At 40.7% G+C, this 72,089-nt stretch overlaps 1 protein-coding gene and 1 pseudogene across 1 annotated transcript; both read right to left on the minus strand.

Annotated features, from left to right (window-relative positions):
* Positions 1–6,508: 6,508 nt before the first annotated feature.
* Positions 6,509–6,859, minus strand: LOC111542138 (annotated as a pseudogene).
* A 13,625-nt stretch (positions 6,860–20,484) lies between these two features.
* Positions 20,485–31,052, minus strand: NMS (neuromedin S). The gene is made up of 7 exons (XM_031934227.1): positions 30,976–31,052; positions 28,688–28,743; positions 28,002–28,052; positions 23,946–23,969; positions 23,799–23,852; positions 21,704–21,778; positions 20,485–20,637 (listed from the first exon to the last, which is right to left on the minus strand). Exons 1-7 carry the CDS (start codon positions 31,049–31,051, stop codon positions 20,485–20,487), a joined length of 489 nt encoding a protein of 162 aa, XP_031790087.1. The 5' UTR covers position 31,052.
* Positions 31,053–72,089: the final 41,037 nt, after the last annotated feature.

A 72,089-nucleotide genomic window follows, 5' to 3' on the forward strand; every position in this document is an offset into this window, starting at 1 on the left:
ATTCTTCAGTTTTGTCTGGTACCTAGCTCTTAAAGTCTTCTAAATATATAATAAATACAATATGGCTTATCACAGTGACCATGCAAAATAGCAGGTATCTTCATTTGACTGGATTCCTGCTCAGTGTCTCACAGTTGAAGACCAAAAAATTGGGGGCTGGGAAAAATATATCAGGATCTTCCAAAACATGGGGCAGGGCTGTTCTCACCATGTGAGAAAGTCACCAAAATTCTCTGTGAAAACTGTTGTTGGCTCAAAGTTATACAAGGACAGAGACCTGATTTGTCTGTTTTGTGTGTGTGTGTGTGTGTGTGTGTGTGTGTCAGAGTCTCGCTCTGTCGCCCAGGCTGGAGTGCAGTGGCACAATCTGGGCTCATTGCAACGTCTACCTTCCAGGTTCAAGCGATTTTTCTGCCTCAACCTCCCAAGTAGCTGGGATTACAGGTGCCTGCCGCCACGCCTAGCTAATTTTTGTATTTTAGTAGAGACAGGGTTTCACCATGTTGGCCAGGCTGGTCTTGAACTCCTGACCTCAAGTAATCCACCTGCCTCAGCCTCCTAAAGTGCTGGGATTACAGGAGTGAGCCACAGTGCCGAGCCTTGTCTGTTTTTTTTAGAATCTAGAATCCACTCTGTAACAATGAACACAGGCTGCTTTGTCATGTCAAATGATTTGGGAAGCCTCACAAATGACTTAAGATTCCATTATTGAGCCCTGGGAAATGAGTGTGAAGGCTTTGTTATGACTTAAAATATCAGAATGAGTCATGGTAGGATGGAGAGAAGGAAGGTAGAGATTCAGAAATTGTTACTGCAAAGTCAGTCTCCAAATATGGCTCCGATCTCACCATATTCAACTGTTCATCACCAGCATCCGTCTCTTGTTAACCAACTTCCCTAGACTCCCAAGGACCACATTTATCATAGCAATAATGAGCAGGGATAGATTCTGACTGCCCTTGGCCATGATGGTTTGGGGGTACGGAGAAATGGAGTGGGGCTTTTCTTATTGTCTAGGGATTGGCGTATGAAGCCTAAACAAAGGTCATAGGTGAAATAAACTCATGTTCTCAAAAAATGATGGGTTGAGGCCAGACACCTCCCTTAAACTTTCTAAGATGTGGGTTAACTCTTTGCATCCTATTAGTTCGATGTCTGCTGACACAGGAGATGAGCAGGTTTGCCCTTGTGCCACCCTGAGTAGGAAACTGGAGCAGCCTGCTTGGCCATCACCTGGTTGGCAAGGAAAGAACAGTTTTCCAGGAGCCTGGACATAGCCAGGTTCGAATCCCTCTGTCTGGTGCATTCAAAGAGGGCTGCATGGTCTCTGGGAAGGGCCTCTGGCACTTGAGAGGCACTGAAGCTTCTGTTGGAGTGAAGAGTCAAATGGAGGAAGAAGGGGAACCAGCTCCGGGGGGCCGTGCGGTGGGATGCTCACCACACCCCTCCGAGGAACTTGCAGGTGTGCTGTTTCCTGAAGAGGACCAAGGCCAGGCTGGGAACTACTGGCAGAAAAAGCAGTAGAGGACACCAACTGTTGTAGACCAGGTAAGAAGTGCCTACCCCTCCTCTTCCATTGTCCTTCCCAGGCCCCCACATCAGAGGAGTTAGGCTCTGACAGGGAGGAAGTGATGGTATCTCAGAACCAGGCCACCTTCTCCCCTTTCCTGAGGCACCTCCTCACCCCTGCGCTGGGAAAGGGAGGGTGTTTTGGGCTGAACTGCATGAATTGTATCCCCTTCAATTCACATGTTGAAGTCCGAACCCCTAGTACATCTGAATGTGATTGTATTTGGAGATAGGGCCTTTAAAGAAGTAATTAAGGTTAAATGAAGTCATTAGGGTGGGTCCTAATCCAGTGTGACTGGTGTCCTCATAAGAAGAGGAGTTAGGAGACATACACACACAGGGGGAAGGCCGTGTAAACAGAGGGAGAAGGTGGCATCTACAAGCCAAGGAGAGAGGCCTCAGAAGGCCCCAACCCTGCTGACACCTTGATTTTGGGCCTCCAGCCTCCAGAAGTGAGAAACCAATTTTCTCTTCTTTAGGCCACCCAGTCTGGGGTTCTTTGTTGTGGCAGCCCTCACACACTAATGCAGAGGGCATGAGATTTAGTTGGGTGAGAGTTTAAACCACACTGAGGTTCAATAACTCAGCATGTCTAGAAAACTTAACGAGATCTGCCCACTAAAAGAGAGGAAAGGGGAATTAGAGAAAGCACATTTAAAATCAATAATTGCCATTAGACAGTTTGAATTTTCAATCTTATGCTGTGTTTAGACTGCTCATTCCCCACACCGAGCCCAGCTCCCTCCTGGGACTTGAAGCAAATGCTGCTTTCTTTAAGACTGATGGGGAAGCTGGGTCTGCTATTTTCTACCAGCACTTTTGTGAGATGGCACAGGTGGTGGCTCACACCTGTAATCCCAGCTACTCGGGAGGCTGAGGCAGAAGAATCGCTTAAACCCAGGAGGCAGAGGTTGCAGTGAGCAGAGGCAGTGCCACTGCACTCCAGCCTAGGTGACAGAGTGAGACTGTCTCAAAAAAAAAAAAAAAAAAAAGAAAACAATCCATTGTAAAAACAGGCAGAGATCTGAAGAGACACTTCAGCAAATATGATATATACATGGCAATGGCATATAAAAAGATGCTTAACATTATTTGGCATTATGGAATTGCAAGTTAAAACAACAATTGAAATACTACTATACACCCATAAAAATGTCTAAATTCCAGCCAGGCGAGGTGGCTCACACCTTAATCCCAGCACTTTGGGAGGCAGAGGCAGGTGGATCACGAGGTCAGAAGATCAAGACCATCCTGGCCAACAAGGTGAAGCCCCGTCTCTACTAAAAATACAAAAATTAGCTGGGTGTGGTGGTGCACGCCTGTAGTTCCAGTTACTCGGGAGGCTGAGGAATTGCTTGAACCCAGGAGGTGGAGGTTGTAGTGAGCCAAGATCGTGCCATGCACTCCAGCCTGGGTGACACGGCGAGATTCTGTCTCAAAAAAAAAAAAAGAATGTCTAAAATCCAAACAACTGACAGTACTAAATATTGGTGAAGATGCAAAGCAACAGTAACACTCATTGATGGCTAGTGGGATTGTAGAATGGTATAGCCGTTCTGGGAGGCAGCTTAATAGTTTCTTACAAAGTGAAACATAATCCTATAATTTAGCAATCACTCCCCAAAATGTTTACCCAACTATGTTCACATACCCAATTACGTTCACAAAAATCCTGCTTGTGAATGTTACAGCAACTTTATTCATAATTTCCAAAAACTAGAAGAAAGCATGATGTCATTCAACAGGAGAATGGGTAAAAAGATAATGGTACATCAATACAATGGAATAGTGTTTAGTAAAAAAAAAAGGGGGAAAAATAAAAGAGCTATCAAGCCACAAACAAACATGGAAGTTAGGTAAAATAAGCCAGTCTGAAAAGTCTGTATATGTTATGTTTCCAGTTATATGACATTCTGGAAAAAGCAAAACTACACAGCCAGTAAAAGAAAGATCAGTGTTGACCAGGGATTCAGGAAAGGTTGGGAAAGTGGAATAGAGAAATCAGAAAATGTTTAGGGCAGATAAACTATTATGAACATAATGATGGTGGAGCTATGACTATACATATATTTATTTATCAAAAATATCAAAAAATACATATATATTTATTCATCGAAACTTTACTAAAGAAGGAATAAACTTTAGTGTATGCAAATTTTAAAACGTCATTTAGTTGGTCAGGGATCCTAGGATGGAATAGAGACTGTGACAAAACAATTTAAGATGATGTGACGGCCGGGCGCGGTGGCTCAAGCCTGTAATCCCAGCACTTTGGGAGGCCGAGACGGGCGGATCACGAGGTCAGGAGATCGAGACCATCCTGGCCAACACGGTGAAACTCCGTCTCTACTAAAAAAATACAAAAAAACTAGCCGGGCGAGGTGGCGGGCTCCTGTAGTCCCAGCTACTCGGGAGGCTGAGGCAGGAGAATGGCCTAAACCCGGGAGGCGGAGTTTGCAGTGAGCTGATATCCGGCCACTGCACTCCAGCCTGGGCGACAGAGCGAGACTCCCTCTCAAAAAAAAAAAAAGATGATGTGACAACTAAATGTAATATAGTATCCTGGATGGTATTCTGGACAGAAGAGGGACACTAGATAAAAGCTTAATTTGGTTTTAGGGTTTTGAAGTATGGACTTTAGTTGATAATAGATCAATATTGTTCATTAATTATAGCAACTGTACTATATTAATGTAAGAGAATATAGGGGAGAATATAATATAAGAGAATAGGGGATATTGATGAGGGAAACTGGGTTAGAGTATATGGAGCCTCTCTGTATTATCTCTACAACTCTTCTGTAAGACTACAACTCCTCGAAAATAAAAAGGTTTTTAAGAAAAAGTGCCCCTCCCCCCACAGACATACGCATACATGGACATCTCACTTAAGAAGAGATATTCTGGCCAGGAGTGGTGGCGCACGCCTGTAATCCAAGCACTTTGGGAGGCTGAGGTGGGTGGATCACCTAAAGTCAGGAGTTCAAAACCAGCCTGGACAACATGGTAAAACCCCATCTCTACTAAAAACACAAAGTTTAGCTGGGCATAGTGGCAGCCACCTGTAATCCCAGCTACTCAGGAGGCTGAGGCAGGAGATTGTCTTGAACCCGGGAGGCAGGGGTTGCAGTGAGCCGAGATCGTGCCATTGCACTCCAGCCTGGGTGACAAGAGTGAAACTTCGTCTAAAAAAATAAAATAAAATAAGAGAATATTCTCAGCCAGAACTTAAGAATGTGGAAAAAGTCACCTCTCTAAGAGGACACTTAGAGAGGATTAAAGGAGACATGTTTAGTACCAGAATTAGGAATCTGATCAGCTCTTTTAAAAAGCAAAGTAGAAGAGGCTGGGTGTGGTGGCTCATACCTGTAATCCCAGCACTTTGGGAGGCTGAGGCGGCCGGATCACCCTAGGTCAGGAGTTCAAGATCAGTCTGGCCAACATGGCGAAACTCTGTCTCTACTAAAAATACAAAAATGAGCCGGGATTGGTGACAGGCACCTGTAATCCCAGCTACTCAGGAGGCTGAGGCAGGAGAATCGCTTGAACCCAGGAGGCGGAGGTTGCAGTGAGCCGTGATTGCACCACTGCACTCCAGTCTGGGTGACAGAGTAAGACTCTGTCTCCAAAAATAAAATAATTAATTAATTAATTAATTAAAAAATAAAATAAATAAAGTAGAAGAAAAAATTTACAAAACTTCTGCAGTTACTTGAGACCCATCAAATAATATCTGAAGTAGGAGAAATTCAATGGGATCCATTAAAGATAAGTGGAAAAGTTAAGATATGGATAACTATTACTTTTTATTGCTATATTTTATAATAAAAGTTACATCATAATATTAATCCTTTTATGTCCTTTAGAAGTGGATTCTGAGTCAATGTAACTATATATAAGTATCAAGAAAATAATTAATGTAGTTTGGGCTTCATTAAGTAACTTGAGGAATATAATTTTTAGCACATTATTCAGATAGCACTTAACCAGAAAACAAAAGAAAATTTACTCTAGAATTAGTATGAATGAATAAGTAAGAGTGTTAAAGAGAAAAATACCAGCCAGACACAGTGGCTCATGCCTGTAGTTCCAGCACTTTGGGAGGCTGAGGCAGGTGGATCACCTGAGGTCAGGAGTTTGAAACCAGCCTGGCTAACAGGGTGAAATGTTGTCTCTACTAAAACTACAAAAATTAACCAGGTGTGGTGCTGCATACCTGTAATCCAAGCTACTTGGGAGGCTGAGACAGGAGAATCACTTGAATCCAGGAGGCAGAGGTTGCAGTGAGCTGAGATCATGCCACTGCACTCCAGCCTGGGCAACAGGGAAAGACTCCATCTCAAAAAAAGAAAAGAAAAAAGAGGAGAAGAGAAGAGAAGAGGACAAAGTGGAGGATTAATAAGTTTAGTGGTAGCATTCCATTTAAAAAAAACTAAAATTACCTGAAGATGACAAATTAAGTTAAAAAGCTATTAAGAAGTACAATGGCACAGTTAAAGCACATTTAAATATACACACATACATATATACATATATATGACAAGTCTGAAATTGCTACACCTGCAGGCACAAGAGGAATTATAAGTGCTCTAAAGGAAGTGCTTTCCTTTTATATTTTTCCTGCCACCTCCCCAAAACATTAAAAATTTAAAACTTGCTTGTTACTTGTTAGAACCAGTACTACACTAGGAGTTAGGTAATATATGCAATTATTTTCAAGTAGATGACTTACTTATGTTGCTCTAACACGTCCTCTTCTCCAGTGCACTGTTAAACTAATCAAAAACTCTACACATGTATATTCCACAATAGCAGCACACACTACTGCTACCTGCAAAGTTGTCAGTCTCAAATGACTGAGTGAATGAAAGGAAATAAAAAGTAGATAAGTAACATATTAAGGAGAAATGGGAATTAGCAGATTCGTGCAGTTCAGTCTTTCAGTCATCCAGCTTACTAGCAACAAGGGATGGTTTCCATTGAGGAAGGTCCTCTGGAATGGGAATGTGGTCACCAGTGACCTCTGTCTTCTCCAGAGCTGCAGCAGGAAGTTACTTGTTCTTCATCTTTGCTTTAGCCATGTTGTAATCCCCAGAATCAAAATATTTTTGCCCTTTCTGCAATCGTTTCCTTAAGAAATCTGAACCTGCAGGCATTTGTCCCAGATGAGGATATCTTGCTTTTAATTTTGCTTCTTCCGTTTTCTCTGGACTATTCACTGTATCTTCCATTTCCTTCTGCTTCTCCACAGAGGCTGCCCCGGAGACTTCCACAGACATAGTGCTCCCTCTCCTAACCCTGCTTCTCCCACTTACTGTCGTCCTCAGTTTCCCTATATTCTTACTGATTTTCTCTCAAGTAATTCTATCAATTTCTGAGTAGGTGTTAAATTTCCCAACTATAATCATGAATTTGTCTGTTTTCTTGGAGCTCTCAGTTTTTGCTTTATATATTTTGAAGCTCTGTTTTTTGATGTATACGCATTTAGGATTGCAATATCTCCTTGAAGGATTGAGCTCCCCACCAGTATTCTGGTGGTGTAGATGTGACTGTATGGCCAAGGACTTTGCTGCTGCTGTTGGTGGCTTGACCAGCTTACCAGTGTCCTGGTTATAGAATGAGGATGGAGTCTTCTCACTAGGTCTTTGTTAGACATCTTATTTCCTGATCCTTTGGGCAGAGTTAAGGCTTTTCTCAGAATTTGTGTTTATGCCTATGTACAGTTCTGGGTAGGTTTCTCCAGTGTCCAGTCCAGAAGTAAATGATAAATAATAATAAAACCTAGGGACATCTCCATGGTGTCACTTCTCAAGTCATATGGTTCCTAGCCCGTCTACCTTGTTCTTTCCAGCATTCAGAGTCCTTTTAGCCTTGCCTGTTATAATTTGCAGGGCATCTAGTAGTATTTAGAGGGGAGAAAATGTGATTCTATGCTGTCTTGTTCTGGAACAAGAAAAATGGATGTTTTTTATTTCTTTTTCTTGCTCACTTGCCCTGGCTAGATCTTCCACCTCGATGTGGAATAGAAATGTTGAGGATAGATATTACTGTGTTGTTCCTCACTTTAAAGAGAAGTAATTCATTATTTCCCCATTGCATAGCTGTGAGTTTTTTGTAGATTTATATTTTCGAGGACATTTCTTTCAATTGCTTATATTGCTGATAGTTTTTAATCATAGGAGGGTATTGGATTTTGTTAAATGTTATTTTCCTGCATTGATGAAGTTGATCATGTGACTTTTGTCCTTTATTAATAGGATGGCTGATATTGATTGATTTTGTGATGGTAAACCAACGTTGCATTCCAGGGATAAAACTCATTGATCATGGTGTATAATCTTATTTAGATAGAACTGGATTTGGTTTTCTAGCATCTTATGGAAAATTTAAAAATCTGTAATCATAAAGGATATTAGTCTGTAGTTTTCTTTTCTTGTGATATCTTTGTCTGGTTTGGGTTTTGGGGTAATAGTGGTGTCATAGAATGAATTAGGAGGTGTTCTCTCTTCTTATATTTTTTGGAAGAGTCTGTGAATGACTTTTATTCTTATTTAGATGTTTGATAGAATTCCCCAGTGAAGCCATCTGGACTTGTGGGTTTTTTTTTGGGGGGGGGAAGTTTTAGATTTATTTTATTTTGAGACTGAATCTCGCTCAATCACCAGGCTGGAGTGCAGTGGCGTGACCTCGGCTCACTGCAACCTCTGACTCCCTGGTTCAAGTGATTTTCCTGCCTCAGCCTACCGAGTAACCGAGATTACAGTCACGTGCCACCACACCCAGCTAATGTTTTTTGTATTTTTAGTAGAGGTGGGGTTTCACCATGTTGGCCAGGATGGTCTCAAACTCCTGACCTCGTGATCCACCTGTCTCGGCCTCCCAAAGTGCTGGGATTACAGGCATGAGCCACTGCACCTGGTCAAATTTTAAATTTATTAATCCAATCTCTTTATTCATTATATGTCTATTTAGATTTCTTCTTTGAATCATCAGTTACTTAAGAGTATGCTATTTAGTTTTTACATATTTGTGAATTTCTAAAATTTCCTTCTATTATGATTTTTTAGTTTAATTCCATTATGGTGAGAAAACATACCTTGTATAATAGAAATTCCTTTAAAGTTACTGAGACTTGTTTTTTGAACTAACATATGGTCTACCCTGGAGACTGTTCCATGTGTGCTTATGAAGAATGTGATTTACTGTTAGAGGGTGGAAAGTCTATGGATCTCTTTTATGTCTATTTTGTTTATAGTGTTACTGAAGTCTTCTGTGTCCTTGTTGATATTCTGCTTAGTTGCTTTATTCATTATTGAAAGTGGAATATTAAAATTTCTATTGCTGTTGAAATGTCTATTTATCCCTTCAATTTTGTCCATTTTTGCTTCATGTATTTTGGAACTGTGGTGTTAGATGCGTATATCTTTACATTTGCTATACCTTCCTGATGGATTAACACTTTTCATTATAAAACAGCCACTTTTTCTCTAGTAAAAATTTTTTTCTTAAAGTCTGTTTTGTCTGATAATTAGTGTAATCATCCCAGCTCTCTTATAGTGGCTCTTTGCATGATATACCCTTTTCTAACCTCTTACTTTTAAACTATGTGTATCTTTGAGTCTAGTGTGTGTCTCCTATAGTTAGCATATAGTTGACTTTTTAAAAATACTATTTGACAATCTCTGTGTTGGATGAAATTATTTAATCTATCTGAATTGAACATCATTATTAATATGGTTAGATTTACCTCTACTATTTTGCTTTTTGTTTCTATACGTCTAATGTCTTTTCAGTTTTTCTGGTCTCCCTTTATTGCTTTCTTTTGAATTAAGAGGATATGTGTTTGTATACATATATAATTTTTTTTTTTTTGAGACATAGTCTTGCTCTGTTGCCCAGGGTGGGGTGGAATGCAGTAGCACGATCTTGGCTTACTGCAACCTTTGCCTCCTGGATTCAAATGATTCTCCTGCCTCAGCCTCCCAAGTAGTTGGGTTACAGGCATGCACCACCGTGCCCAGCTAATTTTTGTAATTTTAGTCGAGATGGGGTTTTGCCATGTTGGGCAGGCTGGTCCCTCCCGAACTCCTGAACTCCAACGATCCACCTGCCTTGACCTCCCGAAGTGTTGGGATTACAGGTGTGAGCCACCATGCCCAGCCAAGAGAATATTTTATAGTAACCATTTTAATTCCTTTAGTGATTTTAGTTGTTTTCTTTGTGATCACTCTAGGTAAGTGTCTCTAGGTAAGTGTTTACAATATGTATCTTAACAGACCTACCTCAGATTTCTGACAACTTTATTTCAGTGACATTTAGAAAATTTGCTTCTGTATATTTCTATTTCTTCTTTTTCCCTTTTGTACTATTATTTTTAGACACATTGAATCTATGTATTAGACTCAGCCATACATTTTTACAGTGATTTCCCTGTGTAATTTAATGCCTTTTAAAAAACTAAATAGAAAGGAATAGAAAGGAGAATGAGAATGTGTATATGGAGCTCATTATATCTAACTTCTTATTTACCATTTCTTATTCTCTTAATTTCTTCCTGTGGATTCCGGTTAGCACCTAATGTCATTCCTTACAATAATACAGCTTTGTTCCTATTAATCTCCTTTGTGCTATTATTGTTAAATATATCATGTTTCTATATGCTATAGGCTTGTTGATACTATCATATAATATTATTTGATGTAATTGTTTTTAAATAAGTTAAAAGAATAAAGGAGAAGAACTATTCTAACATACTCTATTTTGTAACTACCTACATAGTTACCTTTAACAGTACTCTGTTTTTCAGTCTGAGTTTGAATTTCAGTCTATTTCCCTTGCTTTCAGCCTGAAGAATGTACTGTAATGTTTGTATTAGTCTGTTCTTGCATTGCTATAAAGAAATAGTGAGACTGGGTAATTGATAAAGATATTTAATTGGCTTGTGTTCCACAAGTTGTATAGGAAGTATGATGCTGGGCAGGTATCTGCTCAACTTCTGGGAAGGCCTCAGGAAACTTACAATGATGGCAAAAGGGGAAGGGAGGAACAGATACGTCTTACATAGCAGGAGCAGGAGCAAGAGAAGGTGGGAAGGTGCTACACACTTTTAAACAACCAGGTCTCATAAGAACTCATGCACTCTCCCTGGAAGAGCACCGAGGTGATGGTGCTAAACCATTCATGAGAAACCATCCCCATGATTCAGTTACCTCCCACCAGGCCCCACCTCCAACATTTGGGATTGCAATTTGTCATTAAATTTGGGCAGGGACACAAATCCAAACCATATCAATGTATCTTGTAAGATGGGTCTGATCAAAAGAAATTCTCTCAGTTTTTGTTTATTTATATTACATTACATTACATTAATTTACATTAATTAATTACATTAATTACATTAATTTACATTACATTACATTCTAAATGTCTTTATTTTACCTCCATTTAAAAAATTAATAAACGTTATTTTCTAGGCAGTTTTAGGTTCACAGCAAAATTGAATGGACATTAGAAATAGTTCTCATACACTCCTGTGTCCCCAAATGCACAACTTCCCTCACTATTGACATTCTGCACCAGAGTGGTACATTTGTTACAACTGGTGAACCTACATTAACACATCATTATCACCCAAAGTCCATAGTTTGCATTACAGTTCACTCTTGGTGTTATACATTCTATGGGTTTCGATAAGTGTATAATGACATGTATTCACAATCGTAATAGCATCCAGAATCGTTTCACTGCCCTAAAAATCCTCTGTGCTCTGCCTATTTTATATCTATGTTTGAAAAACAGTTTTTCTAGACATAGGATTCCTTGCTGACATCATCATCATCATCATCATCATCATCATTATTGTTATTTTAGTTACATGGATAAGTTCTTTAGTGGTGATTTCTAAGATATTGGTGCACCTGTCATCTGAGCAGTGTACACTATACCCAATGTGTAATCTTTTATCCCTCACCCCACTCCCATTCTTCCCCTCACGTCTGCAAAGTCCATTATATCATTCTTATGCCTTTGCATCCTCATAGCTTAGCTTCCACTTACAAGTGAAAGCATACAATATTTAGTTTTTCATTTCTGAGGTACTTCTCTTAGAATAATGATCTCCAGCTCCATTCAGGTTGCTATGAATGCCATTATTTTGTTTCTTTTTATGGCTGAGTAGTAGTCCATGGTATGTATATACACATTTCATTATCCACTCATTTATTGATGGCATTTAGGCTGGTTTCATATTTTTACAATTGCAAATTAGTGCTGCTATAAACACGTGTGTGTAAATGTCTTTTTCCTATAATAATGACTTATTTTCCTTTAGATAGATGCCCAATAGTGGGATTGCTGGGTCGAATGGTAGTTCCATTTTTAGTTCTTTAAGGAATCTCCATACTGTTTTCCATGGTGGTTGTAGTTTACATTCCCACCAGCAGTGTAAAAGTGTTCCCTTTTCACCACATCCATGTCAATATCTATTATTTTTTGATTTTTAAATTGTGGCCATTTTTGCAGGAGCAAGGTGGTATCTCATTTTATCTAATTAAAAATGTTTTAATTTGCATTTCCCTGGTAATTGGTGATGTTGGGCATTTTTTCATATGGTTGTTGGCCATATATATATCTTCCTTTGAGAATTGTCTATTGCCCACTTTTTGATGGGATTATTTTTTTTCTTGCGGATTTGTTTGAGTTTCTTGTAGATTCTGGATATTAGTCTTTTGTTGGATGCACAGTTTGTGAATATTTTCCCCACTCTGTGGGTTGTCTGTTTATTCTGCTGATTATTTATTTTGCCATGCAGAAGCTTTTTAGTTTAATTAGACCCCATCTATTTATTTTTGTTTTTGTTGCATTTGCTTTTGGATTCTTGGTCATGAACTCTTTGCCTAAGCCAATGTCTAGAATAGGTTTTCCAATGTTATCATCTAGAATTTTTATGGTTTCAGGTCTCAGGTTTAATTCTTTGATCCATCTTGAGCTTATTTTTGAATAAAATGAGAATTAAGGATCCAGTTTTATTCTTCTTCATGTGGCTTGCAAATTATCCCAGTACCATTTGTTGAATGGGGTGTCTTTTCCTCACTTTATGTTTTTGTTTGCTTTGTCAAATATCAGTTGGCTGTACATATTTGGCTTTATTTCTGGGTTCTCTATTCTGTTCCATCAGTCTACATGCCTATTTTTATACCACTACCATGCTGTTTTGGTAACTATAGCTTTGTAGTATAGTTTGAAGCCAGATAATGTGCTACCTCCAGATTTGTTCTTTTTGCTTAGTCTTGCTTTGGCTATGGCAGGCTCTCTTTTTTGTTTCCATATGAATTTTAGAATTGTTTTTTCTAGTTCGGTAAAGAATGATGATGGTATTTTGATGGGAAGTGCATTCAGTCTGTAGATTGCTTTTGACAGTATGGTCACCTTCACAATATTGATTCTACCCATCCATGAGCATGGGATGTGTTTCCATTTGTTTGCATCATTGATGATTTCTTTCAGCAGTGTTTTGTAGTTCCCTTGGACATGATTTTTCTTTCAGCACTTTGACTATGCCATCCCATTGCCTCCTGCCTTCATTGTTTCTGACAATGAATCAGTTGACAATCTTGGGTTTTCTTTGTATGTGATGATTCATTTTTTTTTTTTTTTTAATTTCAAGATTTTCTTCTTTGTCTTTGTATTTTAACATTGTGACTATGATTAACAGGGTTGATAGAGATCCTTGACTTTATTTTACTTGGAGTTCACTGAGCTGCTTAGCTGTGTAGGTTAATGCTTTCCATTAAATTTTGGAAATTTTTGGCAATATTTTTGTGAAAAATTTTCTCCTCCTTCTCCCCTCCTTTTGGTACTTCCATTTCACATATGTTGATGTGTTTAATAGTCTCCCGTATTTCTTTTAGTCTTTTTATTTTTTGTCATGATTTTATTGCCTTTATTCACCAAATCACACAATTTATATCAATCAATCTTAAAGTGCACTGATTCTTTTTTCTGTCAGCGTAAATCTATTGTTGAGCCCCTCTGATAATTTTTTCACTTCAGTTATTGTACTTTTGAACTCCAGAATTTCTCTTTGGGTTTCAAGAAATAATTTATATTGGTATATATGTATATTAGACAGAGTCTTGCTCTGTTGCCAGGCTGGAGTGCAGTGGCTCCATCTTGGCTCACTGCAACCTTCACCTCCCAGGTTCAAGCAATTATCCTGCCTCAGACTCCCTAGTAGCTGGGACTACAGGTGTACATCACCATGCCCAGCTAATTTTTGTATTTTTAATAGAGATGGGGTTTCACCATGTTGGCCAGGATGGTCTTGATCTCTTGACCTTGTGATCTGCCCACCTCAGCCTCCCAAAGTGCTGGGATTACAGACATGACCCACCACACCTGGGTGATATTTTCTGTTTAGTGAGATAGTGGCCTCTCATACCTTCCTTTAATCTTTAAGCATGCTTTCCTTTATATCTTGGTAATAGTTGTTTTGAAGTTCTTTATCTGCCAGTTCCAGCATCTGGACCCTCTCAAAGACAGCTTTTATTTCCTGTTTTCTTTCCTCCTGTGTGTGTGTCACGTTTTTCTCTTTCTTTGCATTTCTTATATTTTTTGTTGAAAATGGGACAGTTCAGATGTTACATTGTAGCCACTCTGGATATTGATCTCTCCCCCAACCCGAATTGTTCTTGCTTACTTGTTTGGCAACTTGGCTGGACTAGTTCAATGAAGTCCAGTTTTTCCACAATCTACAGAGTCTGATGTAATTCCTCAGGTGATGCCAGCTTGGGCATGCAATATAGTCTTTCTGTCCACTGGGGATTACTGTGGTTTCAAATGTAATATGTTTTACTGTCTCCTTTCCTGATCTTCTCATCAAGTTTCTGGTGGATCTCATTAAACTCACTGTGTGATTGCTGTTTTTGACAACACCCTGGAACGTAAATTGCTTCATAGTCTGATCCAATTGAAGTAAGTCCCTTTAGAAAAAGCAAGATGTTGCCTGTCTTTGAGGTTTTCTCTGATTTCCCTCTGTGCCATATATGTTATAAAGCAGGAGCTAGAGAGAGGGGTGGAGAACTCTGCCTGTCCCATCTGGGTCCTCCCTATGGAGAAGGAGATATGTGTCAGGGGTTGCAGAGAGAATGCTGAAAACTAGTGCCCACGCTGTTGCTATTCCTCAGTATAGATCTTCTGCTGCACAGAGTCCTGGAGAATGAGATGTGCTGGAATTCAAAGGTTGTTCCAAATCTGCTCACACTAGATCTCCAGCCCTGGGAATCTGGGAGTGAAAGCAGTTGCCATTCATCTGCTGAGCACACCAGAGCAGCTCTGCCACATGAGAGAGCTCAGTTGGAAATGAGGTTACTTTTTTTCAACAGCTGCCTTGCCAGAATCCTGTCTACATAGTGGGAATTGAGGGTAAAGAAGTAGGTGCCACCCAGCGACCACCACCCACTTGAGACAGGCCTTCTGCAGCACGATTTTTAAAAAATGTGATCTGCCAAAGTTCACTATCCACCAAAACCTCCTTGAAGAGCTCTTCCTACCCAGGGAGCTGGGATTATGTGAACTGCCACTTGGTTGCTGGGCCCACTGGAACAGTTCTCCCAGGAAACAGGGCTGTCGGGAAATGGATACTGTCCCTAGCTTCTATACCGTCAGCTTCCACTGTTCTTACTGAGTTTCCACAGATTTTATAGAATTAATTCTTCTCAATTTATTATAAACTTTTTGCTCAATCTCCAGAGATTTTAAATGTTTGCATTTGCTAATTTTGACCAGATAAATAGATGTTTCTCAAGGAGTGGCTTTCCTGCATACCTCACACTACCATTCTGGAGGTCCTTCCCTGGGGCCTTTTGTTATGCAGCAATAAATAACTAATACAATGGCCAAGGAAGGATGTGTCATGTGTGATTTAAATTAAAGCAAGCAATCAGTCAAGTGGACAGCAGCAAGGGCATTTCAAGCAGGAAAAACAGAAAGTGCAAAAGTATGGAAGGTAGAAGTACAGAGGAGGATCTGAGTTAGAGAAGTGATTCTCAGAGTGTGGTGCTTGCAAGAGCATCATCAGCATTCTCTGGGAACTTCTTCATAGTGCAGATTCTTGAGCCCCACTCCAGACCTAATGAATCAGAATCTCTATGGGTGGAATGTAGCACTCTGGGTTGTAGCAACCTCTGTAGGTGTTTCAGAAGCAGGTTAACATTGGAGAACCACTGAAGTAGAGTTGTTTTTTTTTTATCAGCTATAATAGTTGGGCTTCTAATATGCCCAACTTCTAAGTGATTTTCTAGTTTCTTTTTTAGGAAATGAGAGATAAAGAGCACGTAAGTACTTCTCTTAGTGAATGCTCTAGGGCCTTATTAGAGAAAATCAGTCATGAGAAGCTGGTCATGCTGCAGCAGGTAGATGTTCCACTTTTGCGGAGAATAAGTCACCTCTGATTTTAGTCTGAATTTTATTAGTTCTAATGGTTTTAATGAACCACCTACAGTTATTCTGCATATGGCCTAATTAGGATATGCAGGGCCTTTGATCCTGTGTGTAGTTCATGATCAGTGGCAGAGGGAGGTGTGGATATTTAGCTTTAACACGATTTAAAAGGGAATATTTAATATTTGACTAAATCCAATTAACTGAAACAGTTAAAACTGTGCAGGACTTAAAGAGTAAAAAGAAGTTTGAACTGAAAGAAGTAAAAGCAACTCAGCTGTTAATCCAGCTGGGAGAATAGGCTCAGATAAAGTGAGTTGCAATGATCACAGATAATGCGATTTTCTCCCAAGGTCATGCTGCAGCTGGAAAATGCCATAACAACTCCCTCGAGTGACAAGAAACAGCAGCTGGCACAGGACTGTTCCTGCTTCTTCAGACCCTCAATCAGAGTCTACAGTGAGAGCTTAGACTTTACAGATCTCCTCCCTCTCAACCTAATTAAACTAAAGAGTTTCTGCACAGCGAAAGAAACTATTGGGCGTAAACAGACAACCCACAAAATGGGAGAAAATATTCAAAAACTATGCATCCAATGAAGGTCTAATATCCAGAATCTATAAGGAACTTAAACAATGGAATGAGCAAAAAACAAATAACTCCATTAAGAAATGGGCAAAAGACATGAACAGACACTTCTCAAAAGAAGACATACAAGTGGCCAATAAACATCTGAGAAAATGCTCAACATCTGAATCAGAAAAATGCAAATTAAAACCACAATGAGACACCATCTCACGTCAGTCAGAATGGGTATTATAAAAAGTCAAAAAACAACAGATGCTGGTGAAGCTGTGGAGAAACGGGAACACTTACAAACTGTTGGTGAGAATGTACATTAGGACAGCAACTGTGGAAAGCAGTTTGGAGATTTTTTAAAGAACTAAAAACAGCTATCATTCAGCCCAGCAATCTCATTACTGGGTATATATCCAGTGGAGAGGTTTGAGAGTTGTTGATATCGGCAAAGTTTCAGGAAGTTCAATAGGATTTTAACACTGTCCGTACAAGGTTAGTGCATAGTTAAGGCAACTGGACGGGTTATAGGCTGTGTTCTTTTTCGGGATGGATATTTAACATTCCACATTGAGGGTGTAATAGTCATGGGGTCTTCTGCATCATCTGGTCTGAGTTGAGTGCAAGGCAATAAAGGAAGAAGTTAATATCTAACAAAGGTCAATAATTAAGAGCTAAGGGGTCTTATCTCTGGTGCCATTCAGTCTTTCTTAGTCATTTTACAGATTACAGAACAAAAAATAAGGAAGAGAGTTCATTTATAGTCGGAGAAGCTGTAGTGGCAGCTGCATGTTACACGACTGAGGCCACACAGTCACATCTCTCTCAAGGTTCAAATCATTTAATGTTCCAGTAGCCTTAAGTCTGAATTGTTTAATTTCACAATAGGCACGACTGATTAAAACATTGGCCACTGGTGACCAACTCAACTTTCAGTGCCTCTTCTCCCTGGAGACTGGGGTTGGGCTGAAAGTCCCAATCCTCTAGTCCTGCCTTGGTCTTCCTGGTGACCAGCCCCACCCCAAAGCTACCTAGAGGTTGCCAGACACTGCCAATCATCAGTATACAAAGAGACACTGAACGTTTTGAAATTGTCAAGAATTTTAGAACTTGTATGTCAAGAAATATGGACAAAGACCAAACATGTATTTCACAATATCACACAATGCTACTTTACTTTTATGAAGCTGAATATCTAGTGAACATAGAGCAAGAGAAATATCTTTAAATACTGTTCGTGGAAAGAAATTTGATATTTGTTCAACATAATCCCTGGATGGGCTCATCAGATCCAGCTTTCTTTCACCATTGAATCCTAAAAAAGAAAAGAAAAATGTACCGCTCAGGTGAAATCATTCTCAGAATCAAGACAAAGCCCATGGGCAGGTTATTATGTAACATACTTCACAATTAGACCTCAGTTTGACATGTCATAAAGGCCCAGGTTGCTTTTCCCACAATCAGTACTTGTAAGATTTGGTTTTGCTGTATCTCATCAGGCCATTAGGTTGGTGTAAGCACTATGGCCTCAGGGAACATCTTCGCCTTGTGTTTGCTGGGTAGTGCCATTTCCCAGCAGGGCGACAGCCTTCTCAGACACCTTGGACTGCTGGGACCCTGATCACTGACCCCTGCTGGCAGCATCCATAGGACAGCGGCCTCATATCCTTGGGACCACGTCCTCATGAGAGACAGAGAAGGCCCGGAGCTGCCCTTGAGGATTCACTTCCTCTTCCACAGGGCTGAAGGCCAAGAAATTGCTCCAAATTAAAACTCTGGATCTCAGAGCACCGTTGGAAGGGGGAAACAGCCTTGCCTGGCCGTACTTAGAAATGCTCTCAGTGTAGGGAGCCTGGTAGCTTCCAGAACTCCTTGGTGCACCACCCAAGCATGACAGGGTGGTGTTTCCTTATCAAGAGGGCCAGTTGAGAAGTCACGGAGGGCCCAGCTGGGCTGCAATGAGCCTATATCCCCATCACAGTGACAGCCGGAGACCACATGCCTCTGAAGAGCTGGGCATGGAAGTGAAGGCTGCAGTATTGCCCAGATAGCCTGCATCTGCTAGGCTGGGGTGGGGATCTCTGTGGTCCTGTGTGCAGGAAAAGGGAAGGGGCAGAGTCCTTGGGGTTATGCAGGGTCCTCCTTTCTTAAACAATGGTCCCCCCTGTGGCTGCCTCTCACTCTCTCCAGTCAGACACATAAAATTTGCTTGAAAGAGAAAAACTGTGATGAAGCTGACCTTGGACTACCTACTGGGCCCCATCTTCAGTGTTTCTTCCATTCCTGGGCTGGAAAAAAAGGAGCAACTTATGGACACTGAGACACAACTCTCTGCAGCCTTATCTTGATTCGGCTCTTCTCTCTATTGAACCCTAAGGCCTCATTCTTCTAACAGGGATTTCACTGCCTTCCATGGGGACTCACCTGGGAAGCTCTCGCCCTGGGCTAGCACCAGTCTGGAGGTCCTCTGGGACAGTGCTCCAGGAACCTCGCTGCTCCTAGGATCCCAACACTGTCACTTACCCATCATCCCACCCTTTAGCCTATGCTTATGTGGTGGGAGGTTCCAGAAACCATCCAGCACAGGACTGCCCTGTCTGGAGACGTCATGGAGATGGGCTGTTCTCAAAGCACTTTCCAGGAAACGAGTAGGTCATACAGAGCCATGGGAGTGAGACAGGGGTGGGAAACAGCTCCACAGTCCCTGTGTTTGGGAAACAAACGCTTAAGCCAAGAGAACAGGTTGTGTTCTGCAGGACTTCTTAGAGCCTGCGATGGGCCAGGGTGTATTGTGAGTCTTTGTGAATGTCGGGTGCAGTGTTTTCCAATCTTTTCTGACTTTTGCAGGGTACCTTTTAGCGCCAGTGATTCACAGAATGCAGTTTCTGGGGGCATGGATCTAGTCTGATTTGCTCATTTTTCTATGCAGATAGTGAGAATCTCAAGGGTGGAGCACAGCTAGTGAATGGCCGATTAAAATCTAAAAGATAACTCTTCGATCCTCTGACCCTTGCAAGAATTTCTGTTACCCAGGAAGGAGGAGAGGTTGGTGCCTAAGCTCCTCCTGCCATGTGTTTTTGGGGCCATGAATGCTGGACCCTAATGCTCTAAAACACGGGCTCAGATTCTGGTCTACCCTGTGTCTGTCTGTCAGCAGAACTCCCTTACGCCTACTCTGGTGCTCTCAGCCTCTCCTCCTGTTGGACCCTTGCCTTTACAAGCTTGTAGGAGGAGATTTTGATTGCAGTGATACCCAGTGAAGGGTGAGAGAGTCCCCATAATTATCCACCAATTCACCAAGGGGTCCTGGCTCTGCTGTTTGCAGTCACTCCATGATTGGGATGGCTGCAGTGAATCGAGGTTAGAAAGCAAAGGTGAGAAAACATGCTATACCCTGAAAAGGAAAAAGGGTCGTCCCCAGGTGGCAGCGTGATCCTGCAACATAAAAACAGAAGCCATTATGCAACCATGTTGCGTTACAAGTTCTTCAAAAATGTCTATAGGGACAGTTTTCAAAAAAGGGTGGTCCCAGACCAGTGGCACCAACAACCTCTAGAAACTTGTAAGAAACACAAACTCTTTGCCCCAATCCAGACCCACTGAATCTTTGGGGGCAATCTGAATTTTAGCCAGGGGACCCTGATGCATGGCCACGTTTGAGAACCACTAGTGTTTGGGGTTTGTGCTCTGGCAGTGCCTCTGTTGGAGTCTGTACAGTGGCACGTGGGCTCCTGAGCGAGAGAAAGCGAGACCTCAGCAGCAGCTGGCTCCAGGTGACTCATCTGTGGGGCTGGAGGTGAAATGTGAACAGCCAGAGGCATTGCCCCATGTTCCTGTCTGCCCCCAGGGAGACCTGAACTTAATTGCTCAGCCACAAAAGATTCTCAGGGTCCTTTTGAGACTAGCTCTGCCCAGAAGTGGTCTGGAGGGGCTGCAGGGTGGCTGGCTCCAAGGACTTCCCCACCCTTCTCAGGTAGGGCTTTCTTTGGGGGTTACAGTCTCCAAGGCTCTTGTGTACCTTCTTGGTGAAGTCCACTGCAGCAGTCCCCGAACCCTGCAAGGAAATGAGGCGCGGGTAAATTCAACAGGAACCGCATCATGACCTGGCAGTGGTCTCACAGTGATCCTGCTGTCCCTGGCTTCCTTCTAAGGTAGTCAGAAGTCTGGCGCAAAAGAGGAGGTGGAGAGCATGGCAAATGGTGGGATCACTGCTGTGATCTTCTCTAGCAAGCTCCTGCTCAAGAAGGCAAACTTGTCGTCTTGGCTGAGTTACCATCTGTGTCCAAGTACGTTAAGTTTGCTTGCTCCTCCTAACAGCGCCAACTTTGAAATGGGCACATTGCAAAGCTTTGGACACTTTTAAAGGATTAGCCATTTTGGCTTCTTCAGCTTGTTCATTGCCTGTGAACCTGGTGTAAGAATGGAACCAGACTGGACCCGGAGGCTTGCGGTTAGCAGGGGGTCGGACAAACTGCTGCTGGTGCCCAGGATGGTCAACCAGTTTTCCAGGCACTTGGGGCCCTGGGATTTTCAGAGCTAAAACTAGGAAAGTCCTGGACAAACTGGGATGAGCCGATCACCCTATCTGGGCAGGGGGTTCAAAATAAATTTTCTCTCTTGCTATTTGTTTATTTTTGCTACCATGAAACAAAACTTTGATTACCATTGAACAGGTTCAGCTGGTAATTTCTAAATTAAAAAGTAAAAACTAAAGAAGAAAGCTCTGACAAATGGACGACGGGCAGGTAGGGCCATGGGAAGCAGAAGCTATCTCCAGGGCAAGTTTCGTGTCAGGGGAAAGAGACAGGGGAACTGAAAAAAAGTACAAAACCAAGACACAACTTTGGGATGAAAGGAGCTGAAGAGGAGAGGGATGGAAGCAGGCTGGGCCATGAGGTCTCTCCCCGGGCCCTTTAAGCCACCTCATGGGGTTTCAGTGGAGGAAACTGAGGCCCAGGGAGGTCAAAGGATCAGCAGTTCTGCTCAGCACTCCCTGCCAAGGTGGAGATTGAGATTTGAGGAGAGAATGACAGCGAGCCCCAAGGTGACAGCATGCTTTTACCATTATTCAGTGAACTGTGAGTGGCATAAAACTATGGTGGAAGAATAAAAGCACGTACTCGCTGCAGAAATCTCTTCATCCGTCTGTTGGTGAGCTTGGCAGCCAGGTGCATTAGAGGATGCACTGGAGGAAACTGCAACAGAGAGACGCGGAGAGGGTCAGACGGGGACATCCACAGAGGGGTATTTTGAGAGCCCAGGGCTATGTTCATTCCTTTCTACTCACTTCCCTTACAAATGGGTTTAATTTTCAGAGTAAAATCCATTTTCGAGCCGAAGCCTGAAATTTTATGTTTTCAATAAAGAGCCGCTTGCCTTGAGAACAGGTTTCAATTCCAACACAACCCTTAAAAAATTCCCTTAGGGTAAATTGGACTTTTCTCTGCATTAACCCTCAGCACTCTGTGCTCCTGGAGCGGAGCGCCTTGTCCTAGCAGCAGCTCCACATGTCTTCTTTCTCCCTCCCCAGGGGTGCCCTCCTCGTGCAAGGGAAAAGGTGGAGGGCAGCCCCTGTAACCCTCCCCAGGTACTTCTGGTTTCCTGATCTTGTCTGTGACCGCTGTGCACACCCAGGTGTACACACCTGTCCTCATCTAGTCCTCATGAATCCTCCCTGTGTGCTTTGGTTTAGAGTAAAACTTGATTCGTGTTACAGTTTTTTTTTCCTTTCCATTATTCTTCCTCCTTTCATGGTGCCCTTGTTGGTTTTGATAATATCCACCTCTTTGGCCAGGTGCAGTGGGAGGCCAAGCACTTTGGGAGGCCAAGGTGGGTGGATCACCTGAGGTCAGGAGTTCGAGACCAACCTGGCCAACATGGTGAAATCCTATCTTTACTAAAAATACAAAATTAGCCAGACGTGGTGGCGCGTGCTTATAGTCCCAGCTACTTGGGAGGCTAAGGCAAGAGATCATGGCTTGAAGCCGGGAGGTGGAGGTTGCAGTGAGCCGAGATCGTGTCATTGCACTCCAGCCTGGGCAACAGGAGCGAAACTCTGTCTAAAAAAAAATCCCCCTCCGTACCTGAGCCCTGTTCCTACATCTGTAATACTGATTGATTCTTAGGGGAAACATTTTTTTCCTGGTTATTTGCTTTTTTAAGGATCCTCTCAAGACTTGGAGAGCCTTGAATATATAAGTAAGAGACTTTCTAGCGGTAGAGTTTTACTTGCTATGACTGGGTTTAAAAGTTATATTCTGGCCGGGCATGGTGGCTCACACCTGTAATCCCAGCACTTTGGGAGGCTGAGGCGGGCGAATCACCTGAGGTCAGGCGTTTGAGACCAACCTGGCCAACATGGTGAAACCCTGTCTCTACTAAAAATACAAACATTAGCCAGGCATGGTGGTGCATGCCTGTAATCCCAGCTACTTGGGAGGCTGAGACAGGAGAATCGCTTGAACCCCAGAGGTGGAGGTTACAGTAAGCTGAGATTGCACCACTGCACTCCAGCCTGGGTGACAGAGCAAGACTCTGTCTCAAATATATATATATACACACACACACACACACATATATATACACACACATATATATGTATACACACACACATATACACACATATATATATGTATACACACACACACACATATATATATATTCTATGACCTCTCCAATATTCCTCAACTCATACCCCATAGAAATTCACCCACACAAGTTGCTCCCGAGGGTAACTCAAAGCTGTAGGAAGAAAGTTAGAAATGATGGTTACTATTCCCATTGCACATACACATCGCAACAGCCACGGAAGATGTTCATCCATGTATCACTACTAGGGGATGGTACCACACACATCACAAAGCACAAATTTAAAAACAGATGGTAAGAACAAACAATATAAACAGAACACAGTGTTTACCAGGCTCTTCCTGTACCTCTGTTTAAGTGCATAACAAAAAGTTATTTCCTACTTATTTTTCCTTTTCTATAATTTATTCTCCACCTTCTCAGATAAGTTGGCCACCTACCACCCCCCACCCCAGAGAGAGAAAGAGAATCCCTGCAGTCCCAGGGAAAAGCCCCTGGGAAGCTACTACGCAGAGGATGTCCAGAGGCCCCAGCTTTTCTACTTGTCTGTACGTATTAAGAAGGGACGGACGACATGCAGAGGAGAGCCACTTTTACAGATAGATGATATTATGATAAAATACTGACCCCAGTTTTAACTGGATGTGTTGCCTCCTGAGTTCTGGAGTAGTGAAACAAAAACTAAATAAGAAAAGAAAGTGATATTAGTATTGAGTGTCACTTGCTCTAAACATGGAAGCTGCATGCCCTTGTACTGGGCTGGGCGGTACTCACCCTTTTGTATATGTCTTGATTATCCTGGAAAGAGAAGTGTGAGGGTAAGTTAGGTGAAATTTTATAGGGGCAGGCAACTGATAATGTTTTCTATGTCAGGTACACCATGAACCTTACTGGATTTACCTGAATATTATGATAAATTGGCAATCTAAAAAGAAATTCCTCTATTACGCAAATTTAATGAGACTCTAGTTGATGCAGGATCTTACAATAAAGAAAATTGCCAGCAATACATCATCATGTGAAAATATTTCATTTCATCTTTTCAGTTTGCAGGGGGTGGGGAGGAGAGACCTACTTTCTGATGCATAGAAGAAAATAACCATCTGACTATGGGTGGAATAAACTAACTATTACAGTTTTTGATTTGCTGCAGAGTGTATCATGGTATTCAGTTTTTATAGTTCATATTGACCAAGCTTCTTTTTCTCCAAAAGCTTTCTACATGAATTTTTGCTCACCTTGCAGAAAGTCCAACTTTCCTTTTCTAAATCCTTGCCCATGCACACACCTCAGCCCTGGCTTGCGTAGATAATGGCTGCATGTGGGCTTATCTCACTCAAGGAGATGCCGGGAAGAAGGCTTCTTACAAAACAATAGAGTAAATGTTCATGTCCGTGTTTTGTAAAGTCACTAGAGATGATTACTGTGAACAATCATTTAAATCTTCTGATCTGGCTAGTACTGATCATTCACATCTCACCCATGCTTAAAGATTTTTGAATCAGCTGAAACCTCAATCAAGACAAAAATTAAAGCTGTTAATAATACTTCTAATTGTATTGCTGTGAATACAATTACATCTTCCTGTAAACTTTGTGGAGAATTTCTTCAGTGGAAGAGAGCAATACCGATGCATCCTCTCTCTCTCTCTACCATGTACATATGTGTGGATGCACAAACATGGGCGCACACACACAGACACACACTGTAATCCACCAACTTCACCAATAGTGGAGGTTCTGTGGAACTTAACTCTATTTCCTTATGATCACCATTTTTAGCCGGCAGAAAGTACTTGCTATTTTTACAGCTCCTGGTCTTGTTGTCAGCATCTGTTCACAACAGTGTGTGTGTGTGTGTGTGTGTGTGTGTGTGTATGGACACTTACTGGACAAACAATTGTTTTTTGTACCACATTCATTGGCTATATACTATTATGTTTACTTTTCAGGGCAAAAATTGATGAGGAATGTGATGATGCTTTTCCTGGTGGTAATTACCCTGCTCAACGTTTCATATGCCCCTTCCTTACTTTACTTTTTTCTTTTGTCTTTTTTTTTTTTTTTCTGAGACAGGGTCTCACTCCATCACCCAGCCTGGAGTGCAGTGGCACAATCTTGGCTCACTGCAGACTCCACCTCCCAGGTTCAAGTGATTCTCCTACCTCAGCCTCCTGAGTAGCTAGGATTACAGGCACCACGCCTGGCTAACTTTTGTCTTTTTAGTAGAGATGGGGTTTTACCATGTTGCCCAGGCTGGTCTCAAACTCCTGACCTTAAGTGATCTGCCGGCCTCAGCCTCCCAAAATTCTGGGATTACAGGCAGGAGCCACCATGCCCGGCCTACTTTTTTCTTTTTAGAGAAGAAATTATTTCTAATTGTACCGATCAATGTTGTTTATGATTCATTTCCCCAACTAGAATACCAATGCCATGAGAGCAGGTGTTCCATTTGTTTTACTACCGCATCCCTAGCACCCGGCCCGTGGCATGCTCTCAATAAATATATCTTCTGAATGAATGAATAGTAGAGCTCTGTTCACAATAACTTATTGCAATTTTCCCAATTGAAACATCTTCTAATCCCATGTGGTGACCAGAAACACAAAACGTGAAGAGTTTTGTGGCTGTCATTGTTTGCAGAATGTGACTGCTTTCTGAATTGCCTTGAGGTAAAGGTCCCCTAGAGTCACAGACTTGGCCTATTCTGGAAACCAGAACAGGAGTGAACTTAGAGCTCTGGCGACACATCCAGACTTTGGGCCATTGAGGAAACCAAAGCCCCAAGAGACGAAGTGACATGCCAAAAGTCACATTTCAGGGAAGCAGCAAGCCAGGAAGAGCCAGTTTCTCTATTAATAGCTTTAAAATACTGGCAGTTTTGTTCACTGAGCAACGCCTTGCTCTTCTGCAGTTGGAAACAATGAATGGGAGAGGCTTGGAAAAATGGAGAAGGCGGAAGGAAATTCATTCTTAGTGGGCCCTTGCTCTTGAGGATCCTTAACCCAATTTAATACTGCGTTGCCCGTGGGACAGCCACACTTCCACTGCCTCTGCGGATGCAGAGGACACCCCCACAGTCTTCACCTGAGGGACAGGGAAGTCCCTTCTGTGCAGCATGGGGAGGAAGTAACAAAGGGTTGAAGAACTCTGAGTTTTCAGCCTGAATTTTTGCTCCAAGACCAAGGCTGTAAAGATTATTCCTGAAAATGAGAGCTAACGATTGCCTTCAAACATATGCATAGTAAACTGAAAATAAGAAGAAGTGGGAATGATATATTCATGAAATTTGAGAAAGTGATGTTTGAGTCTTGAAGAATGAGAATTAGTTGCATCAACAGGCAATGGCAACAACTAGCACTTAAGTGCTGTCGTTTGCCACGTTCTGGATGCTGTTGAAAGCGCTTCATAAATATGAAGCATTTAATCCTTACCACAGCAATCTAGGGTACTATGACAATTACCCATACGCTACAGATGACAAAACCGAGGCACAGAGCAACTGAGAAACTACCAAGTTTAAACAGAGCTGGACTTTGAAACCAGGTATTTTTGTTTTAGAGTCTGGACTGTTAACTGCAGCCTGTGAAGGAGGCAAAGCCATTTCTGGTTGAGGAAAAGACTGTGCAAGGACATCAAGGGCCTGGTGCATTTGGGGAACACTGAGAGGTTCACTGTGGCTGGAGCACAGGGTGCTGTGGGTTAGGGGAGGTGAGGGATAAAGAGATGTGGCTCAAGGTGAAAATGCAGAGGCTATCCTAGGCATCATGGATTATCCTACCACCCTTTTGTTCTTTCAAGTAAATCAACCTACTTTATATCTGTGTGGTTACTACAGTTACTGTAAAGTTTTTTGTTTTTGTTTTTTTGGTGAGACAGAGTCTTGCTCTGTCACCCAGGCTGGAGTGTGGTGGCACGATCTTGGCTCACTGCAACCTCCGCCTCCTGGGTTCAAGCGATTCTCCTGAGTAGCTGGGATTGCAGGCATGCACCATCGCGCACGCCCAGCTACTTTTTGTATTTTTAGTAGAGACAGGATTTCACCATGTTGGCCAGGCTGGTCATGAACTCCTGAGCTCATGATCTGCCCACCTCAGCCTCCCAGAGTGATGGGATTACAGGTGTGAGCCACCATGCCTGGCCAGTTACTGTAGAGTCTTTTAAATGAAACTTTTTTTTTTTTTTTAATTGAAGCAGAGTCTTGCTCTGTCACCCAGGCCTGAGTGTAGTGGCCCAATCTTGGCTCATTGCAACCTCTGCCTCCTGGGTTCAAGCTATTCTCCTGCCTCAGCCTCCCAAGTAGCTGGGATTACAGGTGCGCCACCATGCCTGGCTAATTTTTGTATTTTTAGTAGAGATGGAGTTTCACCTTGTTGGCCAGGCTGGACTCAAACTCCTGGCCCCAAGTGATCTGCCCACTTTGGCCTCCCAAAGTGCTGGGATTACAGGTGTAAGCCACCATGCCCGGCTAGTTACTATAAAGTCTTTTACATGATAACTATTGTTTTGGAGAACTGCTATATCATGGTATATCAATTTATAATATGCAATATATCATAACATATATAATTAGCTTAACTATATATGATTATAATAATCATAATATAAATGAACTACCTGATTTTATAGTAATTTATATTTGAGATATTTGCTTGATTTTGTATAAAATTATATTCTTGAACACACATATAAATGCACAGTTACAGATACATACAGCATTCTCCCGTAGGTAGCAAAAGAGTGTGTTTGTTGCAGACATATATTATATATATGTATATTATATATTTTTTATACACACACACACACACACACACACACACAGTTTTTTTACCTTAGGTTGGCGAGAAAGAGATGCCCACTGACTCAGACAATATGCCAGTTGCTAAAAAATAAAATGAAGAAAACAAATCAAAGGGATGAGGGGGATGAAGACAGATTGATTAATGGGTAATCAAATACAATTAGATAGAAGAAACAAGGCCTGGTGTTTGATAATTCAATAGAATGACTATAGTAAACCATAATCTATTGGATATCTCAAAATAGCTAATAGAGAATAATTTGAATGCTCCCAGCATAAACAAAATGTAAATGTTTAAGGTAAATGTTTAATATCCCTTGATACTCCCAATTCCCCCAACTTGGTTATAACATACTATATGAAAGTATCAGAATATCACATGTACCTTGAAAATATGTACATTGATTATGCATTTATAATTTAAACAATGAATCAAAGATAAGTATAAATTCTTCAGTCAGCAGAATTTTATTACAACAGATTTAAAATACTAAAATTGTCCTATTTCTGAATCTCACATTATCTTCTCACACAGTGGCAGTGAATTTCAACACAACCCTCAGGATGCCCTAAATGAAGCCATGAAAAATGGCAGCAGTGAGTTTCTGCTGCAGCCAAAAATCTGATCTCAAAATAGTTTCAAGTGAACATTATACACATGATGTATTGAAGGGCCAGACTAAATAGAAATCTCACATTACTGAATAATTGGGTACCTCAAGCTGCACAATATCCAAGCCATCTGGAGGATCAGCTAAAGGTTGGGGAAATCCTATTGTGAGAAATCATAAAAGTATTAATTAGAGAAAAGAGGTCATAGCATTTACTTCAAAGTCTTTACCATGAGAAACAGACAGTTCCTATTAAAATAATAAACCACCAAAGAACCATACAAAAGAGGTCAGTGGGAAAGTAAGATTTGATCTGATGTTGTGAAAAGGATTTACAAAGAAAATACACTTCTACTTGCCACTAGAATAAACAAAGATTAATTTAAAATAGCATGGTTGTTAATTTACCATGAGTGTTCAGTACAACTGTTAGCAACTCGGCAAAGAGGAGGGAAAAAAATCCCAAGGTAACAACTTAGTTTGTATTTTGATAGAATTCATATGGATGGCCTATTAGAAAATGGTGTCAGCGAAGGATGAACATCAGAATCACCCTTGAACTTTGAAGACACATGGATACTCATCTCTCTGCTGCTACAGACTCTCTAGGGATGGACTCTGGGGAAGGCTGCTGGCACGCAGCTGGACCCTGTCAACCTTTTGTCTAACTTCAGTGAACTCCTCATTTGCTTGTGATACAACACTTGGTGGGATAACTATAGTGCAGTTGAAAGAATCAATTGGATAGGTTGAAACTAACAAGATGAAATTAGACGGATAAATATAAAACTTGGCACTTAGATTTTTAACGTGTGGAACAGCGAATGTGTGACTCAAGAGCAGTTTATGTGTAAAAACAAGACAAAAGAAAACTGAGTGGTATTTTGTTCCCTGCATTCTCTCTGAGGCAAGATAAAGCTAAGGCAATGTTATGTTATATTCAAATAACAGGGCCTACGCCTTAAAAGGTAATAGTCTGACTTGAAATGGTAAGATACAAGGCAAAGTCACTGAGCATAGTTTTCTCTGGAAACAGGAATATTAGGAAGTATATGTTAACTGCTTTCAACTGTTTTGAGAACTGCAATAAGTAAGAGATATTAGTCTTATCCTGTGTTTCCCCCAAATAACAGAATAAAGGCTGATGGTTAGAAAGTTACATGTGATCACACTTAAGCTTAGCGTAAAGAAGTTTTTGACAATTGGAATCATTCAACAATGCAAAGTAATGCAAACGAATCCTAAAAGGATTTATGGAGAAGTTCTTTGTTAATAAAACGTAAAGACCTACCCTCAGGAAACATAAAGTCAAATAGGAAAAAATAGGGAGGTGAGTATAAACGTATAGAAAGATAAATAAAAGGTAATAACAGATTTACAAAAGTATAATATAAACAGGACTCTACTGGAGCAAAGAGGCAGCACCTGGCTGTCTTAGCTGGCAGTGAGTTGGGGTCATTGAAAGTAGTTACATAGAATCGGGAAGTTACAGAAGGGATCCCTGCACCCTGTCAGAGGTTAAACCAGATGACCTTCATGGTCCTTTGCAAGGCCCAGTTTTGTGATTACATTGTAGGACATGACAAAGCGAACATACTGTTTGAAACATATTTTCTCTGTCAATATATTTCCAAAGATGTTCTACTCCCCTAAGTCAGAATTCTAATGGAAAAATCTAAAATGGTATGTGTTTCCAACCTTAGTTGTTCTGCCACCGCCCACTTCCCTGCACCCTATGAAGATGGTGGTAAGATTCCAACCACAGACCCTCACTCCACCCCTGTTCCCTAGAAGCTGGTTCTCGGAGTTGGTGAGGCGATGCCCGCGCCCGGTCAGCACCGCGGACAGCTCACCGGCCCCGGGAGGTAGCGGCTTCCACCACGCTCTGGAACTCTGCCTCTCTAAAACCCAAGGGAAAGGCTTGGAAAAGATTCCTTTTCCCATTGTGCGCTCCTCCCGCGCCCATCTCGAACTGCCCATCAATTCCCATTCTTTGGGGGCTGTAAGCTCAGTTTTACCAACTCAGTCCTCGTCTCTTCAGAATCTAGGGAGCAGAAATGGCTACAAGAGGTGTCTTCCCCTAACTCCTACCAGGACGTGCCTCACCCTTCAGTTTTAGCGGCACATGCTCAGGACATCCCTGGGGCAGGAGCAGCTTAAAGACAGACCCACAGGGAAAAGTCTCCCTTGGTAAAAGGCTGCAGCGTCTCGCTCTGTCCATCCTCTCCTAAAGGTTCGAAACAAATTGCAGCCAGAAATCAAGAAGGTAGTAATGACGGCTGGCGGGGGAGAATGAAGCTTGACTCCCCTCCAGAACTGCCCTGGGGGATCAAGGTCTATCTCAGTCATCCTCAGAATTCAGGCCAGATGGAATCTGGTGAAGCTCCCCTTACCTGAGGAGGGAATCTGTAGCATGCAGAAGCAGTAGATGACCAAGATGAGAAGGAACTGGGGACGAAGAGGTTTCATTATTAGAGTCTGGTTTCTCCTTGCTGGCCACAGACGGATGCTGCTAGGACAGGAGCTGCGCATTTCCCCAAGGTCCACAGGCAGAGGCAACCCTCTGTCCTGCATCTGATCAGCCCAGCGAAGAAAGTGCCTTTATTTGCAGCGCCCCGGAGCCCATTTGCTGATCACCAATCAGCTTTGCACAGGAGGACCCCGGCTTTCTCATAAATGTCATGCTGGGCCCTTATTTGTAGAATAATATCCTTCTGGAGTAGGCATTGTAGAGAGTCCTCTTTTACAACCCAGCAATGAAAATAAAAGGTGGAGAGTCCTGATTGTTATTCTATAACGATCTGAGAAGTATTTCTGACTCAAGAAGGGCTTTTTCTCTTTTTAATAAAAAATTGGACACAAATCTATAAATTATTGCGTGATAAAGTCTTGTTTCCTATGAAGCTGTTTATTTTCCACCACTAACAAAGGATGTTGTGTCATCTTGGTGCATCTAAGAAGGACAAAATTTGGAGTCTTGGGTATAATATTTTTAAAAATCTAAAGTTCAGTTGGGGCTCTGTTTGTTTTTCAGATCATGGCTGAAAATTAGCCTCTTTGAGGTCTTTCCAGATTCATTTTAAGGAACAAGGATTTCAAATTGTCAGTATTCAGGAAAACATGACAATGTTTAATAATAATAAATAACTTCATCTACTGAACTTCTACATGTTGGGATCTGTTTTAGGCATTTCACATAGGTTATTTCATGTAATTCTCACAGAAAATCTATTAGGAATGTCTTATTACTCTAATTTTGTGAATGAGGAAACAGATGCTAGGAAAGATTAAGAAACTTGTCCAAGATCATCCAGCCATCAAGGATGAGAGAAGAAATTTGGACTCAAAGGTACCTGAACCCAGTCATTTCTGTAAGAATATGGAATTTTAATTGATAAGTAATTTTTTAAACGTGCTTCCTTGGGATTAGATATGTGATAGAAAGAAGCAGGAGAAAGACTGAAGTCTTCTATTTCTTGCAAAAAGGGCAACATATATAGCATACATGAAATAAATATCTTGTTTTTTTCATTATGCATATCTATAATTTTCTTTCTTTTTTTTTTTTTCTGAGATGGAGTCTCACTGTCACTCAGGCTAGTGTGCAGTGGTGCGATCTTGGCACACTGCAACCTCTGCCTCCCGAGTTCAAGCAATTCTCCTGCCTCAGCCTCCTGAGTAGCGGGGATTACAGGAGCCCACCGCCAGCTAGTTAGTCCAGCTAACTTTTGTATTTTTAGTAGAGACTGGGTTTCACCATGCTGGTCAGGCTGGTCTCAAACTCCTGACCTCGTGATCTGCCCACCTCAGCCTCCCAAAGTGTTGGGATTACAGGCGTGAGCCGTCGCACCTGGCTGCATATCTTTAATTTTTACTCTTTTAGAGATTAGGTGGTTACTAATAACTGCTGGATGTTTACACATGGCTCAAGCATGTTAATACTTTACCTAAGTCATAATCTATACTTGTTTTAATGAATGAGCTTTTAAAGAATAATTTTGAGTGGGAGTTGCTCAGAAGGAGCTGTTTAGTTTTGACTTAAAATGTGGCATTTTGTCAAAAAATTTTCAATTCATAACAGGCTGATAATTATAAACTACCTTATAGCCATAATATTTTGCCTTTGAGCCAGTAAGAAATAGAGATTTCTATTTATTACAGTATTTACCACTTTGGTTCCAGGAGACTAACCCAAGGTCTTTGAATACCAGGCAGAGATTATGCCATTTACATTAAAATCCAGCAACTTCCTAACAGGAAGTCTTTACTGAATGAAAGGGAAAACATGAATAAATGCTTTTTCAACATAAACCACTTATCTACATGATATTAAACACTGTCACTTATGGTCATTTTAGATACATGACACACATAATAGCAAACGGTTGTGGTATTTTTAATAAGTGTCCATCAATAAGTACTTTTTTAATATCTGCTCTACCGGTGAACTGGTGTTTATGCATAAGCATCAAGGAAATCTCTGTGATAGCTCTGATTTATATCAACTCTATGTTTCTTCTGCATATTCTGCCTATACTATTTTTCAGATATTCAGAAGAAAAACATAAAAATATTATTTTCAATACTAACTTAGAAATTGAAAAAGATTTTAAAAGCCCGTGCTGTTACTATTCAACAACATTGTTGGAAACTAATTTGTGTTTTCTGCATAATTCATATGCTAAGGCCCTAGACCCCAATGTGACTGTATTTGGAAACAGAGCTTTTAAGGAGGTAATTAAGGATAAACGAGGACATTAGGATGGGGCCCTAATCCAACAGGGCTGGTGTCTTTATGAGAAGAGGAAGAGATGCCAGAAATCTTTTTTCTCTCTGTATGCACGCACAGAAAAAAGGTTCTGTGAGGTTGTCTGCAAGCGAAGTAGAAAGCCTCACCAGGAACCACCTTGCTGGCACCTCGATTTTGGACTTGCATCCTCCAGAGCTGTCAGAAAATACATTTCTGTTGTTTAAACTATCCAGTCTGTGGGTTTTGCTGTGGCAGTCCAAGAAGACCAATACAAACATGTAAGCATTTTTAGCCAATTCAATACAAAAATAAAATGAAATAATGAAAAGTAAAAATTGGAAACTCTCCTTGGTTTCAAATTATACAGTTATCTACTCAGATTATCTACCAATTCAGCGAAATCAAGTGGTGGATGATTAGAATTAACAAAAGTTTACCAAATTGACCAAATTTCAGGGAAACTATTTTCAGTACTAATTTTCTTAGGACAAGAGCAAAAATAAATTTTGAAATGTGTCAAAATGTAAATAGCTTATAAAACTATGAAATACTGAGGGCAAAACTGGAGAATAAATGTGCAACACATTTAAAAAGAAAACTACAAAACTGTACTGAAGAAGTGTGAATAAATGAAAAGGCATATCATTATCCTCACCAGCAAGATTCAATGTTGTTAAACATTCAATTGATGGCAAAATTCATGTGTAAAATCAGTGTAATCCTAATTAAATTCAAAATGACCCTTCATGAAAATTTAAGACTTATTCTGAAAGTAGTTTGGGAGAGAAAATATTCAAGAACATTTGACAAATTTTTGGGAAAAAAACTTGACACTTTACCAACGCCAAAATGTACCATAAAGCCGTAGCAATTGTGGTATTGTGGTCGACATTTTGTTACTGATCTAGTAACAGGCAAACCAATATATAGAATGGGATAGAGAGAGTTGAAGCAGATTAGATTAATATAGAATAAAGGCACATTTCAAATCAGTGAAAAAAGGTGAATTACTCATTGAATGGCATTCAGGATCATTGGCTATTTATCTGGTGAAAATTAAATACCCTATTCCACACTATACAGTAGTCTCCCCTTATCCTAATGGGATATATTCCAAGAACCCAAGTGGATGCCTGAAGCTGAAGATAGTACCAAACCCTATAGACAGTATGCACGAATTTCTCCTTCCTTCTTCACAGTTTCGCAGCTAGAAAATCGTTCTTACTGTAGATCTTAGCCACCTCTGCACACGACTTTTTTTTCTTTCCTTATTATGCCAATAACTTTCACCTTTTCACCTAAAGGAAGCACTGTATGACTTCTCTTTGGGTTATTTCAATGGCCAGCATCATTACTCTTGTGGCTTCGGAGCCATAATGAAGTCAGCTAAGGGTGACTTGAATACAAGCACTGTGATGCCGCAACCATCAATCTGTTAACCAAGGCTGCTGCAGAGTGACTAACGAGCACGTAGACAGCACGGAGATGCTGGACGGAGGGAGGATTCAAGGGGAGAGGGGCAGGACCCAGAGACTTCATCATGCTACTCACCCGGGCACGCAATTGAAAAACCTAATTGCTTATTTCTGGAATTTTCCACATGTACTATGTTCAGACCACAGTTGACTGGTGGAACGGAAACTGTGGAAAGTGAAAACGCAGACAAGAGGGGACTACTGTAGGCTGGGTGTGGTGGCTCACGCCTGTAATCCCAGCACTTTGGGAGACCGAGGCGGGTGGATCACCTGAAGTCGGGAGTTGCAGATCAGCCTGGCTAACATGGTGAAACCCCATCTCTACTAAATAGACAAAATTAGCTGGGTGTGGTGGCACATGCCTGTAGTCCCAGCTACTGGGGAGACTGATGCAGGAGAATCGCTTGAACCCGGGAGGCGGAGGTGCGGAGGTTGAAGTGAGCCGGGATCAGGCCATTGTACTCCAGCCTGGGCAAAGGAGTAGTGAGACCCTGTCTCCAAAAAACAAAAACAAACAAACAAAAAAAAAAAACAAAAAATCAGGGGACTACTGTAAATTAAAATAAATTCCAGAAGATCAATAAGCTAAACCTGATTCACATACACACACACAGAGTATTATATTTATTTTAAAATTCTGTGTACATTATGCTGTTTTGAGATCTTAAAAAAAATCTTTGTGGCTGGAGAAAGACCGTTCCTCCCAGGGCTACTCACGCTTAGAGATAGCAAGGTCTCAGCCTGGAGCACGCCTGCAGTGATAAACTAAGTAGTGCAGGGCCATAACTCCTCTATCTGGCCCCTAAGCCCCAGGAGACAAAATCCCTCTGCCTGAAACATTCCAGGACCAGCTGCCAGGCAACTAGGAACCACCTCCACAGCCCCAAACCTCCCACAAGTATTCACATCAGCCACTCCTAAACTGTTCACCCTGCCCTGCCTTGCCCTTCCCCATAAAACCCATAAAGGGGGTGGACTAGATCTTCTCTTTGCTCCTGTCTTCCACCTCCTGACCACCCTGGTGCCTTTCCCACATGGTCGTCCTGTCTCCAGGACCTGTGAGCGTAGTACACTTTGTTTTTCCCTGTGCCACTCCTGTGTCTCCTCTTGAGGTCACACCTGGCTGATCATCACATAAAAGAAGACAAAGTACACATATACAGACACACAGACACTTATATAAAATCCTGTATTAGAAAAAAATTGAGCAAAAATTTTTATAGGAAAATTGCTCTAGAGCAAAACTTAAAATAGGGATGACAATAAGGAAAAGATCGATACATTTTAAAGTATTTTAAATAATTCTGTATAAAAAGATGCCGTAGTCAGTGTTAGCAAGGAAAAAAAACACCATAGGATAAGTGTTTCCAAAAGCTATAGGGGTAATTACTGATAATATAAAAAGAGAGGGAAAGAAAGGAAGGAAGGCAAAAAGGAACAAGGAAAGGAAAAAAGGAAGAAACAACCTAACTGTCCATCAAGAGGTGATTGGGAAAAAAGCTGATACATACGTACAATGGAATCAATTACTAAATAAACTAAGGGATCTATAATATGGAAATTTATGTGACTGTGGCTTTTTTTGTTTTTCTTGAGATGGAGTCGCTCTGTTGCCCAGGCTGGAGGGCAGCGGTGTGATCTCAGCTCACTGCAACCTCTGCCTCCTGGGTTCAAGCAATTCTCCTGTTTCAGCCTCCTGAGTAGCTGGGATTACAGGCACATGCCACCACGCCCAGCTTATTTTTTTATTTTTAGTAGAGACGGTGTTTTACCATGTTGGCCAGGCTGGTCTGAACTCCTGACCTTGGGATCTGCCTGGCTCAGCCTCCCAGTGCTGGGATTACAGGCAGGGGCCACCATGCCCAGCCTATGTAACTATTTAGAAGAATAAGATAGGCCTACATGTATTCACAGGGAAAATGCTTTATAACATGAGTAAAGAAAAAATGTTACAAAATTTCATGTCATAGTCTCTTGCCTGCCACCATGTAAGACGAGACTTTGCTCCTCATTTGCCTTCTGCCATGATTGTGAGGACTCCCAGCCATGTGGAACTATCCGGCTCATTTTCCACCTTTGCTGTGATCTCTGAGCAGGGAAGTTTCTTGTGTCTCTATTTCCAGACTACTCCCTCCTTTACATCAGAGCGATTGGCACACGTGTCTCAAGCAGGAGACTAAAAACTACCTGAAGCCCTGGTGTATGCTGCACTCTTATGGGTCCCCTCTGCTATACTCTTACACATTGCTTCTTTTCCTTGGTACAAGTAAATACTAGGAGCACTTAGAGGCTCCTAGCACTTGTAGAACAGCCATAAATGAGTCTGAAAAGAAAAAAGAAATTGCATGCCATGCACTCCAGTATCAGGTAGCTTCTGCTCATAACAAATCACTCCAAAACTTAGTTGTTTAAACAATCATTTAGCTAAAAATTCTGAAGGTCAGCAATTTGGGCTGGGTTCTACAGGGCAGCTATTCTCAGGTGGACTGACTTACACATTTGTAACCACCTGGTGAGTAGACAGGGTGCCTGAGACCCTTTGGTTCTACAGGGCAGCTATTCTCAGGTGGACTCACTTACACATCTGTAATCACCTGGTGAATAGACAGGGTGCCTGAGACCCTTCTCCATGTAATCTCTCCTTCTCAGGGTGGTTAGCCCAGGCTTGATCTCACGCTCATTTCAGAGTTCTAAGATAGTGAGAGGAGAAGCTACAAGGCCTCTTGAGTCCTAAGTTTGCAACAGGCACTACATCACTTCTACATTATAAGGGACAAAGCCAGTCACAAAGCTAGCCCAGATTCAAGGGGTGGGAAAATAAATTTCACCTCTCAACGATGAGATGAACCACAAAGTGTTATGGCCAATTTTGCAATCTACCAACCTCCACTTATGTAAAAGTTTTAAAACATAGAACACGTAGTTATGTATGTACAGATGTAGGTAAATGCAAAGTAAAAGAATGGGATGCTACACACACCCAAAAACAATAGCAGAGATTCTCATGCAGTGAGATTGTGAGGAGTCATTAAAAGCTTTTGAATTCTTGGCCAGGCGCAGTGGCTCATGCCTGTAATCCCAGCACTTTGGGAGGCAGAGGTGGGCGGATCACGAGGTTAGGAGATGGAGACCATCCTGGCTAACACAGTGAAACCCCATCTCTACCAAAAATGTAAAAAATTAGCTGGGCTTGGTGGTAGGTGCCTGTAGTCCCAGCTACTCTGGAGGCTGAGGCAGGAGACTCACTTGAACTGGGAGGCGGAGGTTGCAGTGAGCCGAGATTGTGCCACTGCACTCCAGCCTGGGCCACAGAGCGAGACTCTGTCTCAAAAAAAAAAAGCTTTTAAATTCTTGCATTTCATATTTTTGAATTCTTGCATTGATTATTTATGAATTACTTGTATAAGTAAAACTAAATTTAAAAAATTTAATGAAGTCTGAAACACTCATAAGCATATGGATTAATATTCAAAGATCTAAACTTGCATATATAAAAGATCAACTGCTTTCATATCCTTTGCAGGGACATGGATGGAGCTAGAAGCCATTATCCTCAGGAAACTAACGCAGGAACAGAAAACCAAACACCACATATTCTCACTTATAAGTGGGAGCAGAATGATGAGAACACATGGACACATAGGGGTGAACAATGCACACTGGGGTCTGTTGCAGGGTGGGTGGGGTGTGAGAAAATGTTGGGAAGAATAGTTCATGGACGCTGGGCTTAATACCTAGGTAATGGGATGATCTGTGCAGCAAACCACCATGGCACATATTTACCTATGTAACAAACCTGAATATCCTGCACATGTACCCCGGAATTTAAAATAAAAGTTGAAGGGAAAAAAATATCAACTCCTTTCTTTATATTATTCCATTATTTTTTTCCAAACAAATAATGCATTTGTTAGGCATTATTTAAAAGGCATTTGTTAGGCATTATTTAAAAGGCTATAACCAGTGGATTTGTCAGTGCCAAGCCAATTTAATAAGATATAACTTTTTTGAATAAATGAACTCACAATGTAGAGTTCCCAGACCATTTGAAACAAGCAAATGTCAGAGAACTACACTAAAAATGCCTCCTCCTTTCCGCTTTAAATTAGCTTCCGCTTTGTGAATGGTTACTATGATAAAACTCAGCAGGCTTTCAGGGAACTCAATTTTAATTTGTAAAATACAAGAAAATGGAATTTCTAAATCGATTATAAGTTTCTGTATTCAAAGCACAACTTTCTGAGTGCCTCAGTGATACCCAATGTCCTTCAAGAACGCTTTTAAAAGTCTAAAGTAAATTAAGATGTAGATATGAGAATATTTGAGAGCACCATAAGGGAGGAACACGATAATTCTTCCTCTACCCTTTCTGAGATCTTAATTGGGATTGACCCCTATAAAGAAAGACAGATTCACAGGAGAAGAACAAGCAGAAGTTTAACCATGGTGCTACAGTTTGAATAATGGTGTTTCCTCCAAAATTCATGTTGAAACTTAATCCCCAAGGCAGCAGTATTAAGAGACATGGTCTTTGGAAGGTGATTATCTCCCAAAAGGGCAGAGCCATCATGAATGGGATTAGTATCCCTATGAAAGGGCTCCAGCTTGAAGGGCATACTCTCTTGCCCTTCCATTCTTTCTACAATGTGAATACCTCACATTCTTTCCCTCTAGAGGATACAGCAATAAGGCACCATCTTGGAAGCAAAGAGCCGTCCTTACCAGACAATGCCAGCGCCTTGATCTTGGACTTCCCAGCCTCCAGAATTGTAAGAAATACATTTGTCCCTTATAAATTACCTAATCTAAGGTATTTTATTAGAGCAATACAAGTAGACTAAGACACATAGATACTGCCTGTGTATATGGGAGATACCCAGGGAAAAAGTACATCTCAAAGAAGTGGCTCAAACACCATCCTCAGCTGAAACAAAGAAAGGAGGGAATGAGGAAGGCCAGGGAAAGTGCCATAAAGGTAGGTGAGGTTTGTTACGCAGATCTAAGTCAGTGCCTTCTCCATTGATAAGAATTTCTAGTGATTTAGAGTTATCCTTCTCATCCTGCTGCAGAGAGACACTCTTACAACTGGAGATTTCTTTTATAAAAGTACATTTTTCTTAAAAGGGATAATGTCTCTGTTTTTAGAGCTTCTCCTGTGTCTGCTGCTTCCAAAAATAATCAGCTGAAAATAAACTTTATGCCAAAATGACATATTTTGAGGTGGCATTTTCTGGTTCTCTACCATCACACTTTGGAGTGGCATATTCCGGTCTCCTATGTCATATTTTGGGGTGACATATTCTGAGCCCCAGCAGTTTTATCTACACAGCAAGCGTTTGTAGAAAAGTCTATTTAGAGCCTGCCTGTCAAATCCCCCAAAGCCGTCTGGTGGCAGAAAAGGCCAGCTTCCCCCATTAGCTGGTACTGTCCCCACCCACATGAATACACTCTCTCGTTTCCTCCCACCTCCTGTGCCTGAGTCCTGCACTTTCTCCTGGGCTTTATATCTGCTTTTATACTGGGCTATTTAGTAATGGCAGGGGATTAGAGAGCTATGAAATGTTGGAAGAACCAGGGTGTTCTGACAAAGACCCCTCAAAATAAGAACCACATACCCTTCCCTGTTTTATATTTTCCTTGTCAAAAGTAATGGATCAGAGAGCTGTGCCAGCTACTTGCCCATTGGACTTTGACTCCATAAACATCTTTCCTTACTTACCCCGCAGCCACCGCATCATACAGAGCTGTAAACATGCAAAATAAACTCCCTTCCTAGGTGGCTTGCAGTTTGTTTCTGTCAATGGGAGAGAAGGCTGGAAAGAAGCTGGAAAACAAAAACAAGAAAGAAGTCTTTGTTTTTTTTTTCTGCCTGGGGTTATGCCTCCAGCAGAGGAAGTATTCATGGGTTCTGGCTCCAGCACCTAAAACAACACCTATGCACGACTTCAGGCTCCCCAGGTCCTGCGGGGTAATGAGAGTGTGTGCTCCCAGCTTCCTGAAGATAAGTAGAGATGATAATTAAAACAGCAGCACCAGTGGGGTCCCATCAGTCTTAGTGGCCAAGTAAACACCGGCTTTGCAAACACACCATTTTTCCTTAAGTTCCTCAAACCCTAGGCAAGAATGAGGCTTTCTGTGGTTGCTAATCCCTGGGTAATGTTTCTTTTTACCACTTTGTAATTCTAGCCTCCATCCAGGATGACTTCTTTATGATTTTGTTGAGATATAACTGTGTGAACCCCAAATATCTGAGACAGGACTCAATTAATTTAGAAAGTTTATTTTGCCAAGATTGAGGACAAATGCCCATAACAAAGACTCAGTAGGTCCTGATGACATGTGCCCAAGGTGGTCAGAGCACAGTTTGGCTTTACAAATTCTAAGGAGACATGAGACATCAAGCAGCATATGCAAGAACATTGGTTCGATCTGGAAAGGCAGGATAACTAGAAGCAAAGGCAGGAAGATTCAAAGTGGGGAGGGGACTTTAAGGTCATAGGTGGATAAGAGACAAATGGTTGCATTCTTTTGAGTTTCTGATTAGCTTCTCCAAAGGAGGCCATTAGATATACATTTATCTCAGTGAGCAGAGGGGTGACATTGAATAAAATGGAAGGCAGGCTGGCCCTAAGCAGTTCCCAGCTTGACCTTTCCCTTTAGCTTAGTGATTTTGGGGCACTAAGATTTATTTTCCTTTCACTTTTCCCCCCTTTTCTTTTTAAAAATATTTTGGAGAAGGCATTTTAGAAGAAAATGGGTCTCTGGTCTCAGGTTTTGTCTGATCTCTCATGGCTAGGATGGTTTATTCCTAGACAGATATGTATCAAGTTATTAGGAAAGGTCATTTTTAGCATGTTTGGAATTCTCATGTCCTGTGAAGAGAAAAAAGGGGGTGGAAGAGAGAAAAACAACAACAAACAAAAGAACAATCCTGGAAAATTGACATAGGCCATATTACTCTGAAGCCTATATATCAGTAGGCAGGTATGAAAGAGGCCTATGTATGTAAACAGGTTGCTGTTATTTTCTTCTGAAGTTTAAGTTGTCTGTCTTCATTTCACAGGGCTTAAAAGAAGCACAGCTTAGTTTACAATGACTCCAAATTAGAAAAAATGAGGGGAAAAAAAGAAGAAAAAAATGAAAACATTATTTTGAAGACTTGTAGCCAAAACAAATTAGAATTTAGTCCAAACTGTAGAAAATAATAAAAGTTAAAAAACATTAGGCAAGACTAGAATCTAACAACAGGTGTACTATACAACTAGCATTAGGAGATATACCTAATGTAAATGATGAGTTAATGGGTGCAGCACACCAACATGGCATATGTATACATATGTAATAAACCTGCACATTGTGCACACGTACCCTAGAACTTAAAGTATATTAAAAAAGAAACAGCATGAAGCCAATTAAATCCTTTAAAATTTTGCAATCTACAAAATTTTAATCTTGATCATAAGATATAACTTCCATAAACCTTCATAACCTATATAACCTTCATTAATGAGTTGGTTAATGCTTCAAGAAAACCTTGTTAATCTGACACAGGGGTCTATATCCTGGTCTTGCATCGGTGTGCTTTTCACACCAATGGTTAATTTATAAAGAAATGTAACCTATTTTATCTCTTAAAATTGTCCCTTACAATCTCATATGCCCACTTCTTCCACCATAGTCCCTGGGCCTTGAGGAGTTGAATGGCTTTAATTTCTGGCCTTGTGCCTGGGGAATGCAGTTTATTTTGATTGGCATCTTCTATGGGGCCTGAAGATGAGGCCTTCACTGCTGTCAGTGTTTAAGATTTGGACTTGGTGTCCTTTTTACACCCAGGAGTCAAAACTCTGTAACTTAATGTCACAAGTAGTTTAAAAACACACATAGAAAGATACATGGAAGTAATAACCTTAATTTGAAAAAAATGTTTTTTAATCTTATTTTTTTTAACTAAGCAAACCCAAACATAATAATAATGGCATAGGAATTATTTCAATAAAACATCAAATCTGTTAGGCCAGTTACCAAAAGGCAAAAGAAAAGAACTTCTGCAGTATATAGAATATTATGTTGGAAGAAAACATTTCCTTTAGATCTTTATTCACGGGGTCAGGAGATCAAGACCATCCTGGCTAATACAGTGAAACCCTGTCTCTACTAAAAAATACAAAAAACTAGCCGGGCGAGGTGGCGGGCGCCTGTAGTCCCAGATACTTGGGAGGCTGAGGCAGGAGAATGGCGTTAACCCAGGAGGTAGAGCTTGCAGTGAGCTGAGATCTGGCCACTGCACTCCAGTCTGGGAGACAGAGCGAGACTCCATCTCAAAAAAAAAAAAAAAAAAATTAGCATTGGATCACAACAAAAAGAACTTGAGAAAAAAACTTATACGAGCCAAAAATGAGGTGAAGGAGAGCGTTACTTCGTGTCTTTTGAAAGGGGAGAGAAAACTGAAAATGGTGAGATGCAATAAAAGTTAAACTGTGGATTAACAAAAAATTTAAATCTCTAACAATTTATTAAGAGTAAATCAATCCCTTAAGGAAATTTTGTTGTTCTAATTAATTATTTAGTGTGTAAGTGTTTTTTTACATTAAACCCAATCTCTAGAAAGACCATTATAATTTCCCTTTAATTACAGACAACTTGATCATATAAAAGTTTTTTTTTTTTAATAAATCCTTTTATATTGTGACTTCACAGACCATTCATGACATGCTTGGACTTTCTGGTTTGTCCTGAATATCCCTCTTTCTTAAAAAACCAGTCATTTTCTTCCAGGTCTAAATTTATCATACAAGCTTCTTTCTTATATAAAATAATTTCTCTTTAAGCTTTCTTTCCAAAAAATACCTCTTTATTTCTATAACATCCTTTACATCTCTCTTATTTCCTGGTTTCTTTTATCTAGTTTTATACATAACCTTTGAATTAGACAAAAATTGTTAATCTTTTTTAAAAGGACACCTTTTTTAGAAAGAATATTTTCCTACAATACATTTTTATATACAAATACCCAATAATGAAATATATATTATTTAATTTAACATAACTTTAGAGTCTAAATTATGACAAGTTTCTCTACGAGTATTTATCCCATTACATTTGCCTACATATTTTATTTTATTGGTTTACCTAGATTGTTTATGAAAATTGCAATCGTCATGATGTAAAGTTATAAAACTCACCATTGCAAAATTCTGAGACAGTGAAAAAGATATGACCTAACTTAGTCCATCTTGCTTCTAACTTCCAAGCTGTCCTTGTTCATTCTTGGACTTTGGGAGAAACTTAGTTTAGCTTTGAAACAAAGATGATAACAGTCCTTTCCCAAAACAAACCTCCTTACTGCCTGTGGACTCAACTGCTGAAAACCACAAGATTAGAAGTTACGGTAATTTTACTAAATAATTCAAGATGCAGCTCTTTTCATTAAACCAAGATCAATGTCTTATTTATTAAAGATTACACAAGCAAAGATCATTCTGTCTTGGGCTGTGTTTATAGTTTTGTAACTCCTATGCCAAATTTTAACACCTTATAGTATTTGGCAGGGATAAGTATGAAATTACTTGATTGATAAATGCAAACAAAAATGTATGCTGGCAATTCTTAAGACATTTCTAATGTTACTTTGCCAATAATTTTAAAGCTAGTTTATTTATTAAAGATTTTACTTAAGTCATGTAAACTTTAAAAAGCATTTGACTAGTCTTTCTTTTTTCTAATGAAGTATTTAAGTGCTTTTATTTCTCTTTAAGCTAATTAATTAGAGCTCCTTTATATATTTTTCAGTAGTGAAACAACTGAAAACTTTAGTACACAACACACAAATGCATAGACATATTAGGCATACCAATAGAAGTACATCTTATAGATTCATAAAAACCTTTTTTTCCCCTATCTTAGATTTTCACATTCTTGATAATCTGTTTCACAACCCTAGGCAGCTGTCAGCTAAATAGCCTTAAATTTGCATATTAAAGGAAACAACTCAGATGAAGATCAAATAGCAAAATTTACATCATAAGGTATGGAGAGAAAGAGTGTGGTGTGCTAGACAGATTAAAGATGAACACCAAATCAAACATAAAATCATAGAAATCTATCATCAGATTGTATAAAGAGACCAATTTTATTTAGATATGGACTACCTAACATTTTTTTTTTTTGAGACGGAGTCTCGCTATGTCACCTAGGCTGGAGTACAGTGGTGTGATCTCGGCTGAGTGCAAGCTCCACCTCCCAGGTTCATGCCATTCTCCTGCCTCAGCCTCCTGAGTAGCTGGGACTATGGGTGCCACCCACCATGCTCAGCTAATTTTTTGTATTTTTAGTAGAGATGGGGTTTCACCATGTTAGCCAGGATGGTCTCAATCTCCTGACCTCGTGATCCACCCACCTCAGCCTCCCAAAGTGTTGAGACTACAGGCATCAGCCACTGCACCCAGCCGGCTACCTATCTTTTAACTGGATCTCTAAGCTCTGGGCAGAGCCCACACTGAATCCTGGGTTTCCAAAAAGGGAGAATTATTATGAGGCTAGACCACGTGATATTTTTACAGTGCACTTAAAAAATTTTTTTTAAACAAACACATTTCTGAGTGTCTAAACTACACTCTTCTTAAAAAATAAAAAACCCAAGAGTAGCTTCTGTTGTAATAATAATTTTAGTCAATAAACCATATAATGCAATACAAAAGCAAGCAGTTTAAGAGCTGACATGAACTTGTCTGTTTACACTCTTGACATTCTATAAGGAAAAACAGGTTTCTCCTCCAAAGGGAGTCTGGTGCATTTGCCATTTTCTTTAAGGAACCCCAGACTACTAGAAATGATTAAGTCCCTTGTGCAGCAGAAGGTGCAAGAGAAAGGAGAGACAGCAGAAGTAAATGAAGAAAACAGAATCCAGTCAACTGGGCAGGGAGGGGGAAAGGGCAAGGTCCTAGGAGAGGAAAAAAAAAAAAAAAACCCGAAACATTAAGGCCTTTTAAATACAAACATACACACATGCACACATACACACACACATCTTGGATATGAGCTTTTAACTAAGCTGACTTTTAACCATTGAGCTCTCAGTAAAAAAACTTCTTAAAATTCTCATTACTATATTTCAGCTAGGACAAATTGTTGCTATTTCAGAAGCACCAGGTATCAAACCTGAAAGGGCTTGTTTTAGGAACTAAACTCAGGCTGCCGTGGTGGAAAAAAAAGAAGGCAGAACCTTAGCTGTGGAACTGCAGCGTGGGGTGACAGCCATTGCTTTCAGTTTGACCTGGCTAACAAAAAGGTGGCCTTGTTATGTAAATAAAGATCCTCTAGCAGTTAAAATTTAAAAAATCTTTCCTCTTTTTTTTTTCCCTTTTGCTGGCCATTTCTCTCCCACCACACCATCTTTGTGTGTGTGGTGGGGGTAATTTAGCCACTTCAGAGGGCTTGTTCCCCATAATTTGGAAATTTCCTTTGGATTTGATCAAGTCAGATAGAGTTGATCAAACCCAAAGGGAAAAGACTGAAACAACAAAAACAGAAACAAACAACAACAAAAAACAGGTAAGCCAAACAAACAATGACGCAACTTTAGCCAAGAAAAAACCCAATTCAGTAACTTACCTAGGGATGGGCCTCAGGCTGTAGACTGCTCTCTACCATCCTAAAAGCAGGAAAAAAAAACACACAAAAACTCAGCTTCTCTTTTGGAAGCAAGCTCAAACTCCATAAATACCCGCCTTCCATCGGAAACAGGAAATCTTGCCTTCCTTGTTGGAAGCAAGTAAAACTTCAAAAAAAAGAGGAGTGGTACAGCAAAATAAATTTTAGATCTCAACCAGATTTTGGAAGATCAGGGACTCTCTGGAGGGGTGATCTCAGACCTCAGCAAATTGTCCTATTGGTTTGAGCCATAAAGTTAGCTCATGCCGGTACCAAGCAACAATAGGAGAATTGTCAAAGATCAGGGACATTGCCACTCAGAACCCCCTTGTAGTTACTAAAATGTGAACCTGAAGATCTGAGACACATCTCAGTTAATTTGGAAAGTTTATTTTGCCAAGTTGAGGTCACACACCTGTGACACAGCCTCGAGAGGTCCTGACGACATGTGCCCAAAGTGGTCAGAGCACAGTTTGGTTTCATACATTCTAGGGAGACAATCAACACACGCAATATAAACACTGGTTCAGGCTGGAAAGGCGGGACAACTCGAAGCACAGCTGGGCAGACTTGAAGCAGGGAGGGGTCTTCAAGGTCATAGGTAGATATGAGACAAATAGTTGCATTTTTTTGAGTTTCTGATTAGCTTCTCCAAAGGAGGAATCAGATATGCATTTATCTCAGTGAGCAGAGGGGTTGACTTTGAATAGAATGGGGGGTAGGTTGGCCCTAAGGAATTCTCAGCTTGATTTTTCCCTTTAGCTTAGTGATTTTAGGGCAAGATTTATTTACCTTTCACAATGGACATACAATAAATTATATATATTTAAAGTGTATAATTTGATAACCTTTAACATAAGTATAGACTGTGATATCATCAGCGCAATAAAAATAAAGAACATGTCCATCAACTCCAAAAGTTTATTGTGCTTCTTGGCAATCTGTCCCTCCCCTTTCCTTCCTACTGATTGGCTTTCTGTGATTACAGCTTGCATTTTATAGAATTTTATATAAATGGAATTGTATATTATATAGTATGGACTTCTTTTAATTTTTTTGAATTTTTACTTAGCATAATTAAACTAATTCCTGCTGTTGCATATTTCAATTGTTTATTCCTTTTTATTGCTGAATAGTACTCCATTATGTGAATATACTGCAATTTATTTATCTGTAGCTCTGTTGATAAACGTTTGGATTGTTTCCAGTTTTGAGCCATTATATATAAAGCTTCTGAGCATTTTTGTACAAGTCTTTGTATGAGTATCTGCTTTCATTTCATTTAGGTAAATACCTAAGTTTGGGTTGGCTGAATCATATGGTAGTCATATATCCAACTCTTTAAGGAACAACCAAAATTATATTATTTTACATTCCCACCAGCAGTGTATAAGAATTCCAGTTGTTCCAAATCCTTGTCAACACTTGGTATAATTAATGATTTTAATTTTAGCTGCTGTACTCTTTCCAATATTTTTGTAACCAGTTCCCTAAATTAAAGTACCTCTGTTTAAAACACCTGCAGTGATGTCTGTCTTCCTAGTTGGGTGATGACTCAATACAAGTATTAGGTGACTCAACACTCACTACCTGTTAGATAAATGAATGAATGAGTTATTTAGAGGAAAGCTCTCAGGGATATAAAAGGTTGAAAAAGTAAGAGTCATGTCCAGGCGGTCAGACACTATGATGAAATGACACTGCAAAAACTCTATTTTAAACATAGACACAGAAAGGCAGCAATAAAAGAATCTCTAACAAATACACAGAGGAAGGTTCAGAGGCTTGGAATGGGAACCATTTAAGAGTAAGAAAGAATAGTAAGTAGCTAGTGTTTGAAAAGAGAGACTAAGTAATGGGAGAGTACAGATGAAGGTCAGATAATTTAACAAGAAAGAGTGAATAGGAATGGCAATCAATAGAAAAGATAACGGCTTACAAAGATTGGAGAGAGTTTCCGAGAGCAAGTTTGAAGAAGGGGGAGTTTAATGGGGACCAATTAGCCTAAAAGTTTAACTGAAGGCGAGAAAATAAAAGTGGCTTGCAATAAACTCTGAACAGTGTATTACAAAGTATGCAGATTATAGAGAAACAAAGGCTGTGAACAGGGACAAGCAGCCCACATGACCTTGGGCAGATTCAGAAATGGATTTGATAGTGACACAGGCACTGGTTCTGGTGCCTGCCCAGCCTGTTTCTTCTGGGCAGGTGACTGGGTTGGGTGGGTGGTATGAGTCAGTTTGCTGTAGGCAGATGCACAAGTCCTTCTATCCTGCTGACTAGGGAGGGAGCTGGAGGAGAAGGGGGGACTATTGGCGTTGGAAGGAAAGGAGGACTGTTGCTTGGTGTGTGGAGAAGCTGGACACAATGCTTCCTCCTCGCAACTTCGCCATGTATTTGTTGCTTACACTGCCTTGTCTTATGGGGTTTCCTATATATTCACACTGCAGCCCCTACCACCTTTACCCTCGGGAGGATGGGGGCTGTGTTTTCTAGCTCCATTGCTCTTCCACAGCACTAGGAACAATGACAGTAATGTGTTCTTTTCTTTAAATATTTATGGAGCTCCTACTCTGTGTCAGGCTCCAGGGGTAGGAAGATGAAGACATAATTCCTGAGCTCAAGGAGGTCGCAGCACAGCAGGAAAGATGGACACATCAGTAGTTCCCTACAAGAGCGTGCTAGAAGTGCTAGAAAAGAGGTATTCATCAAGAGGCAAGGAAGTAGGCAAAGCTCTACAGCTGAGCTGGAGCTGGCTTTGCCAGGGGGCTTAAGAACAAGTGGGGGTTTGCCAAGCAGAGAAGGCAGGGGAGGGGGAACAGGGAAGACAGGGAGGGGGAACAACAGGAGAGGTAGGGAGGTCGGAAAGCTCCAGAGAAAAGTGAAGTTTGAGGTTCCTGGCGTGCGGGGACTGAAGCATGGCTGACAGCTAGAGTGGAGGGAGAAGAAGAGTTGCAGCATCTTCCAGCAAGTTGCTCGAACTGGGCCAGAGGATGCTAGGGGAACAGCAGGAAGGGCCCAAGGGAAACAGGTTTTCAGGTTGCAGATTGTAGAGGCAGTGGTAAACGAGTGGTGTTCTTTTTCTATGATTACTCTCTGTATTTGCAAGTTGCACTGCCTGCCATAGCTGGGTATCCTCTGATGTTAGAACTTGACCTCACCTCTGATTGAGAAGGGAAGTGAAAAGGAAGGGGAATACGATAGTTACAGATGAGGCTGGCATTGAACATTGTATTGAAAGAGCCTGATGGGGCAGAAGGGACATGCTGTGTAAGCGTCAGGAAGACACTGGTGTTTGAAAGCTTGGGATCTGACCCAGCTGTGACCACAGAGAGAAGCTTATGGTAGACATAGGAGCTGAAATGAGAAATCAGTTGGGAGGCGTGTGCAGGGGGAAAAAGTGTGAGGGCCAGATGCATGGTAGTTTTGCCACAAATGGAAAATGAGGAGGTGGCTACAACAGATATTTTAGCAGAAGAACTGTCAGAAATTGGAAGTGATTGTGTGGAGGCCGAATGACAGGAAGGGGTCAGGCCTGCAAGGCAGAGCAGAGGGTGGTGGTCTTGACAGAGACTGGGAATAGAGGGCTGGAGGGAAACCTTGGGTTGATAGGCTGGATCCCTGTCTGTGGAGAAGGCAAATGGAGGTGTTAGGATGTCGCTGGAAACGAATGCCTTAAGCTTAGGAAAGAGACATAAGTCATACGTAGATTTAATCACCAGAAGCACATGCATGGTGGCTGAACACTTGAAAGGGTGAGATTGCTTTAGGAGAATGAATGAGTGAAGGAACATGAGACAAGGGATGGATGAGACCCAGGAGAATATCAGTGCTCAACCACAGGGTAGGAACAGAAGCCAATAAGGGGTTGCAGAAGGATTTGTCAGGGAGAAAACCCTGCAGAGGAGCATTCCAGGAGAAGCGGGCTCAGCCTCGAAGCTGGGTGGGGGCTGGCGGGAAGGCTTTGGGTTTGGCATTCAGAATGTCATGGGTGAGCAGGGGCTGGGATGGGTGGCAGAAAACGTGACAGCAGAGGAAGCAGATGCAGGCCAGTCTTGCAAGGACAGAAGGCAGGTCCTGGCACAAGAAAATGGCTGGTATCGGCTGAAGGTTGGGGTAGACTTGAGTGTGTGGGTAGACAGAGAAGAGGAATTGGTGGAGATGGGAAGGTGAAGGGAAATGAAGGAACCAAGTGTAGTAATATAAGGGGAGAAAGTCATAAGCCAAGGGGAGAGAGTCATAAGCCAAGAGGAGGGATGAGTCTTCTAGTGCCTCTGACAAACAGGAGGGAAGGTAGAGAAAGGTCTGGGGGTGGTGGGCAGGCACTGGAGCCAGGTCAGGAGATGGACAGCTAAATCACCCAGTCAGAGGCAGGGAGGAAGAAACCAGGCATTAGAAAGGATCATTTAGATGCAAAACTTTACAAACCTCATATTCAATTTATTAAATTCTCTTTTCACTTTTTCCTTCTCCATATTTTATTTTTAAAATATTTTGATACTTTAATAAAGCAGGCCTGTTTTATTTCTCTCAGTGCTAGGTAATGGAAATCCAGACCTTGAAATAACAGGCACTTTCAATTGCTGGTGAAAAAAATCATAGCTAGTTAAGGAGAAGGAAATACATCCCTCTTTCCCTAACTGAAACAAATAAAACTAAATGAAAACATAAAATGTTCTTCTACATCATTTAACTATGGTTGCCAATGTTATTAACATTTCTAATACAAGAGTTTTACAATGGATCTGAACTTCAGAGACTGTTGCTATGGCTTGTGGAAGTAATCTGTAGCTTCTGTGAAGGCTGCAATTCTCACTGATCTTGCTTTAAAATGTGTAGCTCTGGTAAAATTCCATTTGAGATCTGTTTTCCGGAAGGTATGGGTACCTGTGCATCTTCTCCACTAAGTCAGAAGATGATTATGAGCACTTTCATCATATCTTATTTACACAAAGGTAAAATTATAATAATAATAAACTAAAACCTATGACTCTTTGGGATATCTTATTTAAACAAAGAGTTTGAAAGAATAACTCATCTAAATTAATGTTTAAGTATTTTATAATTAAATGTTTGAGAAGACATGTGAGAAATGAAAACATGACTAAGCTGGGGGTTGAGGTTAGCATATCAACGGAGACGCCCTGCGTTAACTGTGGACCATTCTTTACAGTTTTGCACAGCTGCAGGGGCAGGTGAAGAAGATTCTGGGGGCCCAAGGAAGCATAAAAGGGGCTCTGAAACTGAAGTCAAAGGGCTAGAGGACCTCTTCTTTCTAGTCAGATCTTTGATAGAGAGTCTTGGGCCACCTCCACGAGTCATAATGAAGGAAAACCAGCACCAAGGGGAGCTTCTTCCTGTTCTTGCTCTTTGGAAGCCGTTAGGGGGCTGGCTTGCTAATGACTGCACGGCTCTCTCTGTTTGCAGAGACAAGCTGCTTATCCACCTCAGCAGGATGTCCTATTTGAGTCATTTTTTCCATAGTGAAGATAAAGTCACAGAGACTCAGCCATTCTCTCTGACCAAAACCTTCTCTTGGTGCCAAGAACATGTCTCTGTGAGATGCTGGATGGATCTCAAGGAGCAATCTGAGGCTGGAAGTGGGAGAATTAGTTAAACAGCTCCATTGGAAACTGAGATGCAATCATTAGCTTTGGTACCATTTCAGGAATTCAGACACATGATTTTTTTCTACGGTTCTTTCCGTGAACCTCCATCACAAACAACCACCTACTCTCAGGAGAAGGTTTCTCTGGATGTAGTCCCCAGATCACCTGCTTCAGAAACATCTGGGGGAATGAATGAAAAATGCAGGTTCCTGGGCCTCGTTCCACACTCTCAATCAGTATTGCTGGGTGCCGTGCACAGGAATCTGAATGGTAAACTTTTTAGAAGATTTTGCTACAATCGGAGTTTGGGAATCCCTGCGTATAGGTGAGAATCTCAGTTCGAGTTGAACTAGGCAATTTCTTATGTTTGCTCAATGGCTCATTCTCAGCCTGCTTTGGATCCCTTCTGCCTTCTGCCTTCTGCCTGTAGTCAGCATGATCCTGGGCTCTCCTCTCACCATCCCTATAGGGATGCTCAGGACATGCAAAGGTATTTTTCATACTGGTTCTGAAAAAACACAAAGAGAAGTCTTATGCCAAAAATAGATAAATAACTGACAACTTCCATGAAGGCAAGTGAAACATCTTGGGTGACCTGAGCCACAGCCCAGCTCCATCTCTGCTGCTGTCATCCATGCTATCTATGTGCAGTTATCTGAGCACTTTAAATACCATTTATGCGCTCGTTTAAGCAGCCCTGGTGGATGGGAAGTTTCAAGGAGCGTTTTATGACCAGAATGTCTCATTTAGAGAGGCAGAATGCAAACCAAGCTTTGCTGGCTCCTCTGCTCTGTGGGCATCCTCCTGGCCTTTTCATTTTATGATCCACCAAGAATAACTTGCACGATGCTCCAATCCCTGTTAGTCAGATGTCACCAGCTCACTTTTTCATCCCAGTTCTATACTTTAATGCCATTTAGCAACGATCTTCCTTGGAATCCTGTGTTTTTATTGCCCATCATGACACCACAGGAGCATGTTTTCCAGAATGCACTGAGGCATACATATGACTCACTATGGAGGAAGGCATCAGTTCACAGGAAATAAAGCTCAACTATGACAACACATTTATTCCCCCATACAAATAGAAAATTAGTTATTTTCTATTCGGACAGTCTGTAGATGAATTCATGGGCTGACTCAGTTTCTTACTGTGTGAAGACTACACGATTCTTGCAATTATAACTACCCAGCTATAATATCTGACACCACTGTATCTACCAGAAAGTACAAATCCAAGTCCTAAGTCCACGCCATGCCATCAAGCATCTTTATGAAAAGATTCTGGGCTATCTTGAAATGGATCAGCAAAAGGAAAATTAGGATTTATTTTTCTTTCACATCAGCCCTGAAACATTCAGTCTATTATTTCCTTTGGACATTTGGAATCCACAAACCAAAATCAAGATCGCCAATATTTGAAGTTGTCTATTTTATATGCATTATTACATTCGTTATTTTATTCATAAAGAGACCCCAGTTTTAGGTTCTTTGGTCTAGGAGACAATACCAATCACTGTGAAGGCCTGGTCCCTGAAAAGCAGGTAGAGGAAGGCACACCAACTGGGAACCTTGGGACCCAAAGATTGACATGGTGGTGAATTCCTTGGGTTTTTGACCAGGTACTGGACAAGTCAGTGACCCAGAAATGTCAACAAGTTTCTTCTTTTCTTTTCTTTTTTATTTTTATTTTTTTGAGACAGGTTCTCACTCTGTTGCCTAGGTTGGAATGCAGTGGCACAATCTTGGCTCACTGTAACCTTTGCCTCCTGGGTTTAGGCGATTCTAATGTCTCAGCCTCCGAGTAGCTGGGATTACAGCTGTGCGCCACCATGCCCAGCTAATTTTTGTATTTTTAGTACAGATGGGGTTTTGCCATGTTGGCCAGCCTGGACTCAAACTCCTGGCCCCAAATGATCTGCCTACCTCAGCCTCCCAAAGTGTTGGGATTACAGATGTGAAGCCCTGTGCCCAGCCAAATGTCAACAAATTTCTGACCAAAAAAGAAAAGCTTGGGAGGCCGAGGCCGGTGGATCACGAGGTCAGGAGATCGAGACCATCCTGGCTAACATGGTGAAACCCTGTCTGTACTAAAAATAGAAAAAAATTACCCGGGTGTGGTGGTGGGCCCCTGTAGTCCTAGCTACTCAGGAGGCTGAGGCAGGAGAATGGCGTGAACTCAGGAGGCGGGGCTTGCAGTGAGCTGAGATCATGCCACTGCACTCTGGCCTGGGCAACAGAGTGACACTCTGTCTAAAAAAAAAAAAAAAAAAAAAAAAAAAGCCTAATTTATTCTAAGTATGTAAGGATGGTTCAACATTTGAAATTTATTCATTGTAATCTACCATGTAAAAAGGTCTAGGAAGAAAGAAACCACATGATTATATCAATCATTGCATTAAAACACTTGACAAAAACAACACTCATTCATGACAAAAACAAAAAAACCTAGAAAAATAGGAATAGTGGGGAGCTTCCTCAATTCGTTGAAAGGTATCAAAGAAAAACTTACAGCTAACATTATATTTAATGATGAAAGGCTGAATGATGTCCTTCTAAAATCAAGAACAAGCCAAGCATGTCTGTTTTTACCACTCTTATTCAACACAGTGTTACAAAATCTAGCCAGTGCAATAAGGCAAGAATAAGAAAGAAAAGACATACATATAGATTGGAAGGAAAGAAAGAAAACTATCCTTGTTTTCAGAGGACATGGTTGTCTGTTCAGAATATCTCAAGGAATAAAAAAAGAAACTCTCTTAAAACTAACAAGCAAGTCCAGAAGCAGTGGCTCACGCCTGTAATCCCAACACTTTGGGAGGCCAAGGTCGGGAGTTCAAGACCAGCCTGACAAACCCCGTCTTTACCCCCACCAAAAAAAAAAAAAAAAAAAAAAAAAACTAGCCAGGCGTGGTGGTGCATGCCTATAATCCCAGCTACTTGGGAGGCTAAAGCAGAAGAATTGCTTGAACCCAGGAGGCAGAGGTTGTGGTGAGCTGAGATTGAGCACTGCACTCCAGCCTGGGCAACAAGAGCAAGACTCCATCTCAAAAACAAACAAACAAACAAACAAACAAAAACTAACAAGCAAGTTTAGGAAAGTGGCAGAATGCAAGGTAAACATAAAAAAGTATTTCTATATGCTTGCAATAAACAAGTGGACACCAGAATTAAAAATACAATACCATTTACAACTGCTGAAAAAAATAAAACAGCAAGGTGTAAATCTAACAAAACAGATACAGGATTTGGATGCTGACAAGTACAAAGTGCTGATGAGAGAAACCGAAGAAATTCTAAATAAGTGGAGACACATCATGTTCATGGGTTAAAAGACTCAACATAGTAAAGATGTCAATTCTCCTCAAATTGATATCAAAGTTCCAGCAAGAATTTTTGTATAGACAAGTTTATATAGCAATGTAAAGAAACTAGAACTGCTAAAATGACTTTGATAAAGAAGAATAAAGCAGGAAGAATGCATCTAACCAATCTCTAGACTTCTTATTTAGCTACGGCAATCTAGAATGTGTGGCATCAGCAGAGAGATAAACACAGAGGTCAAGGGAACAGAATAGAGAACCCAGAAAGAGGTCTACATAAATATGCCCAACTATTTTTTGACAAAGATGCAAAAGCAATTCTATGGAGGAAAGATGGCCTTTTCTTTTTTTTCTTTTTTTACTTTTATTTTAGGTTCAAGAGTACATGTGCAGGTTTGTTATACAAGTAAACTCAAGCTATGGGGATTTATTACATAGATTATTTTGTCACCCAGGTGCTAAGCTTAGTACCTGTTAGTCATTTTTTCAGATCTTCTCTCTCCTCCCACCCTCCACCCTCAGGTAGGCCCCAAAGTCTGTTGTTCCCTTCTTTGTGTCCATGTGTTCTCATCATTCCCACTTATAAGTGGGAACACTCAGTATTTGTTTTTTTGTTCCTGCATTAGTTTGCTAAGGATAATGGCTTCCAGTTCCATCCATATTTCTGCAAAGAACATGCCCTCATTCTTTTTTATGGCTGCATAGTATTCCATGGTGTATATGTACCACATTTTCTTTATCCTGTTTACCATTGATGGGCATTTACGTTGATTCCATGTCTTTGCCTATGTAAATAGTGCTGCAATGAATATACTTGTACATGTGTCTTTATGGTAGAACAATTTCTATTCCTTTGGGTATATACCCAATAATGGTATTACTGGCTTGAATATAAGTTCTGTTTTTAGTTCTTTGAGGAAACGCCACACTGCTTTCTACAATGTTTGAACTAATTTACATTCCCACCAACAGTGTATAAACATTCCCTTTTCTCTGCAACATTGCCAGCAAAAAATAGCCTTTTCAACAAAGGATGCTGGAGCAATTGAATATCCGTAGGCAAAAAAGTGACCATCAGTCTAAGTCTCATGCCTTACCCAAAAGCTAACTCAAATTAGGTACTGGAACTAAATGTAAAATGTAAACCTATAAAACATTTAGGAGAAAAAAAATCAGAGAAAATATTCAAGGGCTAAAGCTAGGCAAAGAATTCTTATACTTGAAACTGAAACCATGAGTCCTAAAATAAAAAAATGATAAATTGGATTTCATCAAAAGTAAAGACTTTTGCTCTGTTAAACACCTTGCAAAGGGATAAAAAGGCAAGTCAACAGACTAGAGGAAAATAATGGAAAGCCACATATTAGATAAAGGATGGTATTAGTCCATTTTCACACTGCTATAAAAAATACCTGAGACTGGGTAATTTATAAAGAAAAGAGGTTTAATTGACTCACAGTTCCACATGGCTGGGGAGGCCTCAGGAAACTTACAATCATGGCAGAAGACAAAGGGGAAGCAAGGACCTTCTTCACGTGGTGGCAGGAGAGAGAAGAGTGAGGGGCAAACGGGGAAGAGCCCCTTGTAAAACCATCAGATCTCATGAAAACTCATTCACTATTATGAGAACAGCATGGGGAAACCGCCCCCAAAATCCAACCACCTCCTTCCCACCACACATGATGATTACAGTTTGAGATGAGATTTGAATGGGGGCATAGAGCCAAACCATATCAAGGACTAATATCTAGAATATATAAAGAACTCTCAAAGCCCAATAATAAACAAAAATTCCAATTAGAACATGAGAAAAAGGAAAAGACTACTACAGATGCCAATTAAGCACATGAAAAGTATTGGATGTCATTAGCCATGAAGGAAGGATGAAGCTATTTACTGAGGGCTGGCGTGGCAGGTATTGTATTAGGCATTTGTGGGGATATAGATGAATTAGACAAGGATCTCGCCCTCAAGTAATTCACAGTCTACTAGGGGAGGGAAGTTCTAAGACAAATATGATGTCAAGATAGTGATAAGTGTCCCAACTGGGAGAAAATAACGTCGCCTACAGTTTCTAGCTGACATGCATCAGGAAAGACATCATGTTGACATTTGGCACAAAGAATGGCTAGGATCTGGGCAAGAGAAAATATGATGAAAAGACATTTCAGATGTAGAGAGAGGCAGGAGTAAGTGTTGGAGTTAGGACAGTGTAGGGTTTGGTTGGGCTGATGTCCTCAGATAAGAAAGGTAACACTGAGCTGGGAAATGAGGCTGGAAAGGTGAGTTAGAGTCAGAGCCAGGAGGACTGTGAAAATATTCGTTTGAAATGTGCTCCTTATGTCAAAATCAGCGTGAGCTATTTTGATTACCTATGAAAAGCCTTTCCTCAGGTAATGATTCCATAAACTGAAAGCCCTTCTATTCCTAGGCTGCCACTGTGAACTTTGAAAGATGCCAGCTGCTGATTCCATCACTCTGATGGCTGATAAAATGTGGAGATTGGAGCTAATGAAGGAAAGCTAAGGACAAAAGGAATATGTATCCATCTTCTCAAAAAACATTTGCTCCAACAGATCATCTACCTACCTCAGATAGAGTCACATCAAGCAGCATATCCACAGGAAGGCCTCTTTCAATCATTTGATTTCCAAGCTTCTCTTTTAAAATGTAGACATTCTTAGCAGTTTGAGATTGGACTGGAGAGAAGGTGGTTTGAATAATTTAGTTATGCTTTTAAAAATTTGACCATATGTTTCTATAGTACCCTGTTTCATTTGCAATATTTTAGAAAATCCATCAGATTAGAGGATAAAAAAGATCGGACACATCTCTCAAGGAAGGTAGAATCACTGTGTTTTTGGCATGTCCACTGGAAGTTTCAAACACATGACTTCAAACTACATAACAGGTATGCTATGCCAAGCATGCATGGGAACTAGATCCTGGAAGCTTATATCAGGCAAAGCTTAAATTAAATAAGGACTATCAATTAGATCACCTTCTCATCAAGCCCAGAAAAAAAATCAGTGTCAAATTTGCATAGAAGAGTATCTGACCTTCCAACCTTATGTTGTGGCACAGGATAGTATTATACATAGAATATTGCTTCTCAAAATGTAATGTGCACACAAATTACTTGCAGATCTTGTTGAACCTGTAGATTAGGTCTGAGTGGGGCCCATGAGGACATGAGCAACACAATAAACCAACTGGACCAAACAAACATATTCAGAGCACCTACCATTACAGAGCACACTTTCTTCTCAAATGCACACAGGACATTTTCTAGGACAGATCATATTTTAAGCAACAAGTTAAGTTTCAACAGATTTTAAAAACAGGTATCATACAAAATACCTTCTCTGGCTACAATGGGATGCAATTAGAAATCAATAAAGAAGGCAAATTTTTAAATATCCCTCTAAATTAACAACAAAAAAAATCCCACAACTTTTGGCCCAGGACCTGACACACAGTAGACACTCAACACATGATAACAGGTCACATTTGGGTTGAGTGGGCATGATTATTACGAAGGAGAATCTGCTTGCCATGTGTTTACAACTCGAGAGAGGAGGGAGTTGTGAGTTGCTGTTTTCATACATAGTTAAGAGAAACATTATCATTGTTTCCCACGTGATTGGATCATGGTGGCGGTTTCCCCCAGGCTGTTCTCGTGATAGTGAGTGAGTTCTCGCGAGATCTGATGGTTTTATAAGGGGCTCGTCCCCCTTTGCTTTCTCCCAGCATTGTTTCCCAGCTCAGTGTTCCCCTTCTTATCTGAGAGCACCAGCCCAATCAACCCTACACATTTCAACTCCAACGCTTGCTCCTGCCTTTCTCTACACCTGAAATGTCTTCTCTTCACATCTCCTGTTGCCCAGATCCTACGCATTCTTTGTGTCAAATGTCAACACAATGTCTTTCCTCATGCATGTCAGCTAGAAACTCTAGACGACATTATTTTCTCCCTTTTGGGACATTGACCAGTGGATAAAATATTATCATTGTTTTCCCGCTTTTCCCATGGTGGGAAGTCCCAAGGTATTCACTTGCTCTTCAGGGATGGCCACATACCCTACCCTTAAGGGCTATTCTTGGCTCACATACACATGCTGCTTCTTATTGGATCTTAACATTTTATGTATTTTAATAGTTGGCTTCACATTAAGCAGCATATCCACACACAGGCCTATTTCAGAGAACAATCGATGAACGTAAAGCAACTTAAAATGATGGTACAAAATGAATACAAACAGTTGCCTAAAAGTTTTTCTTTTCTTTCTCATGTTTTACTCTATATGTACACAGCAAGAATGGGCTAGTGCTGTCTTCTGATTACAGTGGAGAGGTTTGGGGAGCCACAGAGGATAGGTCACTTTGTCCATGATCCTCCAGCAGGTCAGTAGTAAATAGGCATTGCAGTGGCTTTTACCAGGGCAAAGTAGTTAAGCCATATGGCTATAATTCCCCTTTCTTTGTGGCCGCTGGCCACTGTGTGTGAGGTTGGAAGTGAAGTAGTAAGAAGGCGGTAGTGAGGTGTCAGGTGCGGGTGCAGCCCATGAACGGTGCTGCGGCTCTGCGGCCACACCTTGGAGTGCGGCAGTAGCTGACCCACAGCTCTTCCAGTCCTGCTGAATTTCTCCTCGGGATTCTCTGCCTCCTGGGCCAGGTACATGTTTAGGTCTGTGGCAAAGGGCACCAGCCTTTCCCGCTGGTCGAACACATCATCCAAGTCTGAGATGTGGAGGCGGAGAGGAAGGTAGATGCTGGTGGGTGTCCCTCCTTGTGGGTCCCAGCCTGTCCCTGCCTACCCTCATGTTACATTCTTCTTTTCTTTCTTGAGATTTATTACAGGCCAAAACCCCATAATAGGTCTCATACTCTATATCACTCCTAGTGGCCATGTGCTTCTTTTATTGAACTCTGATGGATACATGAGCAATATCGATATTTTCCTTTTTTTTTTTTTTTTTGAGACATAGTCTGGCTCTGTCGCCCAGGCTGGAGTGCAGTGGCACAATCTCAGCTCACTGCAAGCTCCGCCTCCCGGGTTCACACCATTCTCCTACCTCAGCCTCCCGAGTAGCTGGGACTACAGGCGCCCACCACCATGCCCAGCTAATTTTTTGTATTTTTAGTAGAAATGGGGTTTCACCATGTTAGCCAGGATAGTCTCTATCTCCTGACCTCATGATCAGCCCACCTCGGCCTCCCAAAGTACTGAGATTACAGGCGTGAGCCACCGCACCTGGCCGATTTTCCATTTTTTTCTAAACATTGTCATCAATGCTAACTCACTAGAACTGAGAAACTCAAACTTTGAGGGAACCAGAGATCATCCAATAGGGGAGATACAGGTATACCACCAAAAACCAAACAAAATTGGGAAAAATTCACCAGAACAACAAAACACAACAATATTTTAAATATAGAATTTTGGTACTGTGATTCTTTTGTTTCTATTATGGCTTTTGGTTTTTTCTCTCAATGCCATGATGAAACTTTTAGAAATTCAGCTAAGTAAAAAGAAAACAATTAAAGCAAAAACTTAATCCCATCGCTCATGTATAACCGTGGTTAGCACTCTGTTGATTATCTTCCTGACATATGCTATGCCTACAGACAAGGTCATTCAAAAAGAATTAAACACTTTTAAAAATGCAATATTCAGTAAAATGTCAGAATACATAGTCAAAAGCAGTTTATAAAGGAACTGTCACAGCTATTTCTCTAATCTTACTTACAATTGTCCCCTTTACGCCTCTCATGTCACCTGATGGTTAAGCACAGACTTTCTGTAGCATATCTCTGTCAAGGGTTGGAATGGCCTCCTCGATGTACTCCTTCATTTCTGCAAGAGGAAGTAAAGGGAGAGATCTTTGGATATCTCACAGGAAGTCTCCAGTTTGTGTATCATCTAGTCTCTGAGTGACATAATTTTGAAAGTTCATTTCTTTTTAAATTACTACATATCAGCCGGGTACAGTGGCTCATGCCTGTAATTCCAGCACTTTGGGAGGCCAAAGAGAGGTGGATCATCTGAGGTCAGGAGTTTGAGACCAGCCTGGCCAACGTGGTGAAACCCCACCTCTACTAAAAATAAAAAATAAATAAATAAATAAATAAATTTGCTGGGTGTGGTGGCAGGTGCCTGTAATCTCAGCTACTTTAGGAGGCTGAGGCAGGAGAATTGCTGGAACCCTGGAGGCAGAGGTTGCAGTGAGCAGAGATTGTGCCATTGCACTCCAGCCTGGGTGACAGAGGGAGACTGTCTCCAAAAAAAAAAAAAAAGAATCTTCCTAAAACAAAGGGGAACACACTATGCATATACTGTGTTCATGATCTATTATTTTTTTAGATAAACATTTTAACATCAAAATATATAGATTCACTACATCTTTATCAGCTTTATTGGGGGTTAATTGACAAATAGAAATTGTATATATTTAGCTGGGTGCGCTCATGCCTCTAATCCCAGCACTTTGGGAGGCTGAGACAGGACAACTGTTTGAGCTCAGGAGTTCAAGACTAGCCTGGGCGACATAGTGAAACATTGTCTCTACAAAAAAATCATAAAATTAGCCGGACATGAGGGCATGTGCCTGTAGTCCCAGCTACTTGAGAGGCTGAGGTGGGAGGATTGCTTGAGCCCAAGAGGCTGAGGCTGCAGTGAACCATGATTGTGCCACTGCACTCCAGCCTGGGCAACTAAGTGAGACCCTGTCTCAAAAAAAAAATAAAATAAAATAGAAAGGAAATTGTATATATTTAAAGTATACAACTTGATGCTTTGATACACATATGCATTGTAAAATGATCATTACAATCAAGCTATTTAACATTTCTGTTACTTCACATTTCACATATTCACACCAGTGAATTTCAGTTATACAATATGGTACTCTTAACTGTAGTCATTATGATCCAGAATTTACACATCTTACTAAGTGAAATTTTGTATCCTGTGATCACTGAATTGTTTTCTAATGTTTTTATTATAAAATAAAAATAGACACAATAGTCCCCCACATCTGCTCTTTAACTTTCCATAGTTTCAGTTACCCATGGTCAACTGTGGTCCAAATATATTAAATGGAAAATTCCAGAAAGAAACAATGCATACCTTTTAAACTGCATGCCATTCTGAACAGCATGATGAAATCTTGTGCCATCCCACTCTGCCCCACACAGAAGGTGAATCATCCCTTTGTCCAGTATGTCCACACAGTGTACACTACCTGCTCCTCACTCTGTGCCCACCTTGGTTATCAGATCAAAAAAACAACGTATATGGGTGGGTACTAACCACAGGTTCAGGCATCTACTGGGGGTCCTGAAATGAATGCCCCGAGGATGATGGGGGACCTACTGTATAGAAAACCACACAATTAAAACATACAGTTTATTGAATTATTATAAGGCAAACACCACCCAAGTTAAGAACTTGTCAGTCAGTCCTCTCACTCTTTATCATTTACCACTATCCTGACTTTTAAGGTAATCATATCTTTGTGTTTTTTCATAGTTCCTTCACCCAAATATGTATTCCGAGTTCAGGGTCACAACCATGACTCTCAACATGGAAGAAAGGAAATGCAGATGCAATAGACGAAAACTGAAAAGCTCTAGTCTTAAATTAAAATTGGAAATAAGAGTATGAACTTTTGAAGTATACATATAGGTATGTATGTGTGTATTTTCTATATATATTCTCTCTCTATATTTTCTTAGCTTAGATGAAAAGGCAAAAAGACAATGTGAAACCTAGTAACAATGAACTTCTCTGGAGCCTAAATAATAATTAGTCTTAAATTACCATGTCTTACAAAAATAATCCAGAGATTCTTGGGGAAATGATTCCAGCTCTGGCATAAGAAATGTACAGGATGAACCTAGCACATCTTATCATACCAGACGGTTAGGAAACACTCAAAGACTACCAGGATCATGTCAAAAGGACTCAAGAGCCAGCCCAAGGAGACTCCAACTGATCAAAGATGAGCCAGTACAAGCTTTAATACTGTTCATTGCAATGTATTGAAACCCTTGAAATATGTTTGAGTCTATAAGTTCACAATGATATTTTTAAAAAAGACTTATTAACCTACAGAGGATGATGAGGAATCAATTCGTTATATTGCAAACTAGTAAGTAAAGAGAAAGAATCGAGCACTTTTCCTGCCTTTCCCACATGAACCAGACCCTCAAGCAACCAAATAGTAGATGGGAGGTAGTGAAGGTAGTGACTATTTGTACAAGTTTCACAACTGATAAATGAAAAAGAAACTTTAGAACTGGAAGATCACATTTTGCAACTGGCAAAGAATGGTAGTCATTAAGCATCAATGGTTGATAAGACTACAAGAGAGATAACCAGAAACCTCATGCCTCCCGTGGCGCAACACAGCCCAGAATCTTGCCAAAGGAATTGAATCTAATTCTAATCCAGTCTCTGGACGGAGCTGCCAATTGGCAGGAAACACAAAGGACAGAGAACATGTGAACTGCACCATGAATGTGTAATCAGCAAAATCCAGACTGTGAGAAACTCTTCTGGTCACAGAGACCAGGTCCTTTAACAGATAAATTATAAAGAAATGAAAGGATGGAGGGGGAACCTATAAATTGAAAGAAACTTAAAAGGGATATCACATTTTTAAGAAATTATCAACACTGGCAGGGTGTGGTGGCTCATGCCTGTAATTCCAGCACTTTGGGAGGCTGAGGCAGGTGGATCATGAGGTCAGGAGTTCAAGACCAGCCTGGTCAACGTGGCAAAACCTCGTCTCTACTAAAATACAAAAATTAGCCGAACATGGTGGCGCACACCTGTAGTCCCAGCTACTTGAGAGACTGAGGCACGATAACCACCTGAATCCAGGAGGCAGAGGTTGCAGTGAGCCAAGACTGCACCACTGCACTCCAGCCTGGGCAACAGAGCAAGACTCTGTCCATTAAAAAAAAAAAAAAATATATTATATATATAAATATATATATATATATCAAGACTATACTTATGTTCCTCCATTTTCTTCTAGCATAATAATTGCTGTCAAAAAGATTGATGATAATCTAATTACATTTCCCTCAGAAGTCATGAATTCTTTTTATTTTTTAGATGCTAAAATAATTTGGTTTTCATTAAAGCCCAGTAACTTTACTAGAATTCATCTCAGTGTTGATAATACCAGTATGATTATGGTGTACATTATGGGCTGTTTCATATGTAGTTTCAAGTTTCCTTTGTTTGAGAAAAGTCATCTTGAATTACAAATTTTAGTATAGATTTTGTTCCCTTGCCTTGGTTTTCTTCAAGGACTCTTACTATCATCATCACTGTTCTTCGTTTATCTTCAATATCTGTCATTTTCTCTTAAATCCCTTTTGTTTGTTCATTTCTTTTGGATTTTTTTTTTTTTTTTTTTTTTGAGACTGAGTCTTGCTCTGTCGCCCAGGCTGGAGTGCAGTGGCACAATCTCTGCTCACTGCAACTTCCGCCTCCCAGGTTCAAGCGATTCTCCTGCCTCAGCCTCCCGAGTAGCTGAGACTACAGGCACGTGCCACCATGTCCAGCTGATTTTTGTATTTTTAAGGCAAATACAGAGACGGGGTTTCACCATGTTGGTCAGGCTGGTCTTGAACTCCTGCCCTCAAGTGATCTGCTTGCCTCTGCCTCCCAAAGTGCTGGGATTACAGGCGTGAGCCACCACGCCCAGTCTTTTTTTGGTCTTTTTAAAGAAACCTGTCTGCTGTGCTGTTTTGGGCTTCTGTTCTCTGCTCTTTCGGATGCAGCCTTATCACTTCTCTCTTTTCCTCCTGTACAGATGCTGCCACAGACAAGTCTGTGGTTTGTCCCTGCCCACTGGTGTTTTGAGGCTTGTGGTAATACCTTTTCACCTTTTGTTGTAAATGTTGTTCGTGGGTTTTGGCTTTACTAGCTTGTTACTCTGTTTTTTATGTGGATATTTTGAGAGACTGAAAAACTATGGTGCCATTACCACCTTCATATTCCTGGGATCCTTCTTTTATTTTTAAATATTCTCACATGGTATCACTAGTAATGGTTTCAGGTGATTCCATTTTATGGGGCAACTGGAGTGTTCTACAGAGACCCCCTTTGTGGGACATTTAGGCTACCTCTAATTCTCTTATATTATACACAACAAGGTGGTAAACCTTGCCCCTAAATCACAAAGTGCCTTTCCTGGGGAGAGCACTCTGAGACCTCCACCTCTCCTCAGAGAAGTGTCTCACTCCTTCCCTATCCCTGCCAGGTTACTGCTACCTCCCTCAGTGCAGGAGGGAGTCCTTGTCCCACACCCTGTAAGAGCAAACTAAGTACTCTGGACCAGAAAATTGAACTTTCTACTTAAGAGACCACCAAGACTGACTGATCAAGACTGATCTCGGTCCTCTTCAGGATCTCAATCTTTCTTTGTCCCCATCCTTCCATCCCTGGAGTTCTTTCCCCCACTTTGCTAAGTACAAACCGTACCCCAACCCTATAACTTCCCACTGAAACCCTTCCCTTCTACCTTCTGCAGCTCCTGGCTTGTGACCAACAAACTCCCCAACACCCCAACCCTCCCAACACCTCCCTCCTCTGCAACTATCCCCAGCATGGCTCTACTTGGCTGAACTACATTTCCCAGAATTCCCTTTGTCATGTCACTTGTGTCCCACACTTATCTTTGCAACCACTTCTCCCTGTAATCCAACACCTCTGCCTGGCCCATACCAGCCATACAGGAGCATCACACACAGCCTATGGCCTCACGTTGCTTATGTGTGGATTGAAGCTGTGCATAGCACATTTGGTGGCTACCAACTCTGCTTCCATCAGTGAGGAAGCCCGGAATCCTGACTTCTTCATTTGTGAAATAGATTACAAGGTGGAACTGCGTTTGCAAAGATTATGACAGTGAGAAAGCCCAGCAAGGCTGACTTTGTCTTGCCCCTAGCCTCACAGGCTGGCCGTCCTCATGTCTTGAGCAGAGACCAAGTTAACCATGGGAGGAATTTAGTTTATAGTTTAACTTTGAAGCAAAGATGATAATAGTTCCTCCCTAAAATGAACTCCTTCCTTGCTCAGGGACAAAACTGCCTTTGTAAGACTAAGGAAAGGCCACAAGATTAGGATTACGGGAGGGGCCTGAATTCTGCTAAAATGTAGGTGTAGCTAAACGTAACCACCTATTGTCCCCTAGGTTGCCTTTCTATAATTTCTGGCTGCTCAGGAGTCATGTGGCTAAAAGTCACAAGATTTGTGACTTCCTCAATTGCTCCTATAGATAACATCACTATTGTAGAAGCTAAGATTGGTTTTTTGAGAAATTTTTCATTTTTTTGCATTCCGGCAACCGACCACCTAGATCCAGAACTCATGACTCAACTGGTCCTGTGACCCCCGCAACCCAGGGGTTGATTCAGCATGTGAGGACTGTTCTGTTTTCCATACCTCTATGAGTTCATCCCCAACCAATCAGGAGCACCCATTCCCTAGCCACCTGCCCACCAAGTTATCCATGAAAACCGTAGCTTCTGAGTTATCAGGGAGACTGACTTGAGTAAACAACTCCAGTACCCTTGCTTGGCTAGCTCTGCACTTATTAAATGATTTCTCTACTACAATACCATGGTCTCAGTGAATTGGTTTTGTCTGTGCAGCAGACAGGAAGAACCCATTGGGCTTACAATAATTTTCTCCAAACTTGAAAGGGTTGCTCACAAGATGCTGGGCAGCCACCATTATCATAAATGTCCCCTGGCCTGGGATCTCTATCACGGTTATTATTGTGACTTGTTTCCCAGGCCTTGGCCAGCTAACAGGTCAGGGAGGATTTGGGGAACAAGATTTACCCGCCGAGGGTGCAGAGGAGAAAACAAAAACAAACCACCCATACGTTAGATATGTGGAAATTTTCACAGCAAGGGTCCACATTTATTCGTATCTCAATTGCCTTAAAGTAATTTACAAAACAATTGTTTTTTTTTTGAGACAGAGTCTTACTCTGTTGCCTGGCCTGCTGGAGTGCAGTGGTGTGATGATCTCAGCCCACTGCAACTTCCACCTCCTGGGTTCAAGCGATTCTCTTACCTCAGCCTCTCAAATAGCTGGGATTACAGGCGTGCACCACCACACTCAGCTAATTTTTGTATTTTTAGTAGACATGGGGTTTCATCATGTTGGCCAGGCTTGTCTCGAACTCCTGAACTCAAGTGATCTGCCTGCCTCAACCTCCCAGAGAGCTGGGATTACAGGCCTGAGCCACCATGCCTGGCCAATTGGGTCTACTTTTAGTATTACAAACATAAGGCATGGATGTTTTTAGAAGTTTTTTAAACCACAGATAAGCTAAAAGTTCTTTAAATGCAAATAGTAGAAACTATTTTAGAAAATAAAATCACCTATAATCTTGAAGAGATAACCACTGTCAGCATTTGGTATTTATCCTACTGGTCTTTTATGAATGCATAAATATATAATATATCATATACCATAAATATATACTCTTTTTAAAAATATTAAAACTGAATTATATTAAACATCTTTTAACTTAAAAATAAAGCATGAATGTTCTTCTATACTATGAAATATCCATCAGCAGCATCATTTTTGCTCCATTATATTCTAATATAATATACTTATCTTGCCTGAGAACACAGGCTTTTTGCAGATTTTGTAGAATTATAAGTGATGTTATAATGGACTCTCTTATAGTTAAATCTTCACACATATAAATGGTTATTTCCTCAGAACAATCTAAGTGAAGGGCTAAGTCAAGGGCTATGCAACATGTGAAGGCTTCTGAAACAAATTTTCTGATTTTCAACAATCAAAACAACTTCTACCTCCTTCCTGAAAGCCTGGCACTGCAATTAACCAGGCCAGTTTTCATCCCACTGTGTGCCATGAGTCAAGTAATGTCTATATCAGGAGCTAAAATGAATCTTTAAGGGCCTTCCATACATGATAAAATGACTCAGAATTGTAGAAGAAAAACATTAGCAGCCCCACATTTTCCATTTGTTAATAATTCTTTTCTGCCCCATTTTCATATTATAAGATTTGAGTCTCCTGGGCCTGTACTTTTCTCTCAGTGCTAATAGAATTCTAGTAGTTAGTCTTAGACCGCAGGCCTTTCTAACCATAGGTGAGAGAGATCTCTGGAAGAAAAGATGAAAACATCTTGCTTTCCTCCACATCTCTGGGAAAACAGATTTTGTTTTGCATAATAAAGTTGTTCTTGCAAATGTAACTGGATTTCAGATACTGTTGCTATGAAAGTAAATTTTTATATGTACAAAGTCTGTAATTCTGATTAGTTGTCTTAATAAGGTATTTCTCTGATTATAATACTTAGCATCTCCGTCCTCTGGAAAGTTTGAATACACTGAGTCTTACTTAGTAAGACAAAGAGGATCATTGTCACTTACTTATTTGCCCAAACACAAGGAAGTTAAGAACAGTAACACTTAACAGTGTGTATGTACATATATATATAGATATAATTTGATGAAAAAAGAGCCAAGAGTCAAAACTCTGTAAAATATTTGAAAACATTTATTCTGAGCCAAATATAAGTGACCATGGCCCATGACACAGCCCTCAGGAGATCCTGAGAAGATATGCGCGAGGTAGTTAGGGCACAGCCTGGTTTTATACATTTTTGGGAGACATGAGACATCAATTGAGTACATGAGACATCAATCAAATCCATTTAAGATGTACATTGGTTTGGTTCAGAAAAGGGGGACAACTCAAAGTGGGTGGGGAGGTTCCAGGTTACAGGTAGACTTAAATATTTTCCAAGTGACAATTCATTGAGTTTATCTGAAGACTGGGATCGACAGAAAGGAAGTGTTTAGGTTAAGACAAAAGATTGTGGAGACCAAGTTTTATTGTGCAGTGGAAGCTCTCAGATAGCAGGCCTCAGAGAGAGTAGACTGTTAAATGTTTCCCATCGGACCTAAAAGGGTGCCTGGCTCTTAGTTGATCTCCTGGATCTGGAAAGCGAGGAAGGAAAAAAGTGGGGGGAAAGGGGATTGTTTATAGAATGCGAATTTTTTCCCACAAGAGAAAACTTTGCAGGGCAATTTCAAGATTTGGCAAGGAAATATATTTGGGGTTAAAATATTTTGACTTCTTGCCTTATTTGTTACATGATGTTATGCCAGAGTCAGGTTAGAAAGCAGACCTCGCTCTACAGGGTTAAAATAAAAACCCCTCTGATAAGACTTTATGGTTTACAAGATGTAACTCCTCAGACCACTTAGGTAGGAATTTGGGGATGTTAAAAAAAAATCAGAGCTTAGTTCTCTCTCTCTCTCCCTCCTCCGCTTTCTCTTACACACACACACACACACACACACACACACACACACACACACATTTGAGACAAAGTCTCACACTGTTGCCCAGGCTAGAGTGCAATGGCACAATCATGGCTCACTGCACCCTTGACCTCCCTGGGCTCAGGTGATCCTCCCATTCAGATTCCCAAGTAGCTGGGACCACAGGCGCATGCCACCACACCCAGCTAATTTTTGTATTTTAGCAGAGGTGGTGTTTTGCCATATTGCTCAGACTGGTCTCAAACTCCTGACCTCAAGTGATCCACCCCCCTCGGCCTCCCAAAGTGCTGGAATCGCAGGCATGAGACACCTAATAGACACGCACCCAGCCTAATAGTTTATATTTTAAAAGACTCTGAGATGCTGTTTCTCACATACTTTATAGAAGCAGGGAAGAATCAGAACATGCTCTCCTGATCAAAACCATTTCAGGACTCAATGCCAAAAGATATTTTGTTAGATACATTATAAGGAAAAACAATTTGTGAAACTATGTGCTTATTGCTCTAATGTTTGCAAAATTATGCTGTCTACTTCTGAACTCCCTAAGACAAAAGAAAAGAAACAGTAACTGGACATTGACGGAAAAAGCGACCCAAATTAAATAGAACAAGCATTGAATGATGATCTTATATATCAAAAGTTAGGAGGTACAGCCAAAGTAGTACTTAGAGGGAAATTTAGGGTTTTAAGTGTAAATGCCAAAAAAGAGAAGGTTGGAAAATAATCTAAGTTTCTAATTCAAAAAGAATAGGCAATAAAAGGATGAGGTGGAAGAAATAAACATAAAAGCAGAAATTAATAAAATAGGCTGGAACAGAGAAAATCAGTAAAACCAGAAATTGAATTTTAAAAAATATTAATAAATTAGAAATCTTAGCAAGACTGGACAAGAAAAAAGAGAAAACACAAATGATGAATGTCAGGAATGAGAAGGGAAACCTCAATTCAGATTCGACAGATAATTTAAAAGATAATAAGACATTACGGATAACTTTGTGCCAATAAATTCGAAAACTTGGTGGATTAGTCCGTTTTCATGCTGCTGGTAAAGACATACCGGAAACGGGAAGAAAAAGAGGTGTAATTGAACTTACAGTTCCACATGGCTGGGGAGGCTTCAGAATCATGGAAGGAGGCAAAAGGCTCTTCTTACACGTCGGTGGCAACAGAAAATGAGGAAGATGCAAAAGCGGAAACGTCTGATAAAGCCATCAGATCTCACGAAGTTATTCACTACCATGAGAATAGTATGGGGGAAACGACCTCCATGATTCAAATGATCTCCCACTGGGTCCCTCCCACAATATGTGGGAATTATGGGAGTCTAGTTCAAGATGAGATTTGGGTGGGGACACACAGCGAACCCATATCACTTGGATAAATGGAAAAATTTTCTCCAAAGCACCATGTATTAAAACTTAAATAAAAAATAAAAATTTGGAATAGCCTTACCTCTGTTTTAAAAATTGAGTCTATAATTAAGTACTTTCTCACAAAAGAATTTTAGCAGCAAACTTCCCTAGTGAAGCCTTCCAGACATTTAAAGGAGGGAAAATATTAATCTCAGAAAATCTCTATCCAGCTATAGTGTTGTTGTGAGGATTAAATGACTTAATATATTTAATCGTTTGGTTTTTCTCTGTACTCAACCATTTCATCTGTTTGCAAAGATAGTTTTATTCTTTCTCTCTAAACTAAGATCCCTCCAGGATAATGTTGAATAGAAATGGCGATAGTGTATTGCTTTGCCTTGTTCACCCAACAAATATAGTGTTAGCTCTAAGATTTGGGGGGGTTGTTTATTTTTATTTGTTTGTAGGTGCCTTTTATCAGATTATGAACATTTTCTTCTCTATGTCTAGTTTGCTGAGAATTTTATCAAGAGTATTTAATTGTATCAAATGCCTTCTTCTGCATCTACTGAAATAATCACACTGTTCTTGCCTTTATTCTTTTAACGTGGTGAATTATATTGGTTGTCTTTCAAATATTAAGCCTGCCTTGCATTCCGGGAATATACTCTACTTGGTCATGATGCATTAACCCTTTTCTATATAATTGAATTCAATTTGCTATTATTTTACTTAAGATTTTTCTGTCTTTTTGAGAAATATTGGTCTATAATTTTATTTTCTTGTAATGTGACTAAAAATGTGAAAAAATGCACATTTTTCTGTAATTATGCTCTAGATCACTGGTTTTAAAACTTTTGATCAAAACAATACAAAATACATTATATTGTGACCAGTGCACACAGATCTGTGAGTGTGTGAAGTGCGTAAGTGTATATATAAAATAAAGCTTTTATAAAACAATTCTTTTTTTTTTAATAGGGTC

Source organism: Piliocolobus tephrosceles, chromosome 15, assembly GCF_002776525.5.
Source record: "Piliocolobus tephrosceles isolate RC106 chromosome 15, ASM277652v3, whole genome shotgun sequence".
NCBI classification, from domain to species: Eukaryota; Metazoa; Chordata; class Mammalia; order Primates; family Cercopithecidae; genus Piliocolobus; species Piliocolobus tephrosceles.

Coding starts and splice junctions, on each gene's coding strand:
- NMS (XM_031934227.1), bottom strand. CDS start 31,051: ATGAAACCTCTTCGTCCCCAGTTCCTTCTCATCTTGGTCATCTACTGC. Junction 23,853..23,945: donor ATCAAGACATATACAAAAGG/GTGAGTACCGCC, acceptor TTTCTTATTTAG/TTTTTGTTTCACTACTCCAG. Junction 20,638..21,703: donor TGAAGAGATTTCTGCAGCGA/GTACGTGCTTTT, acceptor ATTTCCTTGCAG/GGTTCGGGGACTGCTGCAGT.